A 72,089-nucleotide genomic window follows, 5' to 3' on the forward strand; every position below is an offset into this window, starting at 1 on the left:
AATATAGGACCGGAATTATTGAATGGTACGACTGTTTTAAGAACGGCGGGCCCTTTTTAAGAGGATTTATTAAGTGTATGATTGGATGCGAAAACGTTCGCTGGGCATATGTACATATAAAATTCTATAGTCATAGGAAGGGCGTAATGTTAGCCCGGTGTAATTGTTAAATGTACAGTGGTACTTTTGTTTCAAGAGATGCCTTTTGCGGTATAGCTGTTGATGTAGAGTTTAATTGGTTACGTGTCAAATACCGTAATAAAGAAAAGAAAAATTGTTAAAAGTTACGAAATTGGACTATGATTGATTAATTGAACCTTTCGGATATCCCTTTAAAGAATGTCGTTAAACTCAAAATAAGAATAGTCATTTCTTTATTTTTATGAATCTGGTCGAAGAGACAAATAAGATATTGCGCTACTTACCTAAATGTGAACAACAAGTCCATCGCGATTGGCCTTGGTACATCTTTGCGACGACATAAGGATTTGGTAGATAATAGTTGGTATAATCTATATATAAATACGCATACATATATGTGCATGATTTTCCTTTTTAGGTATGGAAAGATAATTGCTTAAAGTGGTAACATAATCTGAGATAAATAACATTGTTCCTTATAGGGTAAAAATAGAACGGAATCCGCAGGATTAACCCCGTTCTTCGGGATTCTAGCAATAATTAGAACCTAATGCGATCTCCATGCTAGCGGAGTAGTTCTTGGAACTCGCGCGAAGCAAGGACGTTGCGTTGTTTTGGTTTTGTATCGCTTGCTCAGGTTTAGATGTCGATATGGGTATCCTTTTGCACACGCTTCCTTTACGTCATCAAGAACTAACTGGGTAAATCGAAACATTGACCCTAATCAGGCGTTACACTGACAACACTGCAAACACTGACAACACTGCAACTGTTTCGCGATGTAGAGTGCCATCAACTAGTTCCCTCCCGCTATCCCATGACTTTTGACACTTCAGTGTACATTCTGGACCGTCCTCGGATAAAGCTTCAGCCTGTTAAATTCAATAAGAGTAGATGAAAAGTGAAAATTCAGTAGAGCTGTCAGAGGAAATTTGATTACTGATGAAAATTATATGTTTTTAGGATTGAGAACCTGAAAGTTTGTTCGATGAAATGTCCTACTACATCAGACAAAAAAAAACGGATGCATAAGAGTGCAATGCATGCATTTTTATGCCGTAGTGAGATATTTTGTTGCAATTCGACATTAGTCAGATTTAAGTAAGTCTTGAAGATTACCTGACGACAATTGATGAAATGATTCTCTAGGCTATTCACCAGGTGAGCATGCTTTCATTAGTCAGATTTATCGGACAAAAATTGCATGCATCAATGGAGTCCAAATACTCGGCGGATCAAATATAGTTCCACGGCATACAACAAAAATTCAGTTTGGATAAAAGCCTTCATTCGTTTCAATGTTCCTTCAGAATGTCCACACATGGCTGTACTATGGTGTTGGACATCTGTCGGACAGTGCACCAGAAGGGTGCACCCCTTACAGCTCCCATAGACAAGAAAAAAAAAATGTCAATACATTTTAAATGTGACATCAAATGTGACATCAAATGTGTCTGCCTCACTGGAAATTTCTCTTCCCCTTCTATCACTTGTTTCTGGGACCGTGGTTGTGTCCAATGCATAATAGAGGCCTAAAAGTTTACGCAAAAGGCTGGCAAGATGATTTTTCGTTTAAGTGGAGCACTTATTACGTCTTATACAAAATTAAATGTCTGGCAGGTTCATTACAACAAAATAAAGTCTATTCAACACACTCCCAAATATTAGATCTGAAGCAACTTCAGAAGCTGAACTGTTGCATGCAAGTTAAAATTTCATAAAAAGATGTCAAAAATGTGTGGATGCACGAGGACATTTCTAGCTTCTCTTGTGACAAGGTAAATGCTTATTTTCATTGTAATTGTAATTCGCAGAACTTGGAAGTTATTTTGAAGCCAGCTTGAATTAAAGTTCAAGTTGACATTCTTGAGTAAATGGCCTCTATACGGAAAAGTTTGGATGCAGAAGATGGCTGATGTACATGTTCTTCAATGTTTTGGAATCTGTACCCATCAACTCTTAGATCTTGTACAAAGAGGTGACAACCAAGAAAATTTCTGCAGATTTTATTTTCAAATTATGAAAAGAATTGGCTGCAACTTCCATGATGAACAGAACATCCCCATGGGGAATCAGTGGGACCCTAAGCAGTGATATTCACAAAACGAGCCCAATAGGAGGCGGTAAAAGGGAGAATAAATCCAGAAACATTTGCATGATCTGTAAGAAGTACATACGTGAACCTTTTTCTTGTTCTGGACAGGCATACTATAATTGCGTTCAAAAATACTTTGTTGCCTCTGTTGGTTTTGCTTAATTAAAATCAAAAGATTGTTATCTTTGTAAATACAGTCATTCTAACCTGACTATTTGTCCCTCATATGAACTTCTATTTTTCCTGTAGGAAGTAGAATTTTGTAAGAAACTGTTGTAGTGATGTGCAATCGAAAAAAAATATATAAACAAACACACAAGTTGTTTTACGCTCAGGATAACAACAGTTGAAAATATTTGCGAGGAAAAACTACATTAATCAAAATGACAGGTGGTACTTGGCAGCTAGGAAATCACCGTCTGCTAGTGATAAAGGATGGTTTTGTAATTCATATTATGTGAAAGAGAGATGCAGCAGTAAATAATAGAGCGGAAACAGAGGCCCCTTCATTTGGGTTTCAAGACGACACAGACAGACAGGCGACAGCATTGCTCAGAGTGGCAATTGTGGAAAAAACAACAGAAATGCACAAAGTTTCAAAGAGGATGGTGACAGTGGCCACAGAAATTAATGGAACGAAACAAATAACAGCTTTGCAGAAACAATTAGTACAAAGTTTCTCTTTTATTATGGCTTTTTAAGTTATAAAAACCCTCATTGCTTTAATCGATAAAACGTAGCTCATAAAAATGTACACTATAATAAACAGAATGCTATTCCTTAATGACCTAACCTACCTCTAAAAAACTACTGGCGATGTTTCTTGTTGAGATATATCCTCAAATATATAATCGAGGCTTAAATAGTTTGTGGCTCTTCATTGATCTGGAACAGTGTGGTCTGTTGCTTTAAATTTAGGTTCAATGTGGAAATCAAACAATGCTCTGAACCCAACATGGAAGTGTGTAATGATGCTGCGAAGTCATCACAATTACTTACTTGCAGTTTCCGAGTGTTATTATTCAAGGTTAATTGCTATTTCTGTCTATGGTATTGGTGTGAACCATTCATTGCAAATTGTGTTGATGATCTAATGATAATGGTGTCAGGTAATCTGTGTTAGCATATTATGCTGTGTTGTAACGTTAATAAGACCCTGCAAGGTCGTAAAGAATTTGTAATATTTAGCTTATATTTGTTGGTATCAACATTTAGCACACGTTTAACCTCTTGAATCCCAGCCTGTAGATAGAGGGCAGAATCCCACGACCATGTTACTTTAATAACGGTCTCGTAAATGTTTCTCGCATTAAAAAAAAGGATCACATGATCGTCACTTAGTATTTATTTCTTTTTAATGCTGACCTCCAATCGTCACTTAGTATTTATTTCTTTTTAATGCTGACCTCCAATCGTCACTTAGTATTTATTTCTTTTTAATGATAATCTCCGATCGTCACTTAGTATTTATTTCTTTTTAATGCTGACATCCGCGGCGGATTGGTTATATCCCCACCTGGCCATAGGTGTTCTTTCGTCAATATCATCATATCATCGCTCCTCTTCATCTTGGCAATTGGCCAAAAATGGCAGAAAAGCCCAGTAAAATAAGCTAATAAAATAATCGTTTCTTTTTAACTCTATTATTATATATTATATAATTCATATAATTCTTCTTTAACACGCAACAGATTCTCACGTACATCACTGAAAGGATCCTTCCTTGTATGTCCAATCTCAGACACTCTTTGCCTCTTCTTCCACATCGGATATATCTGAATATTCAGACTCGCTACAGTCACTCCCCTCTTCTTCCGGAACATAATCAGATGAACTACTATTCTCCTCCTCCATGTTTATCTGCTTTTCTTTTACAAAAAGACACAGGTCTTCTCAATAGCATGGTTACGTACCTTCAGCTACAGATGGCATAACAAGCGTGCTTTGCTCATTTCGTGCGATAGTCATGTGCTCAAATGACGTCACAGCAACATGTAGACCTCGGTCCTTCCTAACCTGATGCATTTGTACGTTTTCTTGGCCATTACCATTCAAGAATATTTCCTTTTCGGCCAATAGTACCGGCTAGGTACGGGCCATACGTAGAGGTAGGAGAGCATGCAGGCTCGACTATGTACGGGCTATACGTAGTGGTAGTCAAGAGGTTAATACAATTACACTACAATATTTATTTATTCTTTCTGCCTGGATCACGTAGTTCCAATAAATCATGCTTGACTACATGCAGCTCAATCTACTGCGATAGAGATATCATTGCCTGCTCTCACACGAGTCCACGTAGTTCGCATGAACGGTGCTAATACAGACTGAAGCTATATAATATACAGCAGTGTGAAGCTATATAATATACAGCAGTGGAGCAGATTTTCTTCAGCTGGCTTTTTGGTCAGCTCACAATAAGATCTCTGATAAAATGGTCGAGATGAAATGCATACACCGCTTTTGTGAGAGATCCAAAGCACTGTAGGAGGTGAGGTCCCCACTGAAGACAGTGAGCAGCTTCCGCCAATATAAGCCAATGGCTTAGGGTTCTGGGTTACTAGGCAACCACTCATAAGATTTACCATTATTGTGTACCCCATTATTTTTATGCTGGGCAAAAACGGGATGGTAATTTTAAATAAAGGTGTTGCCATTAACAGCTTAAACACCACAACGTGCTGGGCTCTGTTAGGTTGTATATGAAAAGGGTTGGGTGCCCATTCTAGGACCATGATAAAATTCAAGTATAATTCCCGGTTTTCAAGGTGAACTTTCCAAAAATTCAAGGGTACAAGCAGACGTTTTCTCCATTTCAGCCTTACGTATTACCGCCTCTCACCACACACACACACAAATATATTAACAAATATAAAGGGTCTGTGTTATTGCAATGTGTCCAAAATTCTAATTTAATTCAATTAAATGGTATAAACATTTAAAATATTCCTTTTAAGGTGTCATTTGACACACACAGACTCTAAATATATCTACAAGCACAACTCACAAAAGTTACAGAATAAACAAATCCATGAAAAATTCTTAATTGCGTAATAATTTCAAACTCAAATTTACCTAATCAACCTCAAGATATCTTATCTTTCGTCTGCCAGATGTTCTGCATGGGACACTAACAAATTAAAATAATTGAAAGAATTCTGTGTTATTCTCCACGCAGCCTTATTTTCCTTCCTCGATAAAATTAAAAACTAAACTCTGAAAAAAATTGCCTCAGGGTATTTATAAATTTGTACAAATTCAATGGAATATTGATTAATAAAAAGTTTCAATTTTTCACGTCTATGGAAAAATATTCAAGCAGAATTCACGCATAATTCCCGGAACAAATAATTAATGCAGAATTCCCAGAATTCAAGGAATTCCCAATGAATAGCCACCCTGGATGCTTACTGCGAGTGTGATTGAGTGATGATGCTCTTGTTCCCCAAAAGCCAACAATTCCTGTAAAAAAGTTGCAGTTACAGAAGTCGACGTAAGTAAAGGACTGTGCTTTCCTGAGTTGTATTGGAGCTAAGGTTATGACCTCCAGAAGACAGCGGCAGCCGGGTACCTGTTCCCAGTTTACGGCAGTGTTGCCATCAAAAGATGACATTCTCCCATTGTGTGGCAGTGTACTGGGGTCTAATTAGTGTCGTATCTTACATGGATATGTGCTAAACTTACACAGTTTACAGTAACTATTGAACAAGTGTATCCAGCTACAGTCAATAAACTTTCAAAACCTTTATAGAGTTTACTTCATCCCGAACCCTGAGTGAAATAGTGCCTTGTGCCACAGCTGCACAAAAAGTTAGCGTAATGGGTAAAACTTTGCAGTGAGCTATTCGATTGTAAAACATTAGTGCTCATGGTTTACAAAGTTTATTGGTCGCACCAAAACAGGCTGACCAGAATGTTGCAAGTGGTTCTACTTACTTTTTCGCAAACCCACTATTAACCTGGATCAGCTGTGCAGCAGATTTTAGAGTGAGAGCATGCTACATTTTCAAAGATGTTTAAATTACCACACAGATTTATAGCTTTAGCACAGCATATCTGCTGCATTTTTATATTTTTTATATACATAAAATTGATGTTCTACCAATATTAGGAGAGTATACACACAATTAAGTTACAGAAATTCTAAGCTAGGCACTTGTAATGTTGTCATGTTTTCTTCTAGGGCTGAGCTGATGCCAATGTATCGGGCGATACTTTCCAGAATTTTGGTCTTTCACGGGATCCGCAAAAATGCTGCACGACACTTCCTCGGAGTCTAATTATCTTAAAAATTATGCAAAATTCAAACTTCCATTTTATTTTGCACCAATTTTGCGATAAAAACTTGATTTTTTAAATACATATCATGTATTTTAATATTGTGATATAATTCTTGAATATTTTAATGCAAAATTCTTTGTAAATTGATGCATACAGTTGGAGCAGCATACTTACACACAATATTATTGATCAATATTTTGAACAGTTTTAAATTATTAAAATTTTCAAGTATCGGTATCTGTAGAAATTGGTAATAGTATTAGCATCAGTATCCGTTCAAAGTGGTATCGGATCAGACCTAATTTTTCTATTGTGAATATTATTATCCGCAGGGCACATCTCAGCTACCGGATGGGTTGAAGGTGGTAGTTAGCAAATGGCCACCAGATACGGTGGTCAGCTGTGAATAGGGGAAAGCCAAATAAGCAAGCAGTTCAGGTACCAGACCAAGGTGGTGTTCTACCATGGTCTGTGGATAAAAGCCCCATAACAACACAGTCACATAGCTAGGAAGTACCACCATCGAATAAAAAAAATCCCCATTTGCTTGGCAGAGAGGTGAGGAATTCCCAAAGGCTATGGGAGAGAAAACCAAAGGACATAACGAACCCTTCAGGCATAGTGAGGTCAATCCTTTTACAGGGAGTAAATCCCCTTCAGGAAATCCCTGGTTTTCCAAGGAAGTGGGGGTTAGACATGGGCTTGCAACTTCATGTGTGAAAAAAAAACAAAAAAACAGACCAGCTGAAAAAGCTCAAAGGAAAAATGTAAAGACTGCTACGTTACGACGACCAAGGCATGTTAAAAGGGCAAGATAAAACGTGCTAGAGGTAGGTTCATGGAATGTTAAGACAATGCTACAAGCAGGAAAGATGCAAATGATAGCTCCAGAAATAAACAAGACACAAAATAAGATTACATCATTACAAGAAATATGCTGGCAAGGTTTTGGTAAAATAAAAATTGTTGGTATTGCTGCTACAACCATTTTTGTCTTCTTCTTTTTCTAAGAGAACCAAACCCAACTAGCCTAACCTAACCAGCACAGATTATTTACCACACCAAACAGCTACCAGCCAATGGGAATGCTTGAAAAAGTTGTAGCAGCAACCACTACCACTAAAAAAGGAGCACACACAGAGTTAACTACAGAATTTATCCACCCATTGGCATAAACAGCTTTATTTGTCACCCTTTTTCCTTTATTTTATTTTTTACAATAATATGTGTCAGAGTTCTGAAAACAATTTTACATACATTTCAAAGATATGCAATTTCCTATAATATAATTACGATAACACTTTTTAAACCCTATTATAAAAGTAAACAAACAGTTTTTCAAGCAACAATTCAGTCAGTTTTAAACTTTATTACCACTGTAATGTGATTATATTGTAAAGCTGTGAAGAAAGCTCTGGTGATGGACCCAAAACTCTGTATTAAATTGATTGATTGATTTCATCCACTAAATCACACATGGTACAATGACATGGGACAGATGAAAAAAGCCATATAATACACACATTAATAAACACTGTATTTTACAGCTAATAATTCAGTCACTGTGAATGATTTAAACACTAAACACGTACCAAAAATTCAAGGAAAAGAAAATATCCAATAAACATATTTTTAAAATCTTTTAAAACTTATGGTATCACTTTCGCACAGTAACTTTTACTTCATATTATACAAGGAGTAAATAAGAACTATAAATATATTACATTTTTCTGGTGTCTTACATGACTAATTGTATGCATGCAATAATTCCTCTGCCTCTCTAGCTGTATCAGTACCAAAGGTTTTCTTAAAAATGCTGCAAATACAGGTAAGGCAGACTCAACCTTTAGCGATTCTGTTATCACTGCGGTTCGTCCGTGGGCTAGAGGAACATCAGCTTACCTACCACATTAATGGAAGGAAAATGGGAAACCAAATAAGTAAGTTCTTCTTTTGTGTTTACTAACCCCGAATTATCAATCAACAACTTCAAATTTGGTAACTTGACTTCTTCACAGAATCTTTGAACGAAATCTTTTGGTTTTTGCAAAATTTTATGAACTTTCACTTTTTCTGTATTTGGCGTACACTCTAAAATCCTGACTAGAGTTTCAAACGATACTACATCAAGATAAATTGATTCAAGGTTTTCATGTTTCCAACAACCTTTCATGTCATGCAATTCCAGCTCCTTTGGCCAGATGGTATCTCCGAGTGATAAGTGAAAAGCACGCAGTGATGGATATTCTGACATTAGGTGATGGAGATTGAAGGGAACGTGACCTTGGAAAACAGTGATCTTTAAATATGTCATGCTTTCCTTAAGCTGTGGTGACAGGTCGCAAATTCTGTGTACTTCATTTTCACCCTCAACAATTAAGGATTGGAGATCATTGAAGCTGTTGCGATGAACTTTAGACAAGTTACCGTATTCCAAGGACTGGAGCTGTGGACACATCCAATTGATCAAGGCATGAGTTTCTTTTGACATCGAAGACATGGTAATTGAAGTCAGACTCAATTGTGGGAGTTCTTCAATGTGTCTACCAAACCGAACGAGGTCAGAATGAATCGCCTCAAAGAATTCCTGCATATCCCATTTTCCGAATGTCTCCAAGCCAGGAATCAACTCTAATATCATCATGATGAATTCTATAGGTACTCTTACTGTCGTGGTACTGTTTCTTATCACCAGTATCTTCAATGTATCACACAGAGGACTACGCTTCCACTGGTAACCTTCCGAGGTATGTCCTGCAGGGACAAGATTCTCCAATGGCAGGACAATGTTCCTGTACTTCCACATACTACTCTGGCAAACTGCATCCTCAGATTTTGATCCTGGTTCAACTCTTATCATGCTCTGTATGAGAAAATTGAGTCCTTGCTTCACCCACAAAAAATAACTAACATCGAGAAATTTAAGTCTGGTACACCTGAGCCCAATTGTCTTCAGTATTGTATTATCACATGTAGACCTCAGGGACAATGCAACCAGGTTCTCTGCTATTACCAATATGTTTGTTAACTGATGATTGTCTCCTGGATTATGTACAAACCACTCATAAAATGAAAGACTCCTTAGGGAATTACCTTCATTGGACAAAAGTTTCAGCAACCTGTCACGATGCCTCTGCTGGTAATAAATCGGAACTTCAATGTTAACCATCGTCACCCCTTTGGAAAATAGCAATTCCAATCCAAAGAGACTAACTGGATAACTCTCTGTGTCCTCTATTCCACCATCATCTCTCATGCAGAGCTCTGCTTGAAGAGAGGTACGTATGTCCGCTGGCAGCTCCAAAAAGTAGGCCCTCAGTTTACAAATTTCTGCTTCTAAGTTGTCCATGTCCATGCTGACCTTTCTGTGAGCTGATTTCACCATGGCCTTGATTCTGTTGAGACATATTCTCTGCAAGGAAGTCAGCTTGGGAAGAACAGAATATGACTGAGGATGCCACGGTAGTTTCTTGAGATCATAGTTCTTCGCCATTCCTACAAAATTATATGTCTATTAGAATTTAATCTCAGCACCAACTACTATCAGCAGAACATTTATTTTTTTAACATCTAGCTTTCAAACTATTATATGAAGAAAAATTTATTTTAATAAAAAAAATATAAAGTTAGTGCATAACATCTGTGCACATTATTCGTTCTTACATGAAATATGAATATAATTTTGAAAAAAATTAATTTGAACTTCAGAATCATAGTTTTTTAAAAAATGTAAATATTAATATAGAATAAAATTTTTGGAAATTTTTTTTTTTTACGAAAGGACAGACCGGTCATTTTCACAATGTTAAGTTTACTGCACGGTTTCCATGTTCTGTGCCTTTTAATACATTCCAGGGCTATTCAAATGAAAACCTTAAAAATGCAATAAAATTCTGAAAAGTTGTACAATTGATTTGTAAGTTGGCAGGAGTTATCCCTGTGGTTGAAAGAATAGCCAACAGGTGCAACATGATGCTGCAACACCGAAGAAGGAAGCAGCATCAGTGCTAAGATGGCTGCCCCATTGTCGACATGCACTGGAATAGAGCAGTGATCTGCGATGCGTTTTTTGAGTAGTGAAGGTGATAAACCAGTTGAAATTCATTGCAGGATTGAAAGTGCAGTATAGGGATTCGTGTAAGTCCCTGCAGCAAGTGTATGAGTGGTGTGGAAAGTTTAAAAGCAGCGAAACTTCTGTGGAGGGTGACCGGGACAGGCACACCTTGTACTAACGAACAAAAACATTTGCTGCAGTGGAAGAGCTTGTGCAGGGAAACAGGCATATTACTGTGAAGGAAATAGCCGCCATTTGCAACGATCCTGCGAGATCGTTACAAGGCTATACAGTTTCCTTTTTCTTGTCATTGTTGAGAATCCCATTGCGTAATCTTATCTATTCTGTTATCACTTCTGCATATGATTTCACTGCAATGCATGGTAGACAACAAAGTTCTACCATATATAACTAGGGAGTGTTGCTGTTATAATAGTTCAGTGTTATCACATATAAATGGCACTCAATGATAATCAGCACATTCATAGTTCACGAGAATCCACTAGAGGCGCTGCGACAGGGCCATAGCTCAGTCAGTCTGTGTTGGCTCTTCAGCGACTCAAGGTCGAGCCCTGCTCCCGCAAATAGCCCAGCCTAGTAAAGCACATGAGTGCTCAGGGAAAAAGCCTTCTACAGTGTGGCCTACTCTGGTAGAACGGAAACTAGAGATAGCAATATCCCTCGGCCTACTAGGTAGATTATACGCATTGTATCGGGCGCAATCTCCTACAGTGTGGCCTAACTGTAGAGCAGAAACACACTTGTGCAGCCTACAGGTAGAACGAATATGCATTGTATCAGGTTACAGTTAGATTGGCGAGTTGTGTTACTGTTTTACTACTAGTAGAACGGAAACTAAGGGTATACATATTCTTCAGCCTACTAGTAGATTATACATCTCACAACAGCCGTTGCAAAAGTGGCTTATCTTTTGGCCTACTCTGGTATAACGGAGACGAGAGATAGCAATATCCCTCAGCCTACCAGGTAGATTATATGAAAGATTGTAACGGCCTTGTGAGTGATCAGAAGTATGACGCATTTATGTTGAACTGGTGGTTCACGACCAACTTGTGTGAAAACTCTTGGGAGAGAGAGAAAAATATGGAATAATGGAAATGTTATGGGATATAGACATTGAAATGAAAGTAACAATTTGTAAGTTATATGTTAATAAATTTTTCAATGTTTAATGTGATTCATATTGATAAAACTAAATATTGTGTTCAAGAGTATTGGTTTCTTTGAATAGAGGAAGGAAAAAATTAAAATGTGTTTGTAGTGTGTTATTTTGTGAAAGTAGCATAAATTGTTATCCTGCACGCATAGGAGTTGTGTAACTTAAGTTGTCGTAGTACCTTACCTTACAAAAAATGCTGAGAAGTCTGATTGAGGGATGTTAGCAAACTTAGTACTATTTACACATAAGTCAGTGGGTGCATGTCAAGATGACATTCATCGTTTATTAGCTAAAAGTGATTAAGCAGTTCATTAATTACTGCAGTTAGCTTATATTAATTTTAAAAAATAAAGGAGTAAAGTTAAATAAGCTAGAAAGATTATCAGCTTTATGAAATTCATATTATTATTTAGTATTGTTCTTCTATTGGTAGGAAGGTAGGAAATAATTTTTTTTCGAAAGACGAAAAAAACTGAAAATTTTTATACGAAAGGTTCAGAAATTGTAAAAAGTCATGATTGGCTATTGGGAAAGTATGCAGAAAGTTATCATCATTCGCCGTTCCATGCCTCTGATTAGGTCGGCATAGAAGTCAACCCTCTCCATTTTTTCCTGGTCTTCCACCACTCCTCTCTTTACATGGTGTTCCAATCTTGTCCTCTTCTCCTAAGACTCTCCACCGACATCTTGGTCTCCCCTTTGGCCTTACTCCCATTCCTTGTGCATTGTAAGCTCTTACTGGTAGTCTATCTGCAACCATCCTCTTCATGTGTCCGAACAATCTCATGTGTGCCTGATCTATGCTGTCCTGAAGCTTCACCACCCACACTGTCTGTCGGATCTCCTTATTCCTTATTCTATCCCTTCTAGTCTTCCTCAATATACTCCTTTAAAATTTCATCTCCACTGCCTGCAACTTTCTTTTGTCTCTCTCTCTTTGTCAAAGTCTCTGCTCCATATGTAATTAATATTACCTTCTTGCATTTCTACATCTCTGTTCCACATTAATTTTTGAATGCATTCATAGAGTCTTAACTACTTTGTCCTCTTCTGTTTACCTCCTCATCTATTATTCCACTTCCAGTAAGTGTCAGGGGAAAAAAATGTAATATTCACTCACATAAGTAGTTAAATCAATTAATACTATTTAACGTATTTATATCCTTTAATAGTGAGTAACACGCACAAATCTAAAATATGCTAAATGTTAATGGTGCCTCTTTACTACAATGTTTGATATGCCTTGGTCAATTCCTGGATTCTACACAAACTGCTTCACAGGATAGAATCTTTGGACCTACTGAAATTCTGACATTCTGTAACAGTACCTTACTTAAAACTAGGATATTTCTCAAGAAAACAACCTAGATGTCCACTAGCTTCTTCAGGTACAACACGAACTCAATGGAATACGACATCTAATTGCTTGTCGCAGCAAGCGAAGATAAGAGAAACTTCGCGGAAGGCAGACGTGTGTCAGCGAGCTCCGAAGTGCAGTGAAGCATGACAAGATGGGGAATTCTCTTGTGCAATGGTGTTGTGCCATAGGATTGTGGAATGCAGGAGGTAAGAAATGGTCGGTGTTAGTGATGAACGTGCAGAACAGCTCAAATGCAACCAGCATGTTTTTCGTGGGCATTGTCGTTGTGATTGCCTTAATTATCTCTGGTGTCGAACAAAATCCTGGACCTTACACAATGGAGGACATTGCGACAAAATTGGATTCTATTAACAACAAGCTTGACAAGGTGACTGAAACAACAGCAATGGCCCAGATCGATATTAAGCGGCTAATAACAGAAATAAAAGGCCTCAAAAATGAAAATAAGGAATTTTGAAATCTAAACTCCAGTTCTGCGAACTTAAATTGGATGACTTTGAAAACCGGTCAAGAAGGGACAATTTAATTTTCCGCGGTTTTAGTGAAACGTCCGGAGAATCTTGGGACTGTTCTGAGTGACTCGTGAGAGACACTTTATGGAACATTCTGGAGATCGACATGTCTGACTACGACATAGCGAGGGCGCACAAACTAGGATCGGGACATAACAGACCCATCATTGTAAAGTTTTCAAATTACAAATTAAAAGAAACCGTTCTTGCTCGTGCACGCTTCTTTCGTGGAACAGGTATGTGCGTCTCCGGCGACTACTCAAGACGTGTTCGCGATATCCGCAGCGAGTTGTGGAAATACATGGAGGAAGCCAGAGAAAACAATCTCCATGCAACACTGATGTACGACAAACTACACATTGAAGGTAAAATATATACATTGAGCGATCTGGATGCTAACGGACTGCTGGCTGTGACCATGGAAGAGGTGCACCAAAACATAGAAGTGAATCCAAACGCTTTACCTACTGTGGAGTGTAGCGAAGTGCCTTCTTCTTTGAGTGGAACGAAGGAACCTCTACGCTCCGATCATCCATCCACCCACACCCCTCGATCGCCCAAGGAACCGTCGACGTCGAAGGCCCCGACCAGCTCTGAACTCCCCGTCTTCTCCTCCCGACCCCCTCAAGAACCAGGGTACAGAAATAGAAAATCCTACAGCGAGGTGACCAACGACCCCAAAACAAGATCATCAATGAGGAACGGAAGTTCGAAGCCCACGACGGCGACAACGAGCAGCACATCGAAGCCTCCCCCTCCCAGAAATGTAAACGGTCACCAACCCCCGAGGTGCTCCCAAAGGACCCCGACTGCCAGGAACCAGAAAAGCAGGTAGGATCTGTGGAATCCGGAGAAGGAAGGCATCGCGTAGCTACGTAGTGAGGTAAGATTAGAAAGTGACGTCATCTCTACACACTCCCAAGGAAGTAATGCTCATAACTATTTGACGTTCTATTATCAAAATGTTCGCAGTTTGAGAAACAAGAGTAGGCCTTTTTATGAGAACGTACTGAGCCGCAATCTGGATGTAGTGTGTGTTAATGAAATGTGGTTAACGTCGTCTCACCTGAGTTCCGAATACTTTGATTCCCGGTACACTGTGTACAGATGTGATCGAAGCCATGACCTTAGTGGCAAAGTGAGTGGAGGTGGTGCACTTGTGGCTGTAAAAACTGACCATTCGTCCCATTTGGTAGGAGAACCGATGCAACAGACTGACTACATCTTAGTTAAAGTATTGCTTAACAAGAAATTTCCTACCTATATTGGTGTTGTGTACTTCCCCCCCAAATCAACTAAGGCATTATATGACAAATTTTATGACCAGGAGACAAAATACTATTCTGTGGTGACTTTAATTTACCAGAGATTACAAGTGTAGACACAGATTTATTAAGTGTGTCAAGATCTACAACTTTTTATGTCTTACCATGCTCTCAGGAATGCAAACAATATTCAAAATGTAAACAATAGGTTACTTGACCTTATATTAATGAATGTTAGTAATTTGATGTAAGCAGAGAGTTGCACCCTCTCCCACCGGAAGACACACATCACCCCTCAATAATAACTGAGATCCAATGCCTTTCCGTAAAATCAAATAAAAAGTCAAAACAAAACTTTTCCACCTACAACTTTAAGAAAGCCGACTATTCAAAACTCTACAGACTGGTATCACAAACGGATTGGACGCTAATAAATAGCGCCAATAACGTAAATTAAACTGTTGATATTTTCTACGGATTAATTTATGGCATATTTCATGAGTGCGTTCCCCTTAAAAAATTACAGAACTCAACATACCCTTGATGGTTTACGCCTGCTATAGTGAAAAAAATTAATGCTAAATCTTACCACAGTTTAAAATGGAAGAAAAGTATTACAAACAAAGAATACCATAGGGAAAAATTCCTTCTGCTCCGTGCACAGGTTAAGAAAGACATAACTGTAGCTCACACTAATTACATAAAACAGTCTGAAGACCAGATAAGTGCCGACCCTTCGCGATTCTTGTCCTATATCAAAAGTAATAAGTCCCATCAAAACTGCCAAGCTATTAAAATCTGCGCAGACATATTGACAGACAAAAATGATATCGCGAATGCCTTTGCAACTTACTTTCATTCTGTGTACGCAGCCGAAAGTGCTAAATATGAAGTAAATAATCTGAAAATATCAATTTCTAACGAACAACTTGGTATTTTCACTTTGCGCAACATCCGCGTTAAGTGAAGTAGAAGCTGCCATTAAGAATTTGAAATCCAAATCAACAACTGGCCCCGACAACATACCACCATATATAGTAAAAGGATGTTGCGATATTTTAAAATATCCCTTGCTGCAAATTTTTAACCTTTCCCTCGATACCAATATTTTCCCTTCAAGATGGAAAACATCGTCAGTCTATCCTATCCCCAAGCCTCACCAAAGATCAAGCTTAGAAAATTATAGACCGATAGCAATCCTTTCTAGTCTTGCTAAAATATTTGAACAAATCATTCACAAGAGGATGTTAGCACACGTCAATCCAGTTATCTCTCCTTATCAGCATGGATTTACTCCAAACAGGTCTACCGTAACAAACTTAGCTAACTTTACCCATTACGCATGCAATGTACTAGATAACACAGGACAAGTCGATGCAATATACACCGATTTTACTATGATATATTATTACAGAAAATTGCATCATTCAATATTTCACTTAATACTTTAAATTTCTTCGCTTCATATTTAGCCGATCGAACGTAAACTGTAATATACGGGAAAATCAAAAGTCGTCCCTTCACTCCACATTATGATGTTGCCCAAGGGTCCAATCTTGGACCGCTTTTGTTTTTATTACTTATCAACGACTTACCAAATTGCATACAAAATTCTCAAAAGTTGCTTTTCGCCGACGATCTTAAGCTTTTCCACGAAATAACTACCTCTGACGACTGCTTGAAACTACAGGAAGATATAGATACGAGTGATTTCTTGGTGTAAAAGTAACAAGTTGGATCTTAACCCAACAAAATGCAGCGTAGTCACTTACACAAAACGCAAAACTCCTTGTGTGTTTCCATACCGTATTAAAAATGTACAAATCGCGCGCAAAAATGAAATTAAAGACCTCGGAGTGACCTTCGACACCAAGCTCAAATTTAATAAGCATATTGAAACTGTTACTAACGACACTTTCAGAAACATTGGTTTTATAATCCGGTCACGCGAGACTTCACGAAAATAGAACCAGTGAAAATACTTTACTATTCCCTCGTACGGTCAAAACTAGAATATGCATCAGTAACCTGGAATCCCACTCAAATAGACTTAATTCATAAACTAGAACGTATTCAGTCAAAGTTTCTTAGATATCTCAGATTCAAAGCCTGTGGAGAATATCCAACATTCGATTCATACGATAATCTAGTCTGAGAGACCAACTTCAGCAAACTAGCACTCCGACGACAAGTAAATGACCTGCTCTTTCTGTATAAAGTAATTAAGGGTATAATAGGCGATTCCAACTTATTGTCAGCCGTATCGTTTAATGTTCCCAGTTCCAAAACATGCCCCAAGCACAAAATCTTTCATTGCCAGAGAGCGAAAACTTCAATTCTTTCTATCTCTCCAGTGTGGAGAGCGTGCAACTCTTTCAACACAATTTCATGTGTAAATAACACAATTGATATTTTTGCAATGAATTTATACAATTTTAAAAATACTATTACTGGAACACTGAATCAATTGTAGTAATATTATGTAATTAGAGCACTATAATTGGGCTCTGCCTGTTGAGCTCTCTCAATAAATAAACATGGAAAGCAGGGTTGTGATGCTAAATCACGTAATGCGATGTAATGCTCTGTATCCCTTACCATTCCACATAGAAAAGCAGAAGACCATTCTTCCATCCAATGTAATTATACAGGGTGATTCGTAATTCGACCTATTCCTGGAAAAGGGTAATACTAGAGCACATTTGCAACAAATTTGATCCTATGCACCGGAGGTCGGAAATCAATGGGTTTCGAGTTATTGCAGTTTGTAGATTTTCGTGACATATTCCGACTTGCGACCAAAAAACTACTAATTGTGAACAAACTACTACACCCTGGGCACTTAATCGACAAGTTGCTAACAGCTGACGAATGAGTGACTACTGGGAAAAAAAAAATCATGCCCAAAATTCCCATACCCACAGAAAGAAACAGTCATTGGAGCACACGTCATGAAGAAATTTGGAAATTATCGTTTATATCAAAGAGGATTACTAAAAAAAAATGATAACATACTTAGCGTAAAAATTACGGAAGAAACTTCCTCCTTTCATAAGCTCTCCAAAAAGATAGAAATGTTGTCAACTGGCACACGGGTTGGGGGAAAAATCTTAATAAAAAGTGGAGAAGGCCTCTTTTGCCTGCTTGCCTTATTATCCCAAGTAAACTCAGTACAGTTTTTACATTGTCTCGAGCATAATAGGGGCAAACTACTTTCTCTCATTATATTAAATTTATCCCGAAATACCCATGCAGGGTAGCTACAATCTTTTGATTATGAAATTCCCTGACATTTCCAGGTTGTCCAGTCCAAAAATGAAATTTTTCCAGACATGTTTATCATCATGATTTTTGCTTTTGAACATTGTGTTTTTCAATTAAATATATAATCTTCATATTTAGTGCTCGTGCAACTTACTCACGTTGAATAAGTTAGTATACAATAAAATGTAGATACTTAAAGGTATCTATGTTAGTGAGTATTGATTTTAACGAAAACTATGTTTCAGGATTCCACTGATCCTTTCATCAGGTTACCAAACTAGGCCAGTGTAAGTACACCTTAGCCACGTCAGATATGACAAGGACTTGGGAATTTATAGTAGGTGGAAAGGAATAAAAAGGAAAGGCGTGGTCTCTCGTAAAATGCCGGAAGTCCTTCAGTTGATGTCCCCGCCCCCTACCTTTCCTCTTTTGTATTCAGTGAGCTATGTCATATCAAGTTCCAATTCTCTAATCTCTTGGGCCCTGCTAATTACGTTCAGAGTGACCCGGAAACTGACCTTTTCTTTATTTGATCCCCATCGCGTAAACATCTTGATCCACAGGTCATCAACATTCCCATCTTCTCTGTTTAACTTATTACTCCTATCTTTGCAGACAGATGCTGCTTCGTAAACATTCCAACTTATCAATTTATCAATCCTGACGCGGCTAAGGTGCAGTTACACTGGTCTAGTTTGGTAACCTGATGAAGGGATCAGTGGAATCCTGAAACGTAGTTTTCGTTAAAATCAATACTCACTAACATTAAGTACCTTTAAGTACCTAGATTTTATTGTATATTAAATATATAATCCGTTAATTATTATAAATATTCACTTTCACAACTATTTTTCTTAGCAAATTTAATTCTACATGCACAGAAACATGTGAAAATTGAAAGAATAAAATGTAAAATTACAATCGTGATCAATGTATTGAGTGCTACCATCACGTGCATCTAGCCTTCAGGCTAAGGTAACAGAGGTATATTATTTCACCATAACACAATATAAAAACAACAGAAAAAGTTCATAAAGAACATAATCTTCATAAAACATACATATTTTTTTTCATTTTCTAGCGGATTTATAGTGTCACAGAAAATGCTACTTTTTTGCTACCGTTTCTATAAGTACACAACGTCCAGAGAAATTTTTGTTGCATATAGGTATTCTATAAGAAATGCCAACAAGACTAAGATCTTTGAAACAATAGATGATACCCTCATCTTCACCAACTTTTCTGATAATTATGATCATATTGTCAATGTACTTTAGTTATCAATCAGATATATGGACTGCAAGTTTTACTTTTAATATTAGTTCTAAAATCTAGTATTATAAAAGTGAAAATTTATTACAGAAATTCGAAGGAAACATAATTTTGCACAAGGCTAAGAATCATAAGAACAAAAGAAATAAGTTTCTGAACTGAATATTTTTTGGGAGTGAAATCACAAGAACCGAATCCAGAAGTGGACGTGAACTGCTTGTTCAACTTTTTCTCTCACAGACTCCAAAATGCATGTAAATTCCAGACGATCTGCAAAATTCCCTGACATTTCCCTGTTTTCCAGATTTGCCAGACATGTAGCAACCCTATCATTAATAAAGTACACAAAGTACAGTAAATATCCACTTGGAGGCAGCACCTTACTCAGTTTGATAATTGAAAATGTTGTCAGAGGCCGTTTCTAAGAATATGCTTTCTTCATTAGTAAATTCTATAGTAGCAGGACCAGTGATGTTGATTTAGCTGTTGTGCAACAATGGTGTGAATTATGACCACACAACCCCCCACTAATCCTACAAGACAATGTGCAATGTGTAGCAGAGTGGGAGATGTCAAAAGCAAGAAGGTTCACCACATATCATTTTACTATTGCCCAGATTGCAGAGTCCCCTTATGTATAGCTTCATGCTTCAGAGTCTATTACACTTTGCCTAATATCTAATAATTTCAGAATCAGAACTGCATTTTGAAAAATTATAAAAAAAATATGTACAACATTTAAAGTTTAGATGATATGTTTACGTTTATTCATCTTAGCCCGAATATACTTGGGATTATAAAATTTGTATACATCTATTATATAGTGTGCGAATTAACGGGGGGGGGGGGTATGCTGGGGATTCTCCACCACAAACAAATAATTTTATTCCGTGCAAAAGAAAATTAGTATCCCTGCCAGGCATGTTTATATGGATTCAAAGCATATAGTAGGGCTATACTATTTCCTAACTATGTAACAAACACAATTGAAAAATCATTTGTGTCTATTAATGGTCCAATCATCAAAAATTTTCCCGCCAAAAATTTGATCAATCGAGTTGGTGTTTTCTACAAACAAGCTGAAATAAAATTCCCCGACTTTTCCAGGATTTCCAGGACAAAATTTACATTTTTCCCTGACAAATCCGTGTTCTTGCAAATGGAAATAAGAAAGTCATGCAGATCCAGGTATGTATTGTATTAAAAAAAAAGGTAAAGTGTTCCCCTGTGCTTAGCACCACGCCATGAAGGCGTATAGGGGGTGTGGGGGTAACGCCCCACACTTTCTTGATCCGGTCGTGAGTGGGGGTGATGTGATCAGCATCACGCCCCTGACCGCCTTTACCCCCCAGGGTTTCCCCCAGGTACCCATGTTATTCGACGCTGGGTAGGCGCCGGGGCCGCTTCCACCGTTAGAAAAGTTCCCGGATTTGAACCGGCCGGGGATCGAACCCGGGACCTTTAGCATGGTAGTCAGACGCGTTACCGACTGAGCCACCGCGGCCACTTTAATGTATTGTATTAAGTACTCATATTAGCTTCCAAGAAATTTACTTCATTTCCCTATGATTTGCATTCAAACTGCAAATTGTGAATTTTGAAAATTATTACAATTCACAAGCTAGGAAAGGATTACGGGATTTTTTGATACGCAGTTTTGAATATTTGATTATTTTTAAAATTATGACTAAATGAGATTAGAGTGAAATGTGATTGATGAAGAAAGAAATTTTGTAATTTATCAATCTCCTTAGCCTTCCTCGTTATTATATGTTAATTTTTCCACTGAGGTTTGGAACCCTCTGCTTACAAGAACCATGAGTGCAGACTTATTTTTTGATGCATAAACCTACTTCTCTTTTATCTATGAAGCAAACAACTTAACTGTTGCACATAAGTGAAACAATTGATTCGTACAAAACAAAGTGTCATATTTCCTTCATTATCAATGGGATGTCTCCTTCAGTACCAACATTCACAGTATATCCAAGTGATAGTATCAAAGTATTTTCGTGATAGTTTAATATTGATAGATTGATTTCGTGTTTTAAGTCCACTTTATGCACAGTAAGGCTAATCGGTACTGGAAATACAGCTTAAAGTGGGATCCGAATCACTATGAGCCTCCACCGAGTATCGAACCTGGGACTCCTTGATTACAAGGTGACGACACTACCACAGCGCCATTGCGAAGGCCCGATAGTTTAATACGTTGGAATCAATTTTTGAGGAAGTTATTTTTCAATATTTCTAGTTCGAAAATGCCGATGTTAAGACTCCCATGGCGGTAGGTGAGCACTCTATCTCCGCTGAAATTGCACCACTTCTCGTGACAAATACTGATGATGCGGCTCCGTGTTACGGTAGATACACACTCAATCTCCTGTCACAACCCCACCACTTTGCTCTGTGATGCAAATTGTTCTGGTAGAAGTTGAAAAAATCATGGGAAATATGTGATTTAATGTGGCTGTTGGAATTATTCCATGTTCAACATGCATTATACTTTTCTCTTGGATAAAATGTTGGAAAACTTGCACGTTCCATGTGCACAATTATGGCATATTTTATTTTTTTAAGCTTAAAAAAGACAAGGATGTTGGATTTCATGATATTTTTCGGTATTTTTTGTTGCTAAAGCATATTTTTTTAATTCGTGAGAAATACTAACAAATCACATTTTATGCCAAATTTGTGTTATTTCGCTATTTTGAACGGGTGAAAAATGTGTCCAGACATCACTGCACATTCATAAACACTACTTCGCAACAATTAACATTTTTCACTGTTATCACATTTCAGAAAAATCAATGTCCCTACTAATTGGAACTTACTTTCTGGATGCCCCTCATATAAATCAGTAGATGAAAAGTGAAAATTTAGCAGGGCTGGCAGAGAAATAATTCGACAATTATATTAAAATATTTATGTATTCAAAAACTTCAATCAAGACAAAATTCCCTGACTTTTTTTGACCTCTCAAATTCCCTTACTTTTCCCGGTTTTCCAGGTCTGTTTCCACCCTGGTCCACTTTAAGCACAGTAAGGCTAATCGCAGTGACGTGCGGTGACGTCGACAGTTGGGGTAGCAATGAGTGGCGTGCCCAATGGGTCATAATCCCCCCCCCCCCTTTAGGACCCAGTATTCCTAAAAGAAGAACGTCAAATACAGGAAAAATTGCAAAATTAGGAATGACTACAAAAAATTGTACACATAACTTCCACCCACTTTCGAAAATCAAAAACGATTTGATTTGACTACTGATGCCGGTTTTGAATCTCTGCTTGGCAATGGGTGATCTTTGTATGTCCCTTGCCCTTCATCAATTTAATCATATTGTCTTCGCAATTAGCCAAATATGGCGGAAAGCAAAGTAAAATAAACCAAATCAAACAATGAATCAATTAATGATTTGATTTGATTCGCTTTTTTATACATTTGGCTAATTGCGAAGATGATACGACAAAATTAATGAAGGGACAAACACAAAGAACACCCACGTCCAGGTAGGGGTTCGAACCAGGAACTCCTGGTATTGTAGCACACTGTGGCAACCACTCCCCCACGGTTGGTTGATTTGACGTCGTTTTAAGTCCACTTTGTACACAGAAAGGCTAATCGGGACTAGACCTATAGTTTAATGTGGGATCCGAACCACTATATGCCTCCACCGGGTACAGATCCGGGACCACTTGCACTCCCCTACGGAGGTCGGCCGACGACAAACATGTGAAGAAGGCGCTAACCATTCGGATACGTGGGTATCGGTAAAGCAAACTGCATTTTTCCTGAGTAGTAATTTTCAATTGAATTTTTGAAATACCATCTTTATATATGATTAACGTTTTTTCAAAAATTTTGCATTGCTTGATTTCCATAATTTCCCCATCTCACTATCTAGTTACTGAAGGATCCGGGCTCGAGCCCTGGCCTTTGCATGAGTGTTTATTTGCAACCACTCTTCAACTGTAATTTAATTAACGTTCATCGTCATGGCTGAAATTAGGTAAAGCAATGGAAGAGAGAAGAAAATATGAAGAATTTCCTCCCAGTGCATTTGCAGGGCACTGTGAAATCAGGAGCCTAGAATTCTCTGTTTATGATTGTCCCTCACGACTTTCCAAGCTCTTATATTATCTAGATTGTAGATTATAGATGTCTGCGTAATTTATTTAATTAGTATCTGAATAATTCAGATATCCAGATAACTAACTGACATACGAGTATATGAATATATTCCGCCTAACAGCTACGTTTCTTTAGCTGCATCGCTATTTTGGGGAGAAACATGCCTCGATTGCTGCACCACTGGTAAAAAGTGCCTCATTTGCATCACCCTCGGAACAAATCCTGTGGATCTTCCTGGTGTAAGAGACACCAAAATGTCATTAATTGCTGTGTAAGACACAACTTGCAGTGCAAAAACGAGCAATGGATTTTCCACTGCACTGACAAGGGAATAGTGCCAGCAATAAATGGCTCAGTACGTTAACAGCATTGATCATCGTCAGTATATAGGATCTCACCAGCAAGAAATTATTTTTACAAGAATAATAGAGTTTCTGGAATTACAATTATTTTGGGATAGTATTTTGTTCACAAATTTTAAAATTACAATACGTTTAGAACACTCAGGTTTACACGACAGTTTGCTCAATATTTTTTTTCATATTGCAAAAAGTATGTACGAGTTATTGACTTTCCTGCAGAAACGACAATTTTCTTTAGTTAATATACATAGTTTTCAAATTTATGTATTTCTCCTACTTTTGCGTCCCTTTTCTGTAACTTTTGCTAATCATGACATCATCATCATCATCCTTCGCTGTTTCCTGCCTCTGGCTGGTTCGGCATAGAAGTCAAGCCTCTCCATTTTTTCCTGGTCTTTCACCACTCCTCTCTTTTCAAGGTGATCCAATCTTGTCCTCTTCTCCTAACACTCTCCACTATCTGCTCTTTCCACCGACATCTTGGTCTCCCCCTTGGCCTTATTCCCACTCCTTGTGCATTGTAAGCTCTTACTGGTAGTCTTTCTGCATCCATCCTCTTCATGTGTCCAAACCGCCACTCTGCTGTCAGTTTCGAAGGCTCCTTCTCCCTCTGGTCTGCAAAGGTTTGGAATGCTCTTCCCGATTATATTTCTTTTGCTACAACACCAAAAAACTTCAAAGAACAAGTCGTATTATTTTTATTGCAAAGACAACAATTGAGCATTAGCTCGTACGGTTAAGCAACAGGAATCAAGTAAAGTAAAACCATGTATTTTGCAAACACTTATCTGACACAACGAATATTTATTTCATCCTGTGTGCATGCTATTTTAGTATCGATTTGGAAATTGCGTATGTACATGTGTGTATGTGTGTGTGTGTGTTAATGTATCTGTCATTGTATTCTCTTATAATTTTATTATTTTTCATTTATGTCAAATTCATTCATGTTATGTTATCTGATTTCAGTATTATTCAGTATTATAAATGTATGTATTGTAACTTTTATTCACCAGAGTTAGGTGGTAAAGCAGCCCAGGGCTGAATCTCGCTCTGTAGTAAATAAAAAGACTTTTCAATTCAATTCAATTCAATCTGTGCCTGATCTATTCTGTCCTGAAGCTTCACTACACCCACTGTCTGTCGGATCTCCTCATTTCTTATTCTATCTCTTCTAGTCTTCCTCAAAAGACTCCTCAAAAATTTAATCTCCACTGCCTGCATATTTTCTTTGTCTCTCTATGTCATTGTCCAAGTCTCTGCTCCATACGTAATTATTGGCACATAGTATGTGTTATATATTACCTTCTTGCATTTCATAGGTACATCCCTGTTCCGTATTAATCTTCGAATGCTTTGATAGTCTACCACCCATTTGTCCTCTTCTGTTTACCTCCTCATCTATTCTTCCACTTCTCTCAATCAAGACAATGAGGATGAATGGTTTATTTAATTACTCTCTTATCTATAATCGCTTTCTGCCACTTTCGGCTAATTGTGAGAATGAGGAAGAATGATGAATGATGAGCAGTGCGGGAAATGGAGGAGCAGGAGGATCTCATCCTCCCAACTTGGCATCTTTCCTAGTTTTTGTTTTGAGTCCATTTTATGCATAGATAAGCTGATCGAGACTGGATCCTAACCACTATGTGCCTCCGCTGGGTATCAAACCTGGGGCCCTTTTGTAGTCAAAGGGCTTCAGGTACTTTTCATTCAAAATGATGACTTCATATCAGTCTATAAAAAATGAAATATTTATTCTCAAGAAAAATATGTTGATGTGAACATAAATATGTAATCCTACCAAATTTTATGTGTGTATAGTTGTAATAATTAATTTGGGTAACACCCTAATTGCAATATTCATATATCAAATTTTGAATTGATATGCCACTTGCATAGGTTTGGTATTCTCACAAACTATAGTAAAAATAAGTAACTGAAGTAACACTGCTATCAAAATTATGGAATGACTGGAATCATGATAATAAATAACAGAATATACCTACCAGTAGTAGGGGATTTTTTAATACCCATATGGTTTTCATTTTTTTATGCAGAAGTAGCGCAAAAAGTAGCGAAGTAGCGAGTAGCGAACAGGAGTAGCGTAGCGAGCTACTTTTAGGTAAATGTAGCTGTAGCTGTAGCGAAGCTACATTTTGGAAGAGTAGCTGTAGCTGTAGCGGAGCTACTTTTAAAATGTAGCGTTCTGATCACTGTCCATTTTTTATTGGAGGCCAAGAGATTAGTATATTTAAATAAAACACTACTAAAACGAGAGCAAGAGAGAGCGTGAGCAAATATTTGTTATTTAATCATTATATATTCCATATTTTTTTAAAAAGCATAAAATTTTGTCTGCACATAAGACGTTCCAATTGCATAAATGATAAAAGCACACCCCATATTATACATACATATTGTACAACATGTAAAAAGTAGTGTAAATACAGAGGACAGAAGTACTGCAGAAAAAATTCCCCTTAGTTCTTTAGAGGATTTACAGAGGAAGCGAAGGGAATCCAATCACCTATCTGTCCTATAGGAGATAGACTGGAGGACCTGAAAGCACGGGCTTTCAACCATTGGAGCGGGGGCGAGGGGGGCAAGGGAAGTAGAGGCAGAAATCTTACCTTTCCCTTCCAAAACCATTTTCTACCTGGAACTGTGAGGCGGAGAAAGAGCGAGCTAGGCCGCTGAACGCACCGAGGGACGAGAAGCGCATGAAAAAAAGTGTTGAATATGAACTGTGGCTTCAACAAAACAAATATTGTGATTTGAAAATAATTAGAGATTTGAGATTGATTGATTGATCTATCTCTGCTAGACTAGCTACTCCTCAGTGCACGTCACTGGCTAATCGGGACTGGACCTACAGTTTAAAGTGGGACCCGAACCACTATGTGCGTCCACCGGGTTTCCCTGACGAAAAGTATGAAGCCTTTTAGATTAAAAAAGTGCATCATTAACACATTGGGGTCTCACGACGGGCATAGCCCGCAGTGCTCTTAAAGTCAATGTGGACGAACGACGGGCATAGCCCGTCGTGCGGTATGCAATCGCTTTGCCGATTGAACGACGGGCTATGCTCGTACTTCGTCTCATGCGCGTGTTCATTGAAGCCCCTCTGTTGAAATTCCGACCGCTAGGTGATTCATGTGCTATTTTTATCTCGCACATGTGACTCTTTGTTGTCGGGTTGATGTACTGTGCATTGTTTAGAATGGTGTCATTAGATCCAGACTGCATAGAGGATTCTGCCTCAGAGTTTGAAGTTAGCGACGATTTTGATGATGCAGATAAATTTGAAGATTTGGAAGGTAGGTTATATTCGTAATAATTATTGTCGACAATATAAACAGTGTTGCAAACTCTAGTATTTTATGAATGAAGTGAGAAGAGGTAATTTTTTGGGGTATATTCATCTTACCTCTTACTTGATTCTCCTACATGCACTGATGTATTTTTAGTTTTTCCATTTATTATTTTGTATAGTGTATGTAAAATGAAAATGTATTTTATTTATTTAGTTTATTTATTTATTTATTTAATTTGTACAGATGACGCAGAACCAACTGATACATCGTCTGGTCCTGCAGCCACTTTTTCATACAAAAGATAATTACTTGTAATTTGTAATTATTTTTTGTTATGTGCACATAAGAAGTATTCTTATGCAAGATTCAAAAGATGTATTGATAATTTATGTAGTTAATTATTAAAATTTCCAGATTACGAACTTAAAATATCTCTATATTAACATTTGTTACAATGTTGTACTTTTTTCTTCTTCACAAAACATTGCTGAAAAAAATATTAAAAAACGTCTGAAAATGAAAATAAAATTTAACAAATTTTTGTTCATTGAAAAGAGGAAGTTTTGTAGATTTAAGAAATATGTGGTTTAATAAAAACAAATTAAAAATATTTTTCCTATGATTTTTTGAAAAACAACCAAAAACCGCAGACCAGAGGTAACAATGCTGTATTATGAGGCCAGACCCGAATGTGTTAAGCACCAAGCTGAGATAACAACATGCTGTTTTCCACATAGAGCACATATACTACGTGTATTAACCAGCAATTGGTCGCAGGTGAGCACCGCACTCACTTTCAATTTTAATGAAGTGCCATTTTAACAGTATTTAAAATATTGGGCTGTGGTGCTCTCTAGTTGACTTTTAGTGTTTCACGAGTGACATGATCGTATTTTTATGAAATGACGTAAACGGCATTATTAGTCACACCATTGTTGTGGAAATAGTGTTGTCAGAGTGAGCGCAGAGCTCACATGCAACCAATTATGTTATATATTTTTTATTTACATTTGCGCATTATTTAGTCAATAGGTCTATACTGTTTCTAGTGAGTTTTCGTCCCTATATATTCTTGTCGTGAATAGAAAATTCGAAAAGTGTCATAGTGATTTATATCATCAGATTTATGGAGATCGGATGGAACTACCTCAGGAACATGCACTTTTTGTTAACTGTGAGACTTGTTGGCTTTGAAGATGTATACTACGCTGTTTGAAAACAAATAAACAATTTGAAACAAAAATGTAATGAATAAGAAGGATTATAATAAACAGATCATTACAAGTACAAAAAAGAATTTAAAAAAAAAAAACGGTGAAATATGTCTGAAAAGCAAGGGTGAGCACCACGGCCACCCACGACCGACGGCGTGACTCGAGTGAGTGCGACCGATCACGGTTAAAGTGTTCACAAGAAACTTGTACGTAGGTTAAATGGACATACACTTTGAACTTGACAATAGTGTCAAGTTATCGGTGTTACTAGTTATCAAACTTTTGTGTAAGAGTTCTCAGAATGTAAATTTATAAAGGTTGTAATTTTAAATTAGGTGTAAATGTTATGATAAGATTTAATGAGCTAGGTTAGTGCAAATTTTCTAAGGTACTTAGAACTGAAAGGCAAAAACGTTTAGTGGCTGATTGGTTACATCATAAAAAAAAAAAATACACCCCAAAATTAAACCATAAATAACACATTGAATGACCCCCCCACCCCAAAGCAAAATGCTTAATTCGCACAGTGCATAGTTGCAAAAAAGCCGGATTTTTGGAATGGACAGTTTCTTTCTGATAAAAAGCTGGCTTTTTTGGGGGAAAAAATGGAAATTTTGGCTTTTCACCAATTGCAGCTAACCTATTTCACTTGAGTTACTGTTATGAGTTTTCAGGTTTGTAGTGACATATTTTAAGACTAGCTAAAAAAAATTACATCATGTAGCAGCCAAAAGACAGATACTTGCCAATCCCAGTGGACACATATTGCATACTGGTTAAGATACAATTTTAACCCAAGCGAACCGGGGAGTTGGGGGGTTCGCAGGTCCACCACCTCTATTTCTTTATATTTTTCAACTGTTTGAAAATAATAAATTACATTGTTTCCTAGGATATTCCCAATATTTCTTACTTTTGTTAATAAAAACATAAATGTAATGTAATTACGAGGCAAAATGCACTTGGTGGGCATATCATGCACCATCTTTGAATGTGTGTCATTCGAGACACTCATGCCAGTGACAGTATATGATTGGTTGGTTATGATTGTAATTATTATACTCAATAAACAAATACACTTCTGCAAACAAAAAATCATTAATAAAAATTATTATGGATTTTGTGAGCTTTAGTGAATGATAAAATATAGCCTATGTGAGAGACATGTAATAATTGGTTATTATTTTTATTAATTATACTAATTTTTGTAATTATTATAATTAATAAATAACTGCTTATGTAATCAGCAAAGGAAGCAGTGATTCAATAATAAAATGGTTTTTTGAATCTTAGTGATAAAATAAGTGTGGGTCTGTGTGTCGCCCCCCTGTATGTAAGTTTCTCATACGGCTAGGGTAAGCTAGTGTTAAAACTGAATGTGTAGTCCTGATGAGCACATCTGACCATGAAATGGACTTAAAACAAGCTCTTACATGTTTGTGTCTAAATTTAAATGTTGATGTCATAAAATATGAAACAAATGTTAATATCAAAACATTCGCCGTTTCGGGACAATTACAAAATCTTCACTGTTCGCAACACATATGCAGAAGTACATGTATTACGTGAATGTGTATATGCTATATATCCTGTTTAACGGAGCTTTCAGAAGCGACAACCCTTAGATATCTTTCGAACCGAAGCAACATAAGCTGCAAGAGTCTCTTGTCACTTGGTCTGTTCAGTTTCCTCAGGGAACTTTCAGACCGAAGCAACAAGTGACAGGTGCCACTTGGAAGCAGACCCTCAGTAATCCATTCAACCTTTTGAACCAAAGTGCGACAACAAACTAAAAATGTCACTTGCATGTTGCTCGGACTATACTATCTGCTTCAGTCTGCTGTTCTTGCATGCATGGTGAATGCTTTTCTTTATACTGAAGGAGACTGTGACGCTTGCCATGTGTGACTTCAGCCTGAAAGCTCCTTCAGTGCCACACATCGTTGATTGATTGATTTGGTGTTTTAAGTCCACTTTATGCACAGTAAGGCTAATCGGGACTGGGCCTACAGTTTTTAAAGTGGGATCCGAACCATTTAGTGCCTCCACCGGGTATCGAACCCGGGACCCCTTGATTACAAGGCGACGACGCTACCACTGCACCATCGGGGAGGCCCGCCACACATCGTGTTGCCTCGGTCTAGTTTCTTCATGTGTGGTGAATGCTTGCTTATAGATTGAAGGGGCACATTTCGCTTGTCACTTCAATGTTACACCCATACTGTAATGTGTTGCTTCGGTCTGAATGTTCTCTGTACTTAACAAGATTGTTAGTTACTTCATCAGAGATTAAGATTTAATTTTGCCTGTAAATTACAGAAAACAAATTGCAAGTACTGCCGGAAACAATTCTGGCATTTTGATAGAAGGTTCCTTTCATAATCATGAATTTGCCTCTGGAGTGGCATAAAGTAATGCTGTTGCCTTGTAATAAGAAGGGGTCTGAGGTTCAATCCTCAGTGGAGGCAAAATGCTTCAGATCTCCCATTTCAAACTGTAGGTACAGCCCAGATTTTTGATTTTTTTTTTTTTTTTTTTTTTTTTTTTTTTTTTTTTTTTTTTTTTAGCCAGTCTTATTTGCTTCTGCTTGTTTGCAAAAGGTCCTTGGCACCCAGGGCTTATGACTAATTTAAATCTAATTTTATATTTGATGCAAGTCTATACATAATTGAACTATGATTATACCATAGTTGATATATTAATATTAATTAAGGGTGCATATTAATTTCCATATATTGCAGCATGGACTCAAACATGGTCGTTCATTGAATTTTGACAGTTTTCGGGGTTAAATATCTCAGATGGGTCCTCTTCAAAAATTGTAAAATTTGGCACAAAGGAAGTCCTGCATGAACCTAACTCTCAGTAAAAATCTCAACTTTTAGATTCAACTCGTTTTGGTCAATATGATGAAACTTATGTGACCTAATTTCTGACATTTTAAAGTAAGGTTAAACTAACTACATCCCATACATTATTTTTTTAATTTTGGGTTAAATAAAGCCGCAGAAAATATACCAACATTAGGTTTTAATACTTGACTTACCAGAAATTGAAATTACAAGGTATGACAATTGAAAATCTGCAAAATCTCATTGCAAAAGGTTTGATTTATTAGGTATTAGGTACCCATGACCAGTTGGGGTTGTCAGCTCCAGTTTCCTATTCATTCTCTTTGTTAAATCAGGCAATTTTTTTTTCTTTCACTGAGTTCCTAAGTAAATTATCAGAAACTTCAGTTCATCACATATATTTTTTCTTGACCAAGTGGTAGCAATAAAATTAATGATTCTGAACTTTTCAATGTTAGTTTTTGCTAATTTACATTTTTCTTCTTATAATTTCCATTATATGATTATACTGGTCGTGCAAAGGATTGCCACACTTGGCATCCATTTCTTCAGTTCTAATTCTTTGTGAAAAGCAACTTTCCAGTTTCCTGTGAATAGTTTTTAGAGCAAGAGCACTTTATTGATTTTCTGCAATCAGCCTCCTCAGTTTTGAAACAGGAGATACATAAAAAACAGAACAGACTTCGTGCATTTCCTTTAGATTTTCTTGTGCTGGCACAAAGACATCATTTCCATTCTGGCATTTAAGTGAGTCACTTTCTCCAGATATGAAAATTTTACTCCAACATGTCAGACATATTGATTTAACTGGTATAAGGCTTACTTGATACTTTTTTGCCTTACCATATGATGCAAATTGATTTTAAAAATTCTTAACGCTTTCTTTAAGTGGTACCTCTGAAGATCACAAGATACTTTACCATATAAAAAACTATTTTCAATGGTATTTGCATATTGTCTCGAAGCCATCCACCTGTAGTCTTGACCTAAGGAGTGTTTTATCATTTTCACTGAGTTTGTTAAGATTAATTAGGTCTTTGGGAACCTTACTAAAAGTGTATTTATGACAGTCCTCTCCAGTTAAAAATTCTACAGAACACTCCATTTCCAGCCACAGATAACAAACTTGCACAAGTCACTACTCTCGGCACATTAAACAAAGGAAAAATGACAGCAGAGATTGTCCATGCACAGATCAATTCCAGGCTTGCCTCACATCCTATCAAAACATGTCTCTGAATCTTTTGCTGTGCATGACTCACATCTACTTCAATGAATGTCTTTTCTTGAAGAAAAAGAAAAAAAATGCATGGAAAATAAAGGAAACAAAAGTAATATATTCTAATGACGAATCTGAAGTTAAAATTTGTCGGAAACATCTAAAAATTGCAAAATAATTGCGAACCATTGACGCTAGCCCCACAAACCACTGACGTGTGGTTTGGTTAGGCAAACATAGTTAAAATTTGGTGTCCTGGTAGTATCAGGAATATATATATATTTCCTTGTGAAACAAAAAATTTCACGAAAATAGACAGTTTCCATTCCAAAAACTAACGCTTTATTTTCAATTATTTTGCAATTTCTACACGTGTCCGACAACTTTTAACTTCAGATTCGTGATTAGGAGGCCTCAATTAGTGAGTATGCCAAATTTGAAGAAAATCGGAGAGGGGTCCGGTGATCTTATGTCATTCCACTACGCATATACTCCACCGCTGATTTCAGGAAAAATGGTGTGTTCCGTGAAACATTGTTCGTCGGTCGTGCTACAAAAACTACGCATATATACCTATATTAAAAAAAATTCAATCTGATATTTTTTTCAAATTTCCAGACGTGACCCCCAGTTTTTACAACAGATTCGTGATTAGGAGGCCAAAATTAGTTAGCATACCGAAAATTAACAAAATTGGATACTTTCTCTATATTGTAAATTCGCTCAGTTCTCTTTTCCAAGAAAGCTGTCTTTTTTCCGACCACTTCCACTCTAATACTTAGTAACAAGCATACAATACAGAACAAAGAAACGTGGATCCAAATTTTTCCAAAACTTGTGACCGAATTTTGGAAGTTTAATTTGTAGGCAAGAGTTAAATAACAAGAAAGGGTAACAGTATGGTATAGTGAAAACACATTTCTTCAAATTTACAGGAGAAACTACTTACGGAACTGAGTTTCTGTAGACTTCTGGAAGCTCGTGGAAGTGTTTTCCCCCTTCGTTCAACTTATTCGGCCGGTAAATCATGTATTTTTCAACATTAATGTATCTCTGATGTACAATAGCTCTTTCCACCATTACCGTCGACTACGTGAATCAATGTTCAGTGCTTTCGATTATGTAACCCACTGTTAGTGTAGCAACCACGTGGTAATTTTACCAGATGACGTGTGAGCGAGGTTTTTTTTTTTTCAAATTTAATTTTCTAAGTTTGCCTAACCTAACTGAACCTAACCTTCCGTGAATGGTTTGTGGATCAATTTTCGCTTAAAAACCTTCTGTGAATAGTTAGTGTGGCATTTTTCCGTTAATAAGTTTAGAAACACTGCATATCAGCTGACGATAGACAACGATAGTCAAGATTTGCCCGCCATATAGTGTGTAACGAAAGAGAATTGGTACCAGTTTCATAGATCGGAGACACATTAAAATCACATATTTCGTGTTTCGCATGGTTCGTATTTACCAATTGTGTATTGTGGAACATATCTCAAGGTGCCACTATGCTTTGTACATGAAAACAAACGCAATTTTTCACATTGTGAGTACTTTTTTTTTAATTCCTTTCTTCGCTTCCAGAACACACATAATGGCAATCACATCTTGACTCACGTTGTGGGTATGCAATGTTTCAACCTTCTTCACCGAAAAATATCTACTATAGTGTTCGTAACCGGTGGAAATTATACATTATGCACAGGTAGCTGACGGATAATCCCACAAACCATTCACAGATAGCCCCAAGAACCATTCACGGATAGCCCCACAAACCATTTCTGATAAGGTTAGGTTAGGTTTGGTTACGTTAGGCAAGCATAGTAAAAAAAAAGGGGGGTTGAAACACTGACAGGGGCTTACGTCATGAAACGTATGCAGGATCCGGTTGTCGTAGGGCAAGCAAATGAAAGCAATGGCAATTGTGCATCGGTGAGATATTTCTCTTGAAAAATACATGATTTCCCGGTCAAATACATTCCACGATGAAAGAAAATACCTCGACGAACGTTGTAAACCTTGGAGAAGCTCATTTCCGTAAGTAGTTTCTTGTGTAAAATTGAAGAAATGTGTCTCCGATGTATGAAACTGTTACCAGAGAAGTTAGCAACAAACAATAAATACTTATAATGTGAAAAATTACGCTTTACGTTCAAAAATGTTCCGCTATGCATAAAAGGTAAGTACAAATGTAAATAATTAGGAAATAAACGAGTGAAATGTGTTTTCACTATACCATACTGGTACCGTGTTAAGTTTAAATTGATCTCGGTAATATTCGACTTCAATAATTAAGGTATTGGTATAGTTTCACCATGGTTTTACATCACACTCTCACCAAGTAAATTAATGTCTTACCTTGATCGAATTTTAACTCTTAAAGTTCCTTGATATCTTGAACTTTATCCCACTTTACGCACTGAATTGCAGTTGATGCACACTGCACATTTCTTTGGATCAGGTGTTCGCTAGGGTCTCACTTATCGCACAACACTTGAGCAACCTTGTGTTCTTACGTCACGGGAGGAATCTTTTTGATTTTAGGCTTTTTTTTTTAGATCTCTACGTTGTCAGGTTAGGGTAGCTAGGTTAGGTTCTCTTAGCCTAAATAATAATGTTTCATTGTATTTATGCTAATGGAAGCTAACCTAACAGGCCTAAACTAACCTCGTAATCGTTAGTCACCTGACGTCAGAACACAAAGTAGCGACGAAGCAAGACTGTTGTGCGGAGAGGAAGACCCATGTTAACTAAGGGTTGCTTCTTTTGTTTTACGGGGTTCAAAAATTTATAATTCGAAAATCGTGATAGCACAAGGTAGATAGAGGTGATAGCAGTGTATAGTAGATAAAACATCTTCCGTATGTTCTTGCGGAAATTAGTTTTATATAAATTTTTTAGTGCATACGGGGTATTTTTGAACGCTCAATCATCAAATCATATCAGTAAAAGCATAGAATAAAGTTTCGAATATGATCGATTACTTTAACAGCAAATCTGAATAGAAATAAATGAATGTAAATTGACAGTCACTATCACTACAGCACCTTGAATAACGTGTTACAGCCAGTGATGCCAAAAGCAGGGAAATTTCCCTCGGCACAGGGAAATTTGAGGGTGAAAAGGGAAATTTAATGAAAAATAGCTAAAAAAAACAGGGAAATTTAAACTCACATCTTCGTTTCATTCTTTTAAAAAGTTCGAATTTTTTTTCAGCGTGTACTTTTTCCAAATGAATAGTTAGCAACAGTGACACTTTTTAGTAAGCTTTCTTTCTCCCTGTTATAGATGACCTTGACCGGTCAGGCTTATATTTGTCGCGTTTCCTAGAAAGGCCTCAAGGCACGAGCTGCGCTGCACCTGGAAAGAATTTGGGATGGTATTTTAATATTTTTTTCTTGTTCCGTCCATCATTTCAGAACGTGTCTTAGTGGCTGTTTGTGTGTCCTGTGTTGTTGCAAGGAGAATGGAAGATGTACTGATAGGAAGCTACATGCAACTCCCAAAAAGGTTAGAAAACGTCGTGGGGATTTATCTGCGGATGAAAAGATATCTGGGAAACATGTGAAAAAAAATCGTATTGAGTGGCTGCCCATTACTTCACACTTTTATCATTTTCATAAATAATTAATAATAATAAAAAAGTTTGTTCCGCAGGCAAAACAGGTGTCAAAAGAAAAATATTAACAGCAGGCCCCTAGCTAAGCTTTGACAATGGCTGGGTTTCAAAGTCCGACAATCATTGCGCCGTAGGCGAAATTTTCTTTTTTGGTTTGGGGATTTTTTCAATACATTAGTGTTTTATCTTAAAATTCAAATGTTTATTTTAGGATAATTATATTATGAAACTATGATCAGTTTCTAGTATTTTATTCAATGGGGGGTTTGAACCCACTAGACCGCCTTATATACGGTCCCAGTTATAGTAATACAAAGATACAACTTCAGATGTGTTTTGAAAATCGAGGGAAATTTTACACTGGTAAAAGGGAAATTCTGCATTCGGAGATTGGCAACACTGGTTACAGCGCCTTGGATAATGTAGAAAACGGCACGGTTCTGCGTTCTCTGGCTGGTTCCACTCGAAAATTATACGCTAGAGGCTCTGGTGTTGGACCTGGTGCTTGGATTTCGTCTGCTTATAATGGGAGTAAATGGAGTTTTCGCTGCAACGTCTGAATCTTTTACATGAAGCATTTCTATGAATGTGATAATTGCTATGATATTTGGTACAGTGGTCGCGAAGATATTAACGAACATTCTAGACAGTCGACCACGTCCTGTTATCGTCATACTTTCGTTAATAATACGGGAGGAAAAATACGCGTGGAATGTTCTTGGCAACTAAATTTTTGTGTATGAATTAGGTTCATTATTATTATCATCATCATCATTTCTTTTAAAGATATACACACTGAAGCATTTGTATTTTTGATATTTACTGTCTCTTTTCTTCCGCTTTAAACTAATCGCGGCGATGATGATAATGATGATTGCATGAAACGACAAGGGGAACCCCACAAAACTTTCTTAGTGCCATCGACATGAGTGTAAGGAAACTTTCAAACCAATGGGACAAGCATAACGTAGTGTGGAAAACGACCCAAAAAAACTGGTTCCGCGACAGATGAGAACATAGATGGCAGTGCGATCAGAATCGGTGCTAATTTTCTTTTGAAAGTAATGCGGCTTTGTTAGTTTTTGGAATATATTATGTAGATTTGTTTGTCTTGCAGGGCGGTACGTGAATTGATGGAAACAGTTATATTTGTGGAGTGATTTGCAGTCACGAAATGGAATTAATTTGGAAAGAAAAGTAAAATAAAATTAATGAATATTTAAATAGTAAGTGTGCGTAACACAAGAAGAAACATCGCAATGTGATTCCGGACGTCAGGTCTTGGACTGTGTACTAGAGTTTATTTTTCTATGTTATTAGAATATAAATAGTATCCTGAGATATATTTCATACCGAGGCGACAAACCACAAGTGTCGCTTGAAAGCGAGCAGTCGGTAATCAATGCAGCCTTTCAAACCATAGGGACACAAGCTCTGACTGCATCGTTTCCTCAAGGAGATTTTAGAACAAAGCGACACGCGACAAACGATACGAGGATTTCACACCAAAGCGACACAGGTCTTTGGTCCAAGACAACTTTCATACCGAAGCGACACATGTTGCTTGGAAAGGAAAGGAGCCAATCAAGAGTAACATTTCACATCGTAGCAGCATGACGGGAAGCACAGGCCAGTGTTCGGTTGGTGAAATCCTCAAGCGATAAGTGTCGCGTGCCCCTTGTCGCTTTGGTGCGCAATCTCACTAAAGCAAGGCACTCATTTCATCGCGCATGCGCGAACAACAAACCACGGCAACATGTTGCAAGGTATTGAGGAAATAGCCCAGTTTGAGCGACGCAGAAGCGACAAAGCGACACGTGTGGTTTATCGTGTCGCATAGATCCATTGTTGTAATGTGCGGTTTATAGTGTCGCCTATCTGTTGTTCGCAAGCAACGCTTGCTAACAGACTGAAGGCACCATGTCGCTTGTCACTTAGTTGGGAACTCCCCCTGTACCGCGTCGCTTCGATCTCAGCAACCTTCCTTTAAGGAGCTTTCCGACCGAAGTAACAAGTAGTACGCGAATACGCCATATGAACGTGTCGTTTGCTGTTTGGACCCTCATGTGCAATGAATGCTATTTTACAGTCTGGAAGTGTGTGTCACTAGTGTGACAGTGTGAACATCCCATGTCGCTTGTCCCATTGGTTTGAAAGTTTCCTTACACTCATGTCGATGGCACTAAGAAAGTTTTGTGGGGTTCCCCTTGTCGTTTCATGCAATCATCATTATCATCATCGCCGCGATTAGTTTAAAGCGGAAGAAAAGAGACAGTAAATATCAAAAATACAAATGCTTCAGTGTGTATATCTTTAAAAGAAATGATGATGATGATAATAATAATGAACCTAATTCATACACAAAAATGTAGTTACCAAGAGCATTCCACGCGTATTTTTTCTCCCGTATTATTATCGAAAGTACAATAACGATAACAGGACGTGGTCGACTATATAGAATGTTCCTTAATATCTTCGCGACCATTGTACTAAATATCATATCAATTATCACATTCATAGAAATGTTTCATGTAAATGAATCAGATGTTGCAGCGAAAACTCCATTTACTTCCATTATAAGCAGACGAATATCATGCACCAAAACCAACGCCAGCGCCTCTAGTGGTATCATATTCGAGTGGAACCAGCCAGAGAGCCCAGAACCACACTACGTTATTCAAGGCGCTGTACTGTTCAGCATAGGCGATAGAATGCACGCCAGTGATTGGTGCTGCCAGGTGGTGACGTCACAAAATGTGAGTGGAGGGCAGAGTTTGGACGTCATGACTGATAATGTCGTAGCGCGTAGCATTCAACCAGGGTGCGAAATCATTTTAAGTACAAATACAACAAATACATTACTAAATTAAAAATATATTACTATTACCTATTATTATTAATTACACAAAAAAATCACTCTTATATATATTTCAGATATTATAAAGTAGCAAACTACTTCCATTACTAACTGGTTAAAGATGTTAATAAATTTTGAAGTATTTGAATGTTGAATGTTTTATTATGTGCAAGTTTTTATTTAGTTTTTGCTTTATGTTAATATAAATCAATTAGATTGCATAGTTATTATTGTTTGGCATTCTTGTTTTATTGTGCGTCTTGATGTAGATTTGTTAATGATCTCTTTGAGAGAGAAAAAGCATTGAACACTCACAACTACACTAATTTGTGTATGTTTTCGATATTATTCTTAGCAGTGGTGAAGCGTGTCATCGCAAGACTAATCAAACGTCAGGGCCAATCTTTCAACCGTGGAGGGGGAGGGGGATTTCTACATTGATAATGATGATAACAGTGTTCCTACAGACGTGTAAAATAAAGAGATGGCCAAATTCATTTTCTTCTACGTTGTATATGATCGTAAAATAAGGAAGACTAAACTTTCTTAAATTCTACCCGAAAAAAATGGAAAATTTGTTAAACGTTTCTCTCCGAAATCCAGGTAGTAAAATTTCCGAATCGAGATTATAAATTTTCCGGAATCCTGATGTTGTTGACCATACCTGGTGTGAAAGTAAGATATGTTAGGGAAAAGGTTCTGTGTAAGTATGTCTGTCACCTCGAGAACAAAAATCTTGATCAGTCTTGTGATTCGTAAGCATAGTAAACACAAAACAACATTGAAGTACTTCGTGTTTTGTAAAGTAAGAACATTATTTTCAGAAAACGATATTTGAACCGCAGGATCAAAAGAAAGAAAAAAATTGAAAAGGAGAAATACTGTGAAGGAAATGCAATGGATCCAGAACTGCTTCCTCCCCCCCCCTTAGCTCTTTCTAGTACTAACCGTGGGGAAATTTATGCTTTTGCTTACTTATGACGTCACTGAAAGCCTGCCGTGTTTGTAAACAAGGGGGCTGAAAAAAGGCCTCTTATGACCAGACCTTCAAGAGCGGGGGAAAAGCGGTCGAAGGACCTTGGATTCGCAGACCTGCTGCGATGAGTTGGCCCGCCTGACACCATTGCACTCAACAGGAAACGTAGCGGGACGGCTGGGTACGCGGGTTAGAACTGGGCTCTCCTTTCGATTCGCTAAACTTAGCGAATCTCTTGCGTATTTCTAGCTGTTTCATGGCGTCGAGTGACTAATTTCGCTCAAATATGCGAGTATTCTGACTTATTTTTTACTTCTTCTCTAAAATATTTAAAACAGCATTTCTTATTATTATTTTGCTTTGTCATCTCCGCATCTCCCGATGACCGGACGCTTCGCCTCTGATTCATAGTACAGTATATTTGAAATTAAAAGTAATTGCTTATATTTTGTTTGTTGTAACAAAATCTCTCCCCCACCCGAAAATTTTTGGTGGGGGGATTTTTGAGGCCAAGATTGTTGGTTGGGGGAAATCCCCCCGTTCCCCCCAAGATTTCGCACCCTGCATTCAACGTTAATACTTTGGAATCTGCATACTTTTACGAATTGTCATTCATTTATATTAGTTCGTGATCGTAAAGAAGTGTAAATCTTAATATACAAGTCACAGAATAGAAATTAGTACAGATGGGTAACTTCCTATTACTCCCGTGGAAATATTTTAACAGGTAATTTAGAACCTTTTTCTTTAGAAAGCATTTAGCGATATTATTTTAATGCTAACAGAACCTAACCTAACTACGAGAGCATTTAGGTTTATTATGAGAAGAATGCTAAAGGACATAATCTTAAAACATTTTTGTGAAAGTAATCGCTACAACTTCACAGTATTTGTTACAGACGTAATAGCATACATAGCATGATTACATCACGATAAGACAAATACCGAGTCTGCTGCCACGAGCATCTTTTTTGAGGTTCCAGCAGAAAAAGAACGTGGCAGCAGACACTACCTTGTTTTTTTGTCGTCTGCTACCCGCTCGTCACGTGATTCGCCATGCTTCTCAGTCTCCCGCGGTAGAGCTGGTGTCACAAAGTGCGTGACGTCACACCAAGGGGTTTAAATTGGGGGAGCGTGGAGGCCAGGCAATTGGTCCCCCCTCTACCGATCTACCGACCAGGGTACCTTCGATTCATGCACCTGCGGGCAACAAGGCTAAAGTGTGCGGGAGCAACATAATGCATGTAGTGCGTTTGTTTACGTATGTTCAGTGTAACTTCTTCCAAGACGGGCCTCTTCAGCATTGTTATCTGCCAAACATACATGAAGTGCATATCTGCTCGTTCCTGATTGGTGTACATGGTCTCAACAACGCCCTCTCAGCATGTACCACTCATCAAATACCTGGTTGTGTTACAGGAAACCACCTGTGGAAGATAGAGAAGTTCCAGTGAGCACTTGTTGTGACAGCCTATAGCTCTGAAACCAAACATTTCCGGACATATGTTCATATAAACTTTTTACATTGTTGGCATGTCAGGAACACGCTCCCATTTCTGGGACACCCTGTGTGTGTGTGTGTGTGTGTGTGTGTGTGTGTATATATATATATATATATATATATATATATATATATATATATATATATATATATATATTGTAATTATGTTGGAATATCAGCCGGGGAGGGGGGAGGGCTGTTTAGTTCAACTACCATGAGGTTTGCTTGTCAAGTGTATATACATTGAGCATGTTACTAATGTTAGTGTATCCCTCTCTCCGCACTGAGATGTGCTTCACATCATCGGGTCTGTTATTGATCTACGGGAGGGAGGAGGAGATGCGTCAGGTGCATGCTGGGTATATATATAATGAAGTATTTTGAAGGACGGGCCTGTTCGAGTTCCCCCTGGGCCTGGCAGAGGCTCAAAATTTGACAATTTTCGGAAATTTTTCACATGCAGGAAAAGTAACGAAAGGAAAATCGGACTTCACATTCGGGTAGCCTGGACCTTTGTCTATAACCCCAGCACAAAGATTACGACGTTGGAGCTCCGTTTACGACACCACGGCTAACTGAAAAAGTAGCCTTTCGCAAGCATATTTTGGAAATTGACAGTAGATTTTTTTTTAAATGGCAGCGATCGAAAGGGTATCTTATGCAAGTGGCAAAAGTCGAGTATGAATCGAATCGGCCCAGGGGCCTGGCTACAGGGTTCCAAAAAGTCCAAAAAAAGTGCATTTTTTACATGGTGACCGATGCCGAAAACATGGGTTGCTTTGCGAATTTCAGGCGCGAAATCTACTTGCCGATTGTAGACAGAGATTCGCCTATACAGATTCTAAATTGTGCGTATGTGTATGTTATCACAATGTGATATGTTAAACCAGTCTCGAGCCAGCTTATTCACATAATCGTTGTAGTAGGTTGGATATATCCGGATTCAAGAGAGCAAGGAGCAGTCATTTATCCAGATCTACATACTATTGAAAAGCTCGAAAATTCTCGCTGTTATCGCTTAGAATTCCATAAGAAAACTATTTTTTTAAAAAAATATATTACATAAAATTATAAATTACCATAAACGTCTCAATATATTCAAAACAACAAATTGAGAAAAAATGAAAATCGTTATCTGTGAGTCTCCTTCATTTGCTGCTAATTGTGTGTGGACATGATTTAGCTTATGTGAATGCCAGAACGACCTTTAGGTTCCAGTTTGCCACTGGTCACTATCGCCATTTATAATATCTTAATCAACAGAGGTGTTTGCTTTTGTGAATAAAAGTAAATCACAATGAATAAAATATAAGTATCGTTAGCAATAAACAAGTGGAGATTATTATTAGTATTCATTAAACTTACCTTTATATTGATTTAGTTAATGTGAGGATAATATGGACCCTCTTTCCCAACAGCGAGTGAGTGGAGGTTGAACAATAATGTTTTGATCATTATAAACTCAAAAAAGAACATCGTTACCTTTATCATGTAGGCTATTTTTCAAGTCACGAGCCGCTGTTCATACCGATCAACACATTGACTATGTACGTATAATAACTAAGGCGTGTGCTTACAACCACTGAACATTTTGCACGTAGTTCCTCAAATATGACTGGTAGGTCTTAAGACCATTTCACAAGTTATTTTTTTTAATATTAATATTTAAATTTTCATTTTAACACATATCACAATAACATTTTTGTCCATGCACGTTATATAACAGGTATAACCTTAAAATAAAAAACAATACTTTTCTACTCTTACGAATGGATTTATTTCTGTAAATGTTGTGTAAGTTCAAAAAAGCGTTTATTTTTTTAACTCTTAACACAATTAAATACATTTTCAATTGTTCTTGAAACATACTTTCAAGTACACCGTCACAATAAATAAAACGTTAGTCAGATGCATTCTTTTATTTGCCATATTTGCCATAACCGTAAGGGGCATGGAGATTAGGTCCAATCTTCTTTACAACAGCATTAAACCCGTTGATGTCATCAGCAGTGTACGTCACAACTCTGATGCTGCCGTCTGGTTCCAACAGGCTGTACTGGCCCTTCACAAGGGGACCATCCCGAATCTCCACATGGTTCTTGTGATCTCCTGTGAGTCCATCAGCTACGGAGTACCCATAGCTGTACTTTGGATAAGCCTGAAAGTTAAGTCAAGAATGCTTTTTAATTGGTTTCAAAGGAAACTGAAGAATTCAAAAGGTTCTACGGAATTAAAATACTAGATGATATCTGGAATTTATTACTAGCTTTCTTGACAAACATTAGTCTCATTTTGAGAACTGCAATGCCTCAGCAACTTGGGTTACGGTGTTTAAAGGTGTTGTTAACCCTCTAAAGTTTTGAAACTTTTCAAGACCTCACTTATGATTCCACGCCAAGCAAGATCCATACATCATTTAGGAGATAACTTTTTAGTTTATCGCAAATCTAACTAATGAATGATTCGGTATAATAACTTAATTTTTTTCAAATCATTTTAGACACTTTCACATTAAAAAATAATAAAAGAAATTTACATTTTCTAACACCACATTAAAATATTGCTTTCAAAATGTGCAAATAACTCTCGCCTAAGAATTGGATATGAATGCAAGGGGACCCTGATTTGTAAACACGAGATCACGAGTGGTGCAAAATATATTTTGAAGGAAGAAACTGATGATTTTGTTATTAAGTATAAAATGAACATTTCTAAAACATATCATTGTCATATTTATTTTTAATTTGAGGAGATTATTTTATTAATTTATATTAAAAATATGTAAATTCATGTGTATTAAGTCACAAATTTACCTATTTCTGAACAGCTATGTACACATCGACATTCGTAATGTAGTCTACAAGTTATGTCTCTACTTATCAAAGTCGAACATTTTAATTAAAAACAATGGTAATAATATTTTTTTTGCAAAGGATCTTAATTTGACATTATCCATTGTATGTAGACAACGGAAAATGTTCAACATGTGTATAATTCCAATATATATTACGAAAGTGGCATTACATGTAATACAAATAGAAGAATAAATATGTGTATGGCAATGTGAAGAGAATAACAGTATGGCAATGTGAATAGAAGAACATTATTATTCAAAGAATATAGCTACTGAATTTCAGCGTATCCGGTCGTGATAGCACGTTACACTTTGAGGAGATGCAGTAGAATTGCTTCCCGATTATATTTGTTATAAAACAAGAAAACAAGAATGGAATTCAAAGAACTCAGTCAGTTACACGTATGAGGATCTACAAATGAAGGGATGATAATTTGTACGTACTTTTGACTTTTAAAGAAAATATATTAGTTTATAGAATTTTACCTGGAGTATTTATGATAATTAAAATTCATTAAAATAAAATAAGTTAAAGATATTTAACTTCACAAATATTTCAATACATGCAATACTTAACTGTTCATTGTAATTTTACTTTTAGATATTGCAAATTGTTTTGAAACATTATCATGCTTTTAATAAGTAAAATAAATAAATATAATGTTATTGATGGTTAATTAATGTACAAAACCGTTCTATTAATATTTTTCAGAGTAGTGTAATTTATATGATAAATAATTAGTCATTTACAAGAAAATCAAAATTGGACCTGAATTATCGGTTTCAATATTTTAGAGTTTAATTTCACTATTTTTTAAAATTTGTCAAGTTAGTATATAACACACTTCAAGAAGTGTCCAAATATATAGGCTATTCATTTTTTAATTATACAAAATATCAGTTTCAAATACTTGTCCTTAAATGTAACGGCATAGTAATGTCATTACTTTCTGAAACTGTTACAATTATCAATACTTACGAATTTGTCGACAATAACGGATGATGCCAATGCTACGATAGCAGCAACAACAAGTAAAGTCTGAAATAAGAAAATATATCAAACAATATTTATTTATTTATTTACGACATTGTTTACATGGTGAAGTTAAGACATTAATGCCTTCTCTTCCACTTAACCATACATTATAGTCGTCAATGGTTTTTCTATACAATTAATTGTATTCAATTAAAAAATGAAAAAGATAAATTAAAGAATAAAGTAACAAAAGAGAAATAAGTAATAAAAGTAAAATTAAAAATATAATGAAGGTAATACAGTTTGCATACGAGGAGTCAAAAAGTGGATTAACCATTAATTACAGTAGATTATTTTTTTGCTAACACAATGAAAAGATATATGAATAGCAAATTAAAAATAAAAGCAACACAGTTTCTATATGTACACACACACATACACACACACATTCACACACAAATACCTACAGAGAAAGCAAATCTCGTTAGCTAAAAGTATTATGCATTGTTTTCTGGAAATTCATTCTAGGTCGAAATTGTTTAACATGTGTGATTTTAATTATCTTTTGAATGTTACAATTGAGGAAGAGTCTTGGATTTCGGGGGGCAGTCTGTTCCAGTGTCCTGCTGATTAACGGTAAAAGAATTGACGTAGAAGTTATATCTGTGGATAGGAATGGATAACGGAGATTTTTCACGTTATCTGGTGTCGCGGGAGTGAAAGTCGGAAAGATATTGAAACCCCCTGGAGAGGTATTTTGGGTCTTTTATTTCTAGGGTTTCGTACAGTAGGACAAGGTTGTGATAAATCCGTTTATCACTTAATTTCAGTTACTGGACTTTCGTTTAATACGACGTCAAATGTTTCGAATATTTTATGTCGAAAACGAAGCTAATACAGGCGTTCTGGATTCGCTGAAGGAGTTTAGCTTACTCGTGATTAACATCCGAGTAAACAGTGACACAATAATCAATTGTAGGGAAAACAAAGAGATTGAACAAGTTTGTATTTTATAAATTCGGGGAGGAAGTTTTTAAGTCGGTAGAGAGTGTAGTGCACCAAAAGCTCTTTTATATACTGAGGTCACGTGTTCTCTCAAGGTAAGATGATTGTTGAGCGTAATTCGCAGATTTTTAACTGTTGTGGACAACAGATTTTAGTTTACATTATAAATTTAAATTCCGGTACAAGAACAGCTTCACACGCACACACACACAAACACAATGATAATAATACAAACCACACTACAGTTTTACGTTTAACTTTTAAAAAAATATCGTTGTTCAACAGTTTTCTTCCTTTAATGTAGGTCATCATTTTTTTTAATAGTTGCCGAAAATTGCTGATTTAAATTTGTATCTTGTAACAGGAATTCCCTAACGAGCCAATCTCCATTGAGAGGTATAGGTTAATATCCTATACAGAAATAAGGTTCCCCCTTTCCTTTATGCTATGCCCTGTCCCAACTATCTCTGGAGCAAAGCTCCACACAACGGCAGAGAAGGGAGGGGGGGATTGAGTTGGGCAGAGCAAAGCTAAACACGCTGCTGTGAAGGCTGGTAACTGCAGTCGCTTTCCCCCTCCACGCAATCCTATCTCATCTCACGTGTTCATTGGTGGACCCGTCTTGCGTCACTACATGCTCAGAGACTCGTTTTCGTTCGCCTGCTCCAGAGGTAACTTGGACAGAGTGTATGTGCTATATACTTCGACTGATGACTATTTATAATGCTACAATGTTTAGTACATTTGTAATTTATAGTTCTAATAGGATGGGATGTGCTGTATTACACGTCACAAGCCTCTCTTCAACACTATAACTGTGTCAATTCACATCATCCATGGCGCAACAATTGACTCACGAATTAGAGCAAGCGAAGATAATCCAAAACATTATATAAACTTAAATTATGACCAATTCATGCCCATGCCTGCGTACTTAAACCACATAAACTTTCTAGCAATATTAAACACCTCCCCGCCCCGAACCTACACCACGTATCATTCTATTGAATGATGTGATCGAAACCTACCACTCCCACAATAAATCAATGGGTGATGTAGCTTATTCATCATTCATCCTCATAAATGATGAGAGGACTTGTCATTAAGATGACAAGTCTAAATGTTTGGCTGCGAAAGGCAAATCTAAAATAGAATATCTAAGCAACTAGAAAATACAATGGTCACTCATTCGGTTTTATGAACCTTCAAACCTGAATCATGTATGTTGGTTGGATAAATACCTGTCTAGCTGAAGAATGATAATGATGAATTTTAAAATGTCGTAGAATACAATTTATCTAAACTCTCTTTGGACTTTGTTGCTTGTTGACCAGCGACACTCTGACCTCTCCTCTCAAGTCCTCTCTCCCGACCTCCTCTCTCTCTCAAATCCAAATCAAAAGTCGCTCCTCTCCAAGCCTGTATACACACTAAAAACTCAGGCCATGGAGCTCTTCCTCCATGCCGAATCGTGAGTTTTCCACCTGTTTATTGCAAACAGCTGGCCATCTATTTTGCTGATCAAACTCCTGTTTCCTCAACACATCAGGAAGTTTTGCTTAACGCTTAACTGTGCAATATTGAAATACCACAGACGGTAGACGACTGGTGAAAACAAAGGAATGCCCTGGTCAATATGAAGCTTCCAGAGAAGGTTTAAATAAAATACAATCTTATGGATTAATACGGTTTTGTTGTTTATGTGCTTTTTTATGTATACTATCTGATTACCAGACGTTGCCCACGTATTTATTTATCCCAATCTTCTATTAGACAGGAAAATTATGAATTCTGACTATGGTGTAAAATGTAACTAATTTTATTTACAGGTATTGAAAAGTATAAGTACAGTATACAAATTATGAAGTAATGAAACTTCTCGAACGCCTGGAGCCATTTCAACCAAACTTGGTACACATATGAAAATTGCAATCGTGAATGTCACCAATTAGCTTAGAGACTCCGAAAACTATGGATTCGACACTAATGTAGGTCATTTTTTACATTTTATTTTTCACCCCCTCTCACACTCATGCCGATAGGTGATGAAATTGGAGTTGAGCGGCATTGGGAGTGTCACTATTCATATTAGGAACCCCGAAAACTATTGATTCCACACTTATATCGGTCGTTTTCGATTATTTTTACATATCACCCCCATTCCTACCCCCACCCCTAGGGGTGCCAGGGGTGTCTTACCCCCACAGTATTTCTTTCCAGATTCTAAGTCATATGTGTACAAAGTTTGGTTGAAATTGCTCCAGGCGTTCGAGAGTTCGGAACAAACTTACATACATACAGGGTGTTCCGGGAGGAAGAGGCAATACTTTGGGAACTGGTAGTATGGGTGATTCTAAGCAAAAAAGTTCATATGAACATGGGTCCGATTTTGAGCGATAACGGAGATATGAACAGAAATAAAAATGGTGTAGGAAAACGTAAACAAAAACAGTAACAAGTAAAACATGGCAATGTAATGGCAATTGTGTAAGTAAATACGAGAAGGGACATGCTGATACTAATCTTTATTGCATGAATTAGTGGTGTAGCAGTAATTAGTACACGATAATTAAGTAATGAAGCAAGCAATAAATGTAGAACTGCTCATTCCAGTCGGTTGATCATTCAACATCTGAATTCCACCTACCGTAATCGATGGATTGGTCGTTGTCGTCGTCGTTGTAGTGGTCTGGTTCCATGGCCACCTCGTTCTCCCGACCGAACCCCTCTTGATTTCTGTTTATGGGGGTGGATGAAGCAGGAGGTGTACCGGGAAAGGGTGAATACAAGGGATGAACTGCACATTCGCATTATGAATGCTGCTGCGTTAATCCGGGAACATCATCGGGAACTTTGTAGTGTAACACAAGATGTCCTCCGACGCGCTCAGAAGTGCGTTGATGTTGGTGGTGGTAGTTTTGAGAATCTGCTCTGACCTGCTATCATTTCTGTGGCCTTTTCGCTCCTTACATTCGTTCATGTGAGTGCTAACCAGCAGGTGTTAACATTTCATTTCTCTACATTTATTGCTTGCTTCATTACTTAATTATCTTGTACTAATTACTGCTACACCACAAATTCATGCAATAAAGATTAGTATCAGCATGTCCCTTCTCGTATTTACTTACACAATTACCATAACATTGCCATGTTTTACTTGTTACTGTTTTTGTTTACGTTTCCCTACATCATTTTTATTTCTGTTCATATCTCCATTATCGTTCAAGATCGGACCCATGTTCATATGAACTTTTTTGCTTAGAATCACCCATACTACCAGTTCCCAAAGTATTGTCGCTTCCTCCCGGAACACCCTGTATATACACACATTCATCAATTTTATATATATATATATATATATATATATATATATATATATATATATATATATATATATATATATATATATAGATGTTGGTGCTAGAATTCATGGTCATAATTGAAAAGTTAAAGAGTATAATAACAAAAGATTGGAAAACAATAAAGAGATCTTAGCTATGCATGAAATGGTAAGACTAGAAATTTCAATCACATACAATGAAGTTATATCAAGGGTACATGGAAATAACAATCAAAGTCCACTTCTGGTGAAACTTGATTGATTGATTTGTTTTAGTTTATTTTACTTATTTTTTGTGCCACTTTTGGTTAATTTGAGAAGATGGGGATGAGTGATGATATAATGAAATTGAGGAATAGACACTCACAAACATCCATGCCCACGCCGGGATTCGAACCCGGGACCCCTGGCGTCGTACCGCGATGTGATAACCATTCCGCCACTGGGGAAGTGGTGAAACTTGAGATTTTGATACCATGCTATTCTAAGTGTGGGTACTACATCCCCACATGTCTAACTTTTGGAAATACACTCATAGTCACGCATAAATGAGCATAAAAATTGCTTCTCTGCTTCATTATGTAGCATTCTTAAATTTCAAATTGCCTTTCTGTACGAAGTTAAGAAATGGACTTTGATTTTTCCCTCCTTCATATGCGTAGATTACATTGGTTGGTATTTGTATACGTGACTTCTCTATTTTTTCTCCTTTTTGGGTTGGTGTATACACAGATAAATTTTAAACAGATTGTAGGACATTTGTATAAGATAATAATCCATGAGAGTACCGGGTTGAAATCCACTGAAAACACATTTAGCTTTGGGATAAAATTAACTAGTTTGCAAATTACTTTTGAAAGGTTTTCGAATTAATGTTCGCGCTTTTTTCTTTCGTATTCCACGCCTGCATGGAGTTTTGGAATGCGAGAAACGATTGTTACTCCACGTGGAATCTTGACGTCAACAATGGAGAGGATGCTGCCTTCCAGGTCGACTACATCAGAGTCTGGTCCTTGTAGGAACGTTAACATTATGAACACCCTGTATCACAAATGTCTATTTAAAAATAATGAAAGCACTCTTTGCGAGAAGTCGATGTGGAAAACAGCCCAGAATGTGTATAAACAGCGCTTTATTCAAATTATGTCTAAATATAGAACATATTTAAAATAATAATAAAAGTCGGAATAAAATAAACTATTCTCCAAGCTCTCTGCTGCTTTTCTTTTAATGTGGAAACCACTGGATGGGAAAACTAATACAAAAAATAATTGTATCTGCACGCATAGAACTATGTGTTGGCCTATGTTGGATGTGCTGAATATATTGCATAGGATAAGGTGAAGAAAAACTGGAGTGAGAAATCATGCATTTTGAAAGAAACTCAAGCCATCCTATATTCCTTTTCCGGAATGTCTGGAGTAGCGACACGGAGAGGCGAAAGCTTGTGGGCGGGGCCAGACTAGGTGGGGAGACTAGTAGGCTTGCGAGCTGTCATGTTTTACAGAACTACTGGACCACGAATGACCAGTCGAGTCGCCCCCTCCCGCGCAACCCCTCCCCTCCGCGCGTTCATTGTACGAGGCACATACCCGCAACGTGCACTCAGGACGCGTTCGCGTTCTCTTACTCCAGACATTTTGGAAAAGGAGTATAGTTCCGAGTTTAAACTCCCGGGCAGCTGCCGTGATGGCTGCTGGGAGCCCAGCGGCATCACGTGACCCATTGGCTGCTGTTCGATATCGGACGCCAGATAGGAGCATTCGCTTTATTAGATTTTTGATTCCAGTTATTCTTTACCTTATTCTCTGCAATGTACATGGACGTCCGGAAGGGGGGGGGGGGAAGGGGGGCCGTGCCCCCCCTGGAATATGAAAGTCAACCAAAAATTATGTATTTCATAAATATAATTTCATTTTAGTCACAATAATATGTGTTAATTATTGCATGAACATCATACATTCATATTTAAGCAATGTTTTTTTTAGGGAACAGCACTATTTTTGGAGAGAATGTGCCTTGTTTACCCTTCCTTGGAAAAATATACCTTCCTTGCCCCTCCCTGGAAAGAATCCTGCGGACGTCCATGGCTAATGTACAATATGAGTAATATGTAGACCTATTCTCCGAAATATCATCCGTACATTAATGTACGATACATATCTCAAATGGTGTCTGTAGTTTTTCAACATACACACACACACACACATATATATGTGGTCACATGCAGAGAGAGATATAGTGAGAGAGGGAGAGAATGAGAATGAGAGTGTTCATAATTCGCGATGTAGAGCTATCTCATAGAGACTGGATGACGTAATTTACACTGCTTTCCTCTTTTCTTTTGGCATTTATAGAATAAAACTAAATTGGGGCAAGTTATAACTGCTGTTGCATTTCGATAACCACGTGACAAATAAACAGGAATATAAGAGATTGTCGTTATCCGCACTACCTAACGGAGGCAGAAATGGAAGATTATTAACTAGAAATATATGGGGTTTTGACCATTCTGGTTATAATGAATTATTCAGCTCCTACAGTTATTCTAATGAGCCTGTGCACATACCTTAGAGAAAACGTATTAATTTAAAGTATAAAACACGTTTAATTATCTGCTTTAATTAATTTTGTGGTAGAAAATGTGATTTCCAAGACATCTGCATAGTGTTTGACATTCACACATCACTTAAGTTAAGAATTATATTTAGAGGCATCAAGTTTATGTTTTATAAATAATACCGAAAAGTCGTGGAAAGCAAAATAAAGCGTTGAAAATGTATTTGGGTAAGTTAAGGAGACAGGTTTTCGGTATGTCGTAATTGCGAATTATGTAAGTTTTTCAAAATAACACCTAATTTTACATTTTAAGGCGAGAAAATCAGAGAAATATGTAATACAAACTCACACTTCTTCTGTTCAAGTAACCTGAAGCGCTATAAGTTCTTTTAATTATAGTCTAGCTGGTGGTATCTATTTCTTAGACAATTCAGATGCTAACACGTGTGCAAGTTTCATTTCAGACACAATAAGAAAATGTATAATTAAATACAAAAATATAGCCTGGACTGTATCAAATTCATACAAATACACGACAGAGTGTCTTCAATATCTTGTCGCACTTTCTGGGGAACATACAGTGTTGGGCGTAAACATTAAATTTGATTGGAAATTCCTGGAAGAAACAAATTAGCAACCCGAATGAAGTTGTTGCGATAATTAGATAGGTCATTATTTTTAACACAAGAAAAACGAGGCACATGTACCTTGAGTTCCTGCAAGATAAGTATCCAGATAGAAAAAAAAAGTTAAATTGTTACCCCCTACTCTTATACAGACAAGGTGGAATTCATGGTTTCACGTGTTTTTACCTCGCAACAGATATCTTTCAAACGAAAGACATATGAAATGCTGGAATCTACTTCCTTTTCAACATCATATCGGTGTAGGCACGTACTCTAATAGCTTCAGAACTCTTTGCAAAGGACCATCCACAAGATTTAGCAACTATACTTTGTAAAGTATTAGATTATTTTTATTGATTGATTTGCTTTATTTTACTTCGCTTTTTGTGGCACTGTTGGCTAATTTGAGAAGATGAGGATGAGTGATGACATGCTGAAATTGATGAATAGACACTCACAAACATCCATGCCCAGGCCGGGATTCGAACCCGGAACCCCAAGTGTCGTAGCGCGATATGCTACATTAATTTTACTTCTCAGCATTACGCTCCTGCATTTACAGTTGTTTTGATGATTACATTTGACTTATATTATTTATATATTATATTTATTATCTTAACAATTATACAAAATACAATATCTGCACAATATATATTATTTATTAGATTGATTTGTTGTTTTAAGTCCACTTTATGCACAGTAAGGCTAATCGGGACTGGACCTACAGTTTCAAGTGGGATCCGAACCACTATGTGCTTCCACCGGGAATCGAACGCGGGACCCCTTGATTACAAGGCGATGACGCTACCACTGCTCCATCGGGGAGGCCAACATATATTTAGTATTTAAGCCACGGCTCATTATACGTCCGCTATCGTGCCGACCTCCATCTTGGATCCAACTTCATTTTTTTTAATTGGGAAGGGGTGCATTTTGGGTATAGTTTAGGGCTAGAATTTCACCAGGAATTTCACCAATAACTTCCTTATCATTAAAGTTTTCATAAATCTGACTTCACCACTGAATTCCTGGTGAAATTCTAGCCCAAAACCATACCCCACATGCCTCACTTCCCATTTAAAAAATGTAGTTGGATCCAAGATGGCGGTCACCAAGATGGCGGACGTTATCATAGCATGCACCAAAAAGTTTCCCCCTAAGTCTAACATATTACTACCATGACGAATTGCTGCAATCTACACCCCCTTTTATTTTATAAGGGATGGTCAGGGACTTTTGACTCACCTTGTATATTGAACACTTTGCAGAATTAATAACAATATTAAAGCAAATAATTCTTGTAGAACGTATTCGCATAAAAACAATTCTTACTTACGTTGAGAAATGTTGCACTTTCTACCCATGTTTTTCGTGAAAACTACAAAAATACTTCAAAACAATAATAATGGTAGGATCCCGGGTTTGATACCCGATGAAGGCACATAATGAGTCGGATCCCACTTTAAACTGTAGGTCCAGTCCCGATTAACCCTACTGCACATAAAGTGGACTTAAATCACCAAATCAACCAATCAACCAATGTAACCAAACTTTCAATAATAAAAACCTTTTGTCACAAGAACATGCCAGGAGCTGCACTATAGTAAAAGTCGCATTAAGTCAAGTGCCAATGACACTGAGAGACGATTGCAAAGCCCTCTATCAGAAATTTCCAAAATAAATCAAACAGAATAATAACACTACACACCACTGTGATAGCAGACGAATGCTTCAAACTATAGATTTCAAGTTGTGCAAACATTTATAATAAGAATACAGTGATGCTATTTTTCCTTTACAAACTGAGGGATCGTTATGTGCAACAGCTCACCTTGTTGCGAGCAAACTTTAAAATCTCAAGAATGACTTGCAGGTAACACAAGATTGCTTCTCAGTTTCTACCAGTGAAGCCTTCTCAACTGCTTCTTCAAGCACACAGCTCTACTGTCACTGCAGACATTAGATGCTCTCGTGGAAGCAGACCCTTGCGAAGAAACGTTACATCTTTTGCATAATATCGATATCCAGTGTATATTGCAAAATGATGTATGTACACCTGAACTCCTAGGCTACCTGAAGCAGGTAACAAGACGGAGCAATCTAAGAAGTAGCAAAACCCTGCTTATCTTTGAAAAAACTCTGTGCAGGAGACAAGTGAAAATAGAAAACATTTCAACTTAAAGGAAAACGTGTGTGCCCTTCAGACAACTCAAGTTTCGCGGTTTGTGCTCTTCAAGCAATTGCAATATTATTGTTTTCAAACATAAACTCAACAGTAGGGTACAATAATGCAGTTAAAGTTATAGGGAAAAGTCTTACAAGGGAGAATGTGGAGGTCTTGTTTGTCTAAAAGTGAATGGGAACAAACTACAATCTTTGTGCTTATACAGTAAATGTGTTTTTTTGTAGGAAGTATTGTCAGTAAAGACTGTTAACATTTACAATGATATGTGTTGGATCATATCTTTCATTACATATTTAGTGGTGAAAGTTTTACAAATGCTATAAATGTGATCATTTATAACAAAGGCATGCCTTACATTTATGTTCTTGTTGTTAAAAGCACTTAAGCGCTGTGAAAATTTTGTAAGCATAAAAAAAGAACAGTTAAATTAAATATAAGGATAGCAATGATTTTGAGAAAATTATTTGAAGGGCTGGGGTTTATAATATAGTAAGTGACATTTTGGTCATTTCAGAGTTCATTAAGGAAAAGTGTTATTAGAAGCTATACTGTAGATAAATTGTTTTCGTGTTATGTTTACCAATTTCAGAAGGCTTCGCTGAGCCCAATGTAAATTGCATAACTTGGCAATTTCACTCGAAAGTTGAAGGAAGGCACATTTTTCTATGAAAGTCAAAAATGACTAAAATAAAATGTCACTTACCATGTTTTACACGAGAGCCCTTCAATTAATCGAGTTAAATCTTTGAGGAATTTTGAATTGTAACACGTAACATAAATAACGGAGCCTCTTTCAAGCGGAACTCAATGTCATAATGAAGCACTGTAAAACGACGTGTAGACAGTCCACTACAGTCAAATACTCTACATACAAATTTACATATTGAAGATATCATCACTGTTTAGTAAGAAACGTATAAGAATATTACTATTACCGCAAGATAACGAAATGAAAGGGTTGAACCTTACCGTGAACCTCTTCATCGTGATTGTCAGTCTGCTTTGTTTCGTCACATAACGCTAATTCCCTTTTATACCGAAACGAGTGAAATCAGCAATGCTTGTAGGCCATTGTTAATCGATTCTCTTCCGATATCAATATAATATATTGGATGTCCAAGGTCGATGGGAATATTACGTTTCAATTTACATTAATTGCTTTATGCCTCAATTAGAATATGACTACTGTAGTGTTGAAGTAATTAAGTAATTATGTAAATCTTGAAAATATATGGTTCTGGTTCACATAACTGACAATGAAATGGAACAAGAAATTCAACCTTGAACGATCGAAAATAATAAAGAACAGTATTCTTTCCTTTGGATGGCTTTGTTGTTAATATAATGCCATGCGTCGACAGTAAGAATGTCGAGTTGAAAAGCGTTCTTCTGAAGCAAGAACAGATTTAAGTCACTGTAACAGAAAATTATAATATTTGAAAATTTGGATCTATCGCATTGGCATATTAACTATAGAATCGAAGTTTACTTAATATATAAATCAATAGGATGTAAAACAAATGTACGAGGATCAGAAGAATTAAATAATATTGATAGGTTGAAAGTATTTCTATGTTACTAACTAGAGTACTACATTGGACCACTTTCGCTCGAAAATACTAGATCGAATCTCCCACGCTCGAGCGTGATTCGCTCGAATATATAGAAGATTCATTCATTCATACTTTATTGGTTTTAGATGTTATAACAGCTTTACATCAAGTGTCCTAAAAAATATGTCATGCATGACCTGTTACACAAATTACAAATTTTGAATATATACAGTTTTCTTATACATAATTTATCTACATCATTATCATACAAATTTAAAATTGATAATAAATACAATTGTTATATCTGGTGACTATATCAAGTTACACATTTTGAATATTTACAATTTTCATATGTCTATATTAATATCATGAAAAAATCTACAAATGATAAATACAATTGTTACATCTGGTGACGATATTAAACAGGATAAAGAAGTTGGAAGAGGTATTCCTTTTTTATTAGATTCTTGAATAACATCTCCCTTTGAGTGGTATAAAGTGGACATTGAAATATAACATGATGAGCATCTTCCTGATCTAGATTGCACTTGCACATAGGGGAATTTACTAAATTAATTTTATATAAATGGTGATTTAAACGTATGTGACCTGATCTCAATCTTAGTATTAAAACTAAAAACTTTCTGGGTATATTAAATGTATAAAACCACGGAGTCTTATTCTTTAAATTTAGTACATTTTTATATGAATTACCCATATATGTAAATTTTTGTTTCACCCTTATCTCCCAATCTTGTTGAATTTTGTTTTTAACTCTTGGTAACATATCTGTATATGATAATAATATATTCGTTCTGGGATCCATAATTCTTGCTTCTTTAGCATTTTTATCTGCCAGTTCATTATAATGAAACCATATATAGAAGATCAAATATTATTTCAATATGACAATAATCGTACAAATATATGTGCAAAAATTCGTCCTGGTAGTTTCAGCCCATAATAATCTATTCATTTTCATATATTGCTATGTATTGGTAAGATAGACTGATTATATTTTAACATGTAGATGATGACAATGTTCACTTGACTTTCAATTTCACTTCGTCTTTCACTTCACGATCCATATTTGAAGGCCCACTACCACGGGCGTCCGCAGGATTTTTATCCAGGAGGGGCAAGCAAGGTATTTTTTTTCAAGGGGGGCAAAGGAGACATATTTTTCCTCATAATAGTGATGCTCTCTCAAAAAATTCTATTTCAGTCTGAAATTATCATGTTCCTTCAACGTATTTACAAAAATTATCATAAATTATCGTGGCTAAAATGAAATTATGTGTGAAATATATAATTTTCAGTTGCCGCCCCCCTCCCTCCGTCCATGAATAGAGTGCAATTAATAACATTAGATTTTGTCTACTGCAAGAAACAGTAGAAATTTTCAGCAATGGGAACAGCTTTATTTGTAAAAGAAATGCACTATTTTCTGTATTTTAAAACATACATCCCAACAATGGACGCCTTCCGGAACGTGGCCAATATTTCTCTTCTTAGGACGTTTTCCAGAATCCACGGGTGGACTCTGAGGCGTTTCGTAATTAACAGGTGTCCATCAAAACTTTCACCAGGTTAAACCATGACGTCATCATTTTGCACCCGCCTGTAGAGCTGGGTGTAGAATGGCGTCATTTGGCTTGTAACTTCTCTGCAACTTTTGTGCGTCCCACGCTCCACAAACTACGGCCTTCAAAACTATCTAACAATTAAATGTAGAAATATATTTTGTGTTAAACTGTATAACACTTACTTGAAAATTTGCTCACATAAAATCTAAAATTTGTAATGAGCTGTATCTCTCGCAACCGGTTACTTTAGATATGTCGTATATTAACGGCCGTATAGGGTGCCTGCTTTAGCTTTGCGCAGTGGCGATATCGTAACCAATGAAGTCTTACTGAGGTGCGATTATTGCTATTTGAAAACTTTAACCAATACCCCGTCAAGACGACGTGAAATATCGTCGGCTATGGCAATTTTTGGACGTTCCTACGGGAACCAATATTCAATTTAAAGATATTCATTCCTTTTGACTGCCATCTATTATACAAAACATGAATTGTTTTTGAGGTTGCCATTAGTGTTGCCATATTAGGGGAAATTTTAAGACATTTTACTATATTATTACAGTTAATTTTAAGTAACACTTTCGTACTCACATTTTCATTTTTCTGTTTTTTTTCTGCTCCCTTGATTATAGCCTGTATCTATTTATTTCTTTTAAGTACATCGCTTTTCTGCACCTTCGGATAATAGTAACGATGAAGATTAACGATTAAATGAATTCCTGACCAGGATCCAAACATAGGACATGTGGTAAGGATGTGAAAAATTTTACATTTTTTTATTCACACGGCATGGACCAACGGAAATACTACTATTACTGCTTCCACCATCACTACTAATACTTATTATTATTATTGTTTGATTTGCTTAGGTAAAGGGAAAAATTGGTCCAAAAAGGGACATTTTGCCCCTTGGAAAGGGAAATGGTGCCCTCATATTGTGGCAACACTGGTTGCCTTCAGTTTATGTTTAGTTCAAGGATCTCTCTCTGGCATAGAGTGGTAACGTTGCAGCCTTATAATCAAGTATTAGCCTATCTGTGCATAAAATAGACTAAGAACAAAATTTCAACTTGATCTACACTATTCAAATGTTATTGGTTGGAGATAGACACCCATGAGTTTAAATGAGTGTGTAAATTTTATTATTTTGTTATCTGTGTGTTACTGTTTAAAATTACAGAGTGACTAACTAAATCACTCCACTCACAACCGGATCAAGAAAGTGTGGGGCATTACCCCCACCAGTGTTGCCACAATCTGTAAGCACAATTTCCCTTTCCAAGGGGTAACATTTCCCTTTTTCGCCCATTTTTTCCTTTCATCTAAAGAATTATTATTATTATTAATAATAATAATAATAATAATTAAATATTATCGTTGACCCATGTTCGTATGTATGTATAAAATGTTAATCAATTTAACTGTTAAATGCTACGACGCCAGGGGTACCGGGTTCGAATCCCGGCCTGGGCATGGCTGTTTGTGAGTGTCCATTCATAAATTTCATCATATCATTATTCATCCCCATCTTTGCAATTAGCCAAAAGTGGCAGAAAAGCGAAGTAAAATAAACCAAATCAATAAACAATAAAATCAATAACTTTTGAATGTTTTTTTTGGAAGATTTAGATTTTATTTCTAAGCCAAGCAAAATTTTTTGTTTTGAGATGAAAGCTAAAACTATGTTATAATTGGCAACTGAAGATTTTCATCAGTAAAAAGCAAAACACAAACAGAGATTGGATTTAGGGAGGCCAATGCCCCTTGTCTTCATCACACCATCAGAAGAAAATTAAAAATATTCTACACAAAATGCTGTTCTAGTAAGGCGTACATATGAAGAGTTTGTGTGGAAAATCACATTTTTGCCTCCCCATAAAAATGTTAAGTTCGGCGCATGGATATACGCGATTTATTAAAAAAGATATATAGTACATACCTGAGCAAATGTTCTATTCTTGTAAATTTCACATATTAGGTGGAAACTTCTAAAACACAGCAAGTTTTTTATTAAAATTTAATCCATTGTTGGTCATTTCTTGCCACTCTGAACGGAATTTTTAACTTGTTTCCGCGGTGTTTTTTCATCTTCCGATAATTCTCCACGACGTTTTCTAATATATTCTGGAGTTGCAGATCGTTTCCTTTGCTTCCCTTGTTCTTCCGTCATCCAAGACGGTCACAGCCTTCCACCAAACACTCGCATACGACGAATAACCCACCTAGTGTCCAATGAAGACTGAAGTAAAGATAGGTTTGAGACAAAGATAACTTTATATGTTTTGCACATGTAGTGTTTGAGGCAAAATTCAGAGAACTGGGGAAAGCTTAAATAAACAATACCCTCGGACTCCCACTCCCATAAGGGTGAATGGTCAAAGACCTCCGGCCCCAAACGGTAGCCAGATGTGGGTCAACCCAAATTCCACCCTTTCTCTCAGAACAAAGTATACGACAAAATAATAAAAAAAATAAGTTCTCATTTTCAAAACTGGAATCTGTTATAATGTTTAATACAATTAATGTTTAGTCTGTCTTAAAATTTCCCTGAAAATTCGCTGTTTTTAATCGAATTTACCTTTTCACTTAAAATTAGCTCCAAATTTCCCTTCAAAAAGGGAAATTTCCCTTCATGTGGCAACACTGACCCCCACCCGCCCTATACGCCTTCATGGCGTGGTGCTATGCACAGGGGAGCACTTTACTTTTTTTTTACCTAACTAAATCACTTTTGAGCTATTTTCACCAGGTTTAAAGTGCGTGTGTGCAGTATATGACCCTGGTCTGTTTTTGTGGATGCACGTGGATTTTACTTGTTGAAAGTATGAAGCGTGCATTCATTTTGACACAAGCTATCAAACCTAGTCTTTAAAATTATACATATATATTGTAAATACAGTTAACATTAACATGGACGTCCGTAGGATTTTTTCCAGGGAGGGACAAAGAAGGTATTTTTTCCAGGAGGGGAAGGGAAAACAAGGCACATTTTTCCCAAAATGAGTGTTGTGAATTTCATGTGAAATTATGTGATCCTGTCATCTGTGTAGTACCAGAACGGTACGTTTTCGGACATGGGTTCCTTATCAAAACTTGATCTACTAAGTCCACTCTACAACCCCTAGAAGTGTGTAATAGGAATTCTGAATCACACTGTATACATCTCATATTTTAATTATTCTTCATTCGCAATTAAAAGGCTAATCTGTAATTCAATCCTCTCTGAATAGAATGGAAATGCCTTGCTCTCGTTATTCTACACCAAGAGTGAATTAATGAATTTCTTTGAGTGTGAAAGAGGATGGCCTCATTTTTGGTATAATATATTCATTGAAGATTTCTGTAAGTTTTAAACATCTCTAGTATTTCTTAAATTTCAAGTTCGACCATCTACACTCTAATATCCTACTGTCAATTGATGGGGGAATGTGTAGCCCTTTCCTATTAATCAGTTTATGTTTTACATCCTGTGATGTAGCTATGTCCGACAACCTCTACTGAGATTTCTTGCATAAGGGATAGTCAAATGAAAACGGGTCAGATACCAAAGAGTTTCATTGAAAATGCATTATCTCCATAACTGATAACACATTTATCCCAATGGGAGACAAGGTGGTCAATTCCATTCTTGTAGAAGCTTCTCGACTGATGACGGATCTACAACCATACCTAGTCGCATACGTACTCGTCCGAATTGAACCGATGTAGACCAATGTCTCTCTTCAGGTCGCCTGTAATGTAATGGGGAACGATCTGTGGTGTAGGGAGGATGTTGAAGTGTTTCCCCGGACAATTGACCATAACACATGGAGTAATGACGCGATAGGCGCGGATTGTCAGTGGCACACATCCATCTAGGTATCTCTAATGCCACTCCAGTACACATGAACGTGACATTCAATGCTCGCCGTACACAGCAGACATGCAGCGATGAATATCTCGCTCTCCAGCATCCTCATCAGTCAAAAAACGAACTATTGTTCTCTGCTCTGTTCACATGTCTTCATTCTGATGTTGGACCTCACTTCCTGTGCAAAAATACAAAAAAATAATGTATGCATGTGAGTTGTCACTGAGCTTCCCTCTTTCTCTCAAGATGGCAGCATCGTTCGTAAACAGCAGTGTTACCAACTCTAACGTGCCTTGAGTTCTATGCTTTTCATTTCACTGGGCCTTACAGTAATTCTGAGTAATTTCTGATACTCCAGGATAATTCTGGGATGGTATACCTCATCTCGGACGACACTACTAGTGTTGCCCACGAGACGAGACTTTGGCCTGTCTCGTCTCGTGGAAATGCTGTCTCGTCTCGAAAATATTCGTTTGTCTTATGACACATGGTCAATCTCGTCTCGTCTCGTCTCGAATTTTTAAAAGCCTGTCCCGTCTCGTCCCGTGGGCAACACTAGACACTACAGCGAAAATAATGCATACTCTTCTCTTTACATACAAATAGCGTTTCATATATTTACAAGTATATCCAGAGAGTAAATAAAGAGTACCGGTATAGTTTTTGTGGTCTATTTTGTTCTGTTCATATGGATAGTAGATCTTATTGAACTCAAAAATGGCTTAGAGAAAAAGAAATCAATATTTTTATTGCATTTTATTTTATTTGACATAAAAGATTCGTGCCTATAAAGTACACGAGGATGTGATGTTGAAAAATGAACTCTGTTTTCTACCATTACTAGTTATCATTTCATTTTTATATCGCACTTCCACCATTATAATAACTGAACAGCTAACATTTTATTACAGTTATGGCAACAGCGGAAGGAAATTAACAAGCCACAAACAGAATGGTGTGTTTGAAATAATATTTATTCAAGGAACTCATGTGCCTGTGTGCAAGTCCACGATCGGCCGACATTTTCCTGTTTTAGTCCTATAGGGTTTTTCTACTCTTACGGCGGCCGGTCCTCATGCTGGCAAGGGATGTGGGGAGTGGAGATTACGCCGCAGACCAACCAGACAAAAGCTGTAGCGTCGAGAATTACGACGCGGCGGTAGGAAGTACTATGTGCACCTCGTTCTACAGGCTGCTGTAGAACGGGCTGGATTGGACGCTTCCCCGCTCCCCACTTCCCTTGCTAGCATGAGGATCTCCGCCGTAAGAGTAGAAAATACTTATAAGAAACGTTTCTGCAAATAGAGTACCTGAAATGGGCAAGGAGGTTCTTACAAAATATGGTAGACCAGGACATTATGGATCAATATTTGCTTTAAACCAGTTTCTTAGCCCACAGAATAATGTTAGCGATACAAAACTGTACAAAAAAACGAAACTATAGTTTCTACTACATGTTCACAACATCGTATGAGCCAGAGGTTAATAATACAATTTATTAAATAAATATTTTGTTAGACGTTGCAGTTTGAAATAATATTTATTCAAGGAACAAGCAATCTCATACTCACAGAGAAATAATTGAAAGTTAAAATTTGATTTCCGCTCTGGAAATGTAGTACATCCATCGAGCATATCGCGATAACAGAATACTATAATTTTGTGGACATTGATATATAAATTTTAGCCGAGATAACCATATCCGTATCCCAATCCTCCAATGCCATATCCCAAACCTCCATAGCCGTATCCAAGTCCATAGACTGGATAAGAGAGGAGGGAAATCTTGTTGTTGTTCTGGTAACTGGTTCCGGTGATACCAATGGCAGCACCTAGAAAGTGAGACGTAAAACATTTCACTCTACAGACGCTAACTCGCAAATAGCCACACGATTTTTATTAGAAAAGGCGCATTTCCACACTAACAACAACAAAAAAAATCTACATGTGATATAATAATTGTTGTAAGTAGTGTGTAATAATTAATACTTTTGTACAATATTTTTGGGACAATGATATATTTAATAAGTAACAAATACTGTTATAATGTAACTTATTTCTAGTTTAACAAAAAACATTTTAACATGCAGTAATAAACGAAAAAAACAGTCTCCATACTAGATGTTGAATGGTTTTTGTGTAAGCGTTTAATGCATGAATGATGAAACCAGAAACCTTTCTTTTTGCCAAATGGTATGAAAAATCACAAAATGTTGTTAAGTATTTCTTGATAGTATAAATTCTTACAGTGAGATGCAAGAAATGTTTGTCAAATTGTCCAGGATTATTTTCATTAATTTTCCTCTTTCTAAGGAACGAATTTTTACATTTGCTGGCGCTGAGATTGTCCGTTACTCATTTGTTGCATTGCTTGAATTCTTGAAGCTCTCATTGAGCAAAACGAAGAGAATTAGCATGATAATGAAGCAATTTGTTTAGTAATACCTATGCATCCCACTTTACCCCCATCTTAGTTCTATCAATAGTTCAATGTAATGTCAGTAATTGTACTTACGACGTTTTAAAGCATGAATAGTTAGTTGGTTAGTGCTTGGGAAATGTTTTTATTACAAAAGTGACTATTATATATTTGGGAGAGGAGGATAACATCTGGTGTTCTCAACCCCATTAATTGGCACTCAGCTTCGAATGACAATTTCATAACTTCAAAACTACAATTTGATTTGTGGCATAGAAATAATGACCAGAAGAGACTCTATATAAAATATAAATAATTAATGTCATACTATCGATGAAAACAAATTATTGGACATTATCAGTGTGTAAATACATTTTCAAGTATAAAGTTTATTCGTATTTTCTCTCTCTACGCCTGAATGAAGAAATAGTAAATTGAAAAGCAAGTTTAAATCTACATAATAGTTCATTAATTTGCTACTTCATTTCCAGCACGGAGATGTTAGGTGCGTAGTATTATTTTTAAAAGTAATCCAATTGAGCAGTTACAATGTTTCTGGTTGTTCATATGTTTGTTTATGAGTATAAGAATTGCAAATGTAGTTACTATAAATTTGAAATTAAAGAATTGCGATAATTCTAACTTGATAGTATAAATATTTGACAAACATGAACAGGAATTAGATTTCTTGTTTTCAATAGTTAAACACTGTTGATAAAATAGTAAACTCAGGAAAAACTTTTGTATTTGGCAATGTTTAGGTAAATCCTCGCTAAAATTGCTAATGAAATATTTATTACTTACCATATCCACTCTGAAGAAGTACAACCATGGCTACGAGAGCGAGGGCAAAGATCTGAAATGGAATAAACATGAAAGCCTAAATAATGATGTTAATGCTTTTAAATATTTCCTTAGATCACATCGAAAAGCGTTAAAATTATACCTACCGTTAGTAGCTATGAACCCATCAGTTGTGTGTGTATAATTTCAAAGCATTCAAAGTGCATGATGTAAACTGACAGATTCATCATCGTTACTTAAGAGAGGAAGGATGCAAAAATTATCTATCTTTTGAAAATACGAGATAAAATACATTCCGTTTCTTTTCACTTCGTGACTGGTAGCATTGAATTTGCAGACTCAATATCTCATCTCCAAAGTTTCTGGTCGAGTCATTGTCAAGGTATGGTTGTGCGGTTTATACATTCTGCTTAATCATTATTCATGTTCATGATAGTAATTAAGTTAAGATTTATAAAAAGGGCTCTAAATAACTAAAACAAATGAACAAGAGTTCATTAGTTGCTTCTTTGATCTAATACAGCATTTTTAGAATCGTGCTAATGTAATTTAATTTTTACGTAAATCTCTTTTCAACGTATGGTATTTTTTAATTTGAATTTTCCTTACTTTTCGTCGTTTTCCTGCTACTTTAGAGTAGATTTGAGTATAAGAATCGAGAAAGAATTTTGAGTTAACGTAAATTAAAAATGTAGTGCACTAAGAAATTAACATTTATACGTAGGTAGGAATTCGAAATGGAAATAGTTAGTGATGAGTAAGGGGCTGATCTTTGCATATTTGTATGTTTTTTTTCCTTAAGGAAAATTCATATGCTCTCAACGGATTTATCCATTCACTTGATGTGGATTAATTTAGTAAAGTTTTATAGTGCATATAAATGCATATTTGGGACGTTAGTGCATATTTTAGCTTAACGTGCATATAATTTTCATATATTGGGAATTTGGGAGCAATTTTCAATTTCATTTTCGTTTCAAGTTTGCCTGCTTCATTTTCCCCTTTCATTGTGTCATCATTAATGAATAGCCTACTTCGTCTGGTCTTGGGCACTAGTTGTAGTACTCACCTCGTAGCATTGCAGGTGGTCTGGTTGTGAAGATAGAAAAAAAACAACTTTCTTCAACCAATGACCTATCAGAGATATGAGTCACATATCCAAATTCTGACAACATTGGGGTAGCGTTGTTTGAGGATTATCTGTTAATGTGACATCTTGTTAAACCTGTGAGTGTGTGTGTGTGTGTGTGTGTGTGCTGCAGAACTGACAATAAATGCCGAAGGAGAGAAGTAACAGCATATTGCTCCAACAGTGGGTGGAAGGTAATGATGCGTTTACCACTGCTGGCGGCAGAGTTATTTGTTGCCAAGTATGCTCTAAACATGTATTACATTTCAGGTATTTAGGTTTTTTTTTCAGCTTAAATGGAAATTTGCCATGCTCAAACAGAGCTTTCATTTTTGGTAACAGTAAACATTTGTTGCCTGCGTAGGCCTGGACACTGTCATTTTTATAAACTTTTAACTTTTGCGAACAATGCTGCTAGTGAAGGATCATTCTGTTATTTGAGTACAAAATAACAAGACTGTAGAAACTAATAGAATGATGGTCGATGATGAAAATATGCACTATGAGCGTATTTTATTCTTAAAATAGACATAAGTAAGATACAATAACTTTTTGCGATTATGTCTGTTGATGAATTGCAGCTTAATATTGAAACATACTGGTGAGGATTAAATATGATTTTTGGGTGCTTTTCGTCACGAAAGTAGTAGTGATTTGAAGTGGTAATTTTACTCTTATAGTAATTTGAAGGAGAAAGATGGCAGTCCTATAGAAACTAAGATAGCGTCCATGGAATTTGTGTAGTTATTGATATATCTAATGCCGCCTACATGAAAACAACTATAAATAACGTCTGGTGTATTGAAATGTTAATATAAAAGAATAAAGATATTGATTAATGCAATGAAAAGAGCATAGTGTTTCCAACAAGATACGTATATTATTATAATTGCAATATTGCAGTTTTTAAAGCGAGCCTCCAGACAAAGGAATGCATATAATATAATCATTTTGTTACATTAAACTAAAAACATTTGTAAATTAGTATTTTTTGTGATCCTAAATAGCACAATTTATCACACTTTCATTTCTATAATTGCGTTCAGTGATTTACTGATACATTTACATTGCATGCAAGATGTAAATAACCTTAAAATAGGTTGTTTTGAAAATTTTTAGTGCATATTTTGGACTTTTTAGTGCATATTTGCATGCATATTTCGGCTTATTTAGTGCATATAAATGTGACCCCCTAGTGATGAGTCTATGAGTGTACGTACCACGAAAGTGGCTACTCGCGTTACCAAATTGTTTTCAAATGGGATGGCAACGAAATATTTTTAGTTTCCTTAGACGTGTGGATGTATTTTGGAAAATAAAGTTACTTACGGACTTGTTGAATGCCATTTCTGGAAAAGTGTTTGTAACAACTGCCTGAAGAACAGTTAATGTGATAGTAAACAACTTGTCCAAAGCATTGATATATATATTAATTGTTGAACGGATATTGCGTTATTAGTTATTCTTATCGATTTTTAGCATATAACATTCTTCCTTGTCTGTGCGTAGGATGCTCATTTCTACGCATTTAATTGCTACATTTCCAAATCCAAGTTTCGCCAAGCTTCCTTGCAACCGTTAAGGTTCGTTAGTCATGCGTTTCTCAAATACTTTCGTTTTCATCGTTATTAGCCATTAAGAAGGCAGAACATATCAACTCATCAAGGATGAGGCAACATCATAGTTATCCTGTTGTGAATTTCGCTCAGAGAACCAAATCGATATGAAGGAAATAACCATGTTATTTTGATAATTCAATTTCGTAAAGGAAACATAAACACTGCGATCTCATAGTTTCTGTTTAATTTCCTGATAAGAGTCAGCAAAAATTTAAAAAGGGCACCATTTTTCCACGTGCTACCGTCCGTTGGTTAACGTCAACAGTAATAAGTCAAAATATTAGACCTATTGAATTAATTTTGTGGCTAATGTAGCAATGAACATCATGAAGCTGTTAAAGATACAAATTAAATATGCAATGATGAAATAATAATATTTTTTGTAACATTAACAGACTAAAATTTTCTAAGCTTAGAAACAAAAAAATCTGAGATGTTAAGTGGAATGAAGATCTTAGATATTTATCGATTAATCAGAAACTACAGAAAAACAAACTGTCATAGGCAAGGCACTCCTAATTTTGATTAAACTATGTAAATATAACATGACTGTTTGACTTGTAAATGTTTCGAATTTTAATTATCTTTTATTGCAATATATGGTTTCCTCTAAATAACAATGCCAGAAATAATTAGTATACAGGAAAAAGGAACTGAATTATCTGAGAATTAGTTACATAAGTCTAAATACCATACAAAATTGCGTATTTATCTGCTTTTATTTCTCTGCTATGGAGACGGACTAGTTGAGTTTCCTCCTTGCATCAGAAGTGCTCGAAGTGATGGGAGATATGCAGTAGATACGTATATGCAAAATATATTAATTTCCAGTGCCGACCTGTTTGTCAGTTTTTTTTTAAATTCACTTTATATACAGAACGGCTAATCGGTAGTGAATTCTGTTACTATGGTTAGCAACACTATTTTCTGTAACTTGGCGAGATGAATGATTTTGAAGCGGTTGAGGAAAGAACGGTCAAATGCCTTTGGCCTTAGGTCAGTCTCAGTGTAGCATCTCCGTTCGTGTGTTGTCGTTCTGTTTAGTGTATAACAATGTTTGAAACTTTACTACAAAACTGTCTGAAGAAGATAGAGAAAATGAAAAACCAGACAGAAAGAAACCGAAAGTGGTGAGTAGAAAATCAGTGACACTATATGTAGGTATAATTTCTTCCAACCGATATTCATAAAGTACCAATAAAATTTACTGACCAAGTATTCGATATAAAACGGCAAGTATTTCATGAAGAACCTAAGTGATTCATTCACGTCTATAGTTGATGACCATTTTTGTGAGCCAAGAGTTCTTACCTTTGAAAAATAAATCATATACTATTAGAAAGAGAGTTGTAAAAGGGGGAGGGTCCACGTGGGGTGCTTCCCTGGGCGCTAAGTACAAATGGAGTGCCGAACAAGAAAAACAGATAAAAATAGAAAAGCGTTAACGTCGTGGTGCCCTGTGAAATTACTGGCACCCTATTAAATTAAAGTTATTGTCAGTTTGCAAAGATATAGCTTTAGTAAAAATTGTCTTTCTCTTTGTATCTAGTCGGTTGCCTGACATAATGACATGTTTAATTTTATTCAACTTTTCAGAGGAAGCAAAGGAAGTGTAAGCAGGCCCGTAGCTAGAGGAGGGCAGGGAGCAACTGCCCCCTGAGAGCCTGCTTTGCCCTCCCCTGTGAAAAATACAGAACACCTGGAATTCTCACTAATCTTTACAATTACTCTAGCAACATAACAAAGACACTTATTGATTTTGTGATTTATGAAGGTGTGTGGGATTCAGTATATTTTCGTATCAGGATTGGGGGCGGTGAGAAATTCCCTTTTGGTAATAGTGATTCATGTGGTAGAGAGAGGGAGTGGATATTTGATTTTTGTTACTTAGCGTTGATTTTCTGCCACTTGTAGCTAATCGCAACAATGAATGATGACGTGAAATTGATGAAGAGACACTCATAAACAGTGCCGCAACCACAGGGGGGCAAGGGGCACTGTCCCTCTCGACCTTGGACGGAAGTCCATTCTAGGGGAAGCAAACATTGAAGTAAAAAAAAAAAACAAGACTAGGAGAATCTAAGAATAGCAGGACAATTGGATACTCATGATGGAATTAGTTTTTACGAGTTCCTTGCATTTTTATTCGAGACGGCCAAGGACACTTGCCCCCCCCCCCCGATTTCAAATTTTACACAAATAAAAATACATTTCGTAAAATTTTCTTGCTCGCTTCGCTCGCAATGTCTTCTGTGCTTATAGTCCAAGTTCAGAGCTATACGATCTATATGAAAAAAAAAATGTTAAAGAGATTGCCATGGTGCCCCGTAAAATTATTTGCTCCCTATTAAAACAATTTCTTTCTATGAAACATAATAAAAAATATTAATATATTAATGATGACACTGTAATTCAAGAAGTCATTGATAAATCAAGGTATTCGTATTTGTTTGTCAGGTGTCAAAACATGTGTTTCAACTATAATATAATACAATTCACACAATATTTTGCAAAATGGTTAACGTAACCAGTATGCAAACATTGTCTGTAGCGATGCAAGAGTCTCCCCTTTGAAGGAAATAGAGACTCTGCTATATTTGCCAATGCGACACAATCTATTAAAAATTCCCCCGAGTGACTCTAAGTATCATCATGTTAGTTTCTGTTAATATCTAAGAAAATTATTCACTTCACATCAAGTTCATTGTGCCAATAAATATAAAGGTAAATCTAAATATTACATAGTATGTATATATATATATATATATATATATATATATATATATATATATATATATATATATATATATATATATATATGTGTGTGTGTGTGTGTGTGTGTGTGTGTGTGTGTGTGTGTGTGTGTGCACGTCCACTCATGAGTGTCTGCGTGCAAGTCCACGATCGGCCGACATTTTCCCGTTTTAGTCCTAAGAAACGTTTGTGCAAATACCATACCTGAAATTGGCAATGAGGTTCTTACAAAATAATCTGAATTGTTGTAAAATATTTTGTTCTATTATCGCTCAGTAATAAGCCTGGCTACTTTTTCAGTTAGACTAAAGAGAATTACATTTAAGAAATAAGGCTATAAATGTTGTTTCAGTTAAGAGATTGTGAATGATGAGGAAAATGTCATTATAAAAAAATATATCTTTGAATGTAGTCACACTATGACTTACAAGTTGATAGTAATGATCTGGTGAAAGGGGTAAAAGTATTTAAAAAAATACTAGTTGGAACAATATATATGTATATGTATATGTGTGTGTGTGTATGAGTTTGGTTATGTTTGTACAGCAAGATAAGTGAGAAAATATAAATGAGGAGGCCTAGTATAAAGTTGCATGTGCACGGAACCACATTAATATATTTGATTGATTGAATTGGTGTTTCAAGTCCACTTTATGCACAGTAAGGTTAATCGGGACTGGACCTACAGTTTAAAATGGGATCCGAACCACTATGTGCCTTCACCGATATCAACCCCGAAAATTCCTTGATTATTTAGGACGACGCTACCACTGCGCCATTGGGGAGGCCCTCGCATGAGCATAAGCCAGCATCTCATGTGATTCGGATCGGTTCAGAGATCAATATTTTTCTTTATTTGTACGTACACAAGTTTCACCCTAAAAGATTGACACTCACCCAGTGGTCCAACTACACCACTTGCACTGGTAGTCAAGTCATATATGCACACTTGAAATACAATTACACCAATGTAAAAATAACAAGTGGAGAACAAAACCATTTCTATTCAGCTAATGAGCCATAAGACATTGAAGGTTTTAATGAGTTTTAGGCGTGTAATGTTAAGATTTGATATATAATGTTGTAATCCCGTCTTACCTTGGATCTGAGGTCAAAGGGATGTTTCAATAATACATTTTAGGTAGAGCTTAATTGTACCTGTTAGCTGAACCTGCTCCGATTAAGAGGGAAGAGATATGGAAGGTTGAATTTAAAGGTTATTTACGCTTGTTCATACCTGGTAGGCGAGTGATGTTCTTGTCCAGATGCTTCTTGCAGACCGAATTGTGACTGATGCCAAGGTTCTATCCTGCGACTCTTGGCTCACCAAACCGAGCGATCA

General features: G+C 36.6%; 2 protein-coding genes, 1 long non-coding RNA gene and 1 other non-coding gene across 4 annotated transcripts; 1 reads left to right on the top strand and 3 right to left on the bottom strand.

The window, feature by feature from the left end:
- Window positions 1-7,751: 7,751 nt before the first annotated feature.
- On the bottom strand, window positions 7,752-34,998 carry LOC146002575 (uncharacterized). The gene is made up of 2 exons (XM_083140515.1): window positions 34,894-34,998; window positions 7,752-10,012 (listed from the first exon to the last, which is right to left on the bottom strand). The coding sequence occupies exon 2, from the start codon at window positions 10,008-10,010 to the stop codon at window positions 8,400-8,402; it is 1,611 nt and encodes a 536-aa protein (XP_082996641.1). The 5' UTR covers window positions 10,011-10,012; window positions 34,894-34,998; the 3' UTR covers window positions 7,752-8,399.
- An 8,266-nt stretch (window positions 34,999-43,264) lies between these two features.
- Window positions 43,265-56,069, bottom strand: LOC146002091 (larval cuticle protein A3A-like). The gene is made up of 3 exons (XM_083139809.1): window positions 56,003-56,069; window positions 45,322-45,381; window positions 43,265-43,646 (listed from the first exon to the last, which is right to left on the bottom strand). The coding sequence occupies exons 1-3, from the start codon at window positions 56,015-56,017 to the stop codon at window positions 43,407-43,409; spliced, it is 315 nt and encodes a 104-aa protein (XP_082995935.1). The 5' UTR covers window positions 56,018-56,069; the 3' UTR covers window positions 43,265-43,406.
- A 2,392-nt stretch (window positions 56,070-58,461) lies between these two features.
- LOC146002718 (U4 spliceosomal RNA) lies at window positions 58,462-58,602 on the top strand. The gene has a single exon (XR_014443754.1). It is a non-coding gene; the product is annotated as a U4 spliceosomal RNA (small nuclear RNA).
- Window positions 58,603-63,543: 4,941 nt separating this feature from the next.
- Window positions 63,544-67,784, bottom strand: LOC146002092 (uncharacterized). Its single transcript, XR_014443671.1, has 3 exons — window positions 67,704-67,784; window positions 65,246-65,297; window positions 63,544-63,854 (listed from the first exon to the last, which is right to left on the bottom strand). It is a non-coding gene; the product is annotated as an uncharacterized LOC146002092 (long non-coding RNA).
- Between the last annotated feature and the right edge of the window lie 4,305 nt (window positions 67,785-72,089).

The sequence above is a fragment of the Lepisma saccharinum genome, chromosome 18 (genome assembly GCF_977018435.1).
Source record: "Lepisma saccharinum chromosome 18, izLepSacc3.1, whole genome shotgun sequence".
In the NCBI taxonomy this organism is placed as follows: Eukaryota; Metazoa; Arthropoda; class Insecta; order Zygentoma; family Lepismatidae; genus Lepisma; species Lepisma saccharinum.

Bases quoted from the DNA above. Each gene is read 5' to 3' on its own strand.
- LOC146002091 (XM_083139809.1), bottom strand. The intron at 43,647-45,321 runs GTAAGTATTGAT...CTTAACTTTCAG, and splicing joins CCGTTATTGTCGACAAATTC to GCTTATCCAAAGTACAGCTA.
- LOC146002575 (XM_083140515.1), bottom strand. From the start codon at position 10,010: ATGGCGAAGAACTATGATCTCAAGAAACTACCGTGGCATCCTCAGTCA.